Source organism: Eucalyptus grandis, chromosome 7 (genome assembly GCF_016545825.1).
Source record: "Eucalyptus grandis isolate ANBG69807.140 chromosome 7, ASM1654582v1, whole genome shotgun sequence".
In the NCBI taxonomy this organism is placed as follows: Eukaryota; Viridiplantae; Streptophyta; class Magnoliopsida; order Myrtales; family Myrtaceae; genus Eucalyptus; species Eucalyptus grandis.
Window position 1 is genome coordinate 38,664,950 of NC_052618.1, and position 72,089 is coordinate 38,737,038.

Below are 72,089 nucleotides of genomic sequence, written 5' to 3' on the forward strand. Positions count from 1 at the left end.
CCGGCTATCCCGGCCTAATTTCTGGAAATTATTTAATAATTAAATAATTTCTAAATTAATTAAATAAATACATTAAATATTTAAAAATGCTAACTTAGACTAAATAATTCTAATCTAACCACCTATTGAACTAATTAAATTATCCTAACCATTCTAACTATAAAACTACCTAACAAGGCTAACAAAATTTAAGCTCTAACCACCTAATTCAATAATCTAACTATCCTAAATTAATTAAATAAACTAAAACTAAACTAATCTAAACTTAAAGAAATCTAAGCACCACTTAAATGTCATTAGCCAACTAAGAGAGTTTATTGCATAAACTCACCAGTTTATTGCGAAAACCGGTCCACCACGACGGTGGCACGACGGCGGCCAAAAACCGAATTTTCGGCGGCGTCAACGGACTTGGACCAGGCCTAAAGCCAGCCCAACACAGCTCAGCAAAGCTGAACTTCGGCCTTGGGCTTCTGCAGGGGCTGCTGGTTGCGGGCTTGGGCTGACTTCAAGTGGGTTTAAAAAGACAATTGCGAGCTGAGCTGGGCTTGTTCCGTGTGGGCTGCTGGCCCCAGAATGAATGCTGGAAATGGAGCTGCTGCTGGGCTTCGTGATGGGCTGAATCTCACGTGGGCTGAGTTGGAAAGAAGTAGCTTCTGTGTGGCTTCAAATGGGCTGCTGCTTTTTTCTGGAGTTGAGCGGTTGGCTCGGTGAAGATGGGCCGTGAAGATGCGGCCGAATTGGAGCTGGCCGACTGGGATTGCTGAGGAACACTCGGTGGAGGATGCGCGGCAGGAACAAGCGGCTTCGACTCAGCAGCTGGGACATGCGGCAGCTGGCACACGGTCGTCGATGCTGGCGCACGAAAGGGAGAGTCAACTTCGGGGAGTGAAATTTTGCTGGTGTTGACTCAGTGAGTGGGACGATGAAAAAAAAAAAGAGAGAGAGAAGGCTGGTCGGTGATGGCGTGAGATGGGGGATGAAATGGGTGGCGAGATGATGATGGTGATGGGAGTAAGGTGCAGCAACGTGAGATGTAGAAGGTGGGGCGTTGGATGATGGGTTGGTGATGATGATGGGGGAAAGAAAGATGATGTGGTGGATGTTGGATGATGATGATGGTGGGAAGAGACGTGAGGAAGAAATGAAAATGGGGATTAAGGCAGAAAGACAAAAATGAAAGCAAGACCAGAAGCAGGAGGGGTCGACCGATTGAAAAGCACGAAGAAGGAGGGCGGCGGTCTTGACTTGCTAGAGAAGCTGCCGAAGGAGGGAGCTCACAATGTCTATCCCTTCCATTGATTGCTTGGTCCCCTTAAACCCCTCAGACATATCCTTGATCTCTTAATACTTTCTTGAACAATAATACCACAATTGAATCAATTTTTTAAGCCAAGGTTGCTGCCCATGCCTAATTTCGAATTTCATAACTTGAGCCTCAATTTCTATCCAAATTTCCTCAATTCAATGTCCAAATTTTGATGAAGATGAAGCCCACAAAATTTCTACAAGTTCTTATCACCAAATAGCTTGACTTAGAAGTCCAAATTCCCCTTCAATTCGGCCCGTTCGGAATTCCATTAATTTCCGAATCGTCCGAAACGATTTTTCAAAAAATTCTTGAGATCGCCAAAAATTCTTAAGATGATGAGTCGACGTTCTTAAAATGAATTGTGACACGATAGAATTTTCAATTTCACGGTTAATTTCAATCTAATGTGATTTTAGCGTGACCTAGTCTATCATGTAGTTTTTATGAATTTTCGGTGCAATTAACCTGTGATCAATTTATCTCGAGTCACAATATACATCTTCGATACATTGGTGACACTCAGTTGTCGTGAAAATCTCAAGATTTCAAATACAGATACTAGGTACAGAAATAACAGAAAAATTGGTCTAGTACCGTTCGACGAGAATTTTGCAATTAGGTGGAATCACCCACGCACTAATCACATATCTCCATCGAATCAACATATCTCTAATCTCTGATTGATTTTTGATGGTGTTGTAATGACTCTTGCAGATCAACACGGTTGCAGATCAACACGGTCAAGCAGTCGATTCATCGTTGAATTCTCAAGTCTATTGCTTTAAATCCCTTAATGGCTTCTCCAGATAGTTTAGTTATTTCGTGAGTGATCCATTGAGAGAATAACACTATCGGCGCGTTGATGAAATGCCCGATTTATTTAATCGAAAACAAATTCTGAAAATTCAGGCTGTCAAACTCTCTGTCTAGTGTGATCACCCTCTCTGTTTAGTTCCCCGCTGGCATCATCCTTAGCAGAGACATCGCCCGATTCACTTCCTTCTCGAATTTTGTCATCACAGCGGGTAGCAACTACTCTCGGCAATCCCATGATTTGTTGGATTCCAGGACTGGTACGAGATATGTGGACTAAAGAAGGACCAAGTAGTGGAAGCCGCAGGTGGTGCGGCAGAAGTCTTGCATCGTGACGTTCCTCGACAGTGAGGACGGGGTAGACGTCGTCCCCATCTGAATCTACTTCCTCCATCTATCACTCCTTCCTTCATTCCTTCCCGATTCTTCTTCCTCAGGATCTTATGCAGTTAAAAACGTTTTTCGGGGGATTGAAGGGCTGGGATATATACGTTGTCTAGACTTAATCTCATGATGTGGAACTTCTTAGGATTGATATTCAAGCAAAATGCAATCATAGCGACAGAAACTGTGATACTGTCAATTTGTTTGGTGTTCTTATATATGCATCTTATTTGTTTTTGCTTTTTCCAGGAAAAGAGCTAGGCCAACCACAACCGGGAGAGCGATATTGAGCAACTAGGCGTCCGGCAGAGGAGGCATTCTGAAGGCAACTGGAAGAATTTTCATGAACTCTTACCCTCTCCTTAATATCATGAGAGAATATGCATTTTTCTGCACTAATTGATTGATGTGCGCAAGGATTTCTTGTGCAGGTCAATAGCCCGAGCATGGATATCCTAGTGGAGAACTTCACAATGCAACAGATTAATAAATTGCTAGGCTCATACAAGGCCGAGCGGTACAGAATGAGGAAAATCCTATTTTTCCATCACAGTGGCGCAAATTACATCCTGAACAATTACATGAACCGGCAGGTAATCTCTCTACGTTAACACAGATGAACCTGCCATGCCATGCATAATTTCTCTCCTATGTCTGCTCCTGCTTATGGGGAGGAAGGACGTACATATTCCTCCACATAGATTAAAAATGAAAAATAGAGAAAAAGAGACGGCAAAAAGAAAACGAAAGAACAGCAGAGAATCAATCACTATACCCTTCCCGCCACTCGAAGCCATCAGCTTTAAGTGCGTCCCTTATCTCCATTTGGGATCAGGCCATGAACCCCACCCTTTGAATCTCGTAGGGCAATTAAGAGCGCATTTGGTAACATTTCTGTTATGGAGAACAACTTTTAAATAGAAATAGTTTTTTTTTTTTTTTTTTCTGTTTCAGGAACAATTTCTAAGTTTAAGAACGCGTTTGATAATTGCAAAAAAAATTTACTCTAGGAACATAAATGCTCTTTGGTAAAAGAGCATCAACAATTGAAACCGCATTCCGTATACTTCTTTGCAACTCTCATGGCAGCTAAATGCTCGCGGTAGCACTCGAAAAGGCGAAGCCTCCTCTGTTCGGAGACTTGAACAAGCCTTGCGAGATCGGTGGGATGGGGATCGGCCATCGGTTTGTCTTTTGGTTTTTGAGAAGAGGAAAACAGCAGGGGTGAATTTTCACTCTTGTGCGCTTTATATTATGGGCTCTGATGAGTTTCTGGCCATTAGATATGCCCGACCGATCAAGGAATTTATGTGGAACTTTGTATTTCTAAACAAAATCTTGAGACAAAGATTTCGATACTTCCACATGACCACATCCACATAAAAACACTTTTTTCCCTTCCTTCTTTGGAATATACAAGAATAAAATAAAACAGAAAAATAGGGAGAATAAAAATTACTAGTAAATGTGTATAATATATACCTATATATAACATTCCCTACCCTATCGCCAAAAAGAAAAAGGAAAGAAAGAAATCTTTTATTAACAAGTTTATTCAAATTTCCAAGATTGAGATTTGAAAGCCGTTGACCATCCTTTGACCGAATATTTTGCTTTGCAACAGGAGACAAAAGCAGACAGAAGAGGACTAGACGAAGAGCAGTGTTGTTCACAAAAGTGGAATGACCATGGTCGGCAACTGATTGTTTGAGAAGCTCAACGTTACTATAGACCAATTGAATCGGCCAAAGTATATCGCCAGAGAAAGTTATGCCATCATGGTGTCGAATTCCGGCAAAAATAATTGAAAGATGCCATGTGATGTTCTTGCAAGGAAGAGTGGGAGCATCACTATAGACCAATTTAATCGGCCAAAGGAGTATTAACCTTGTTTAATAGAAGAAAAAGGTCAAGAGGAACTTCGTCACTTGCTTTCTAATTTTTCCAACGTGCGCTTCTTTTTGTGAGTGTTTGAGAAATCTGATATTAATGATTTGGCCCGTCTCTAAAACATGCGACTTCCTTAACGCTAACAAATGAAGCTGAGTTCCAGAATTCTTTAATGTTAGATTAAAGGTGTGTTCGTTTAAGGTAAAAAAAAAAAAAAAAAAATGCTTAAAGTTAAAAAAAAAAAATGAATTTCTTAACTCTCTTTTGTTTTTTTTTTTTTTTGTTCTACTCTACTCATACTCTAACTCTCACTCTCACGCGTGGAAGTCAAAACCCACACTTAAAACTAAATCATCCCCACCCCAACTCTTTAAAAAGTGGGGATTCGAAACCCCCCCCACCTTTCTAACTTGAAAGAGGGAAAAGGATTCTTGGAAAATGATTTTAATAAAGCATTCTCCTTCATTATGAAGTTTTCCTTCATATAAACACTCTCTAATTAAATTTGACACTATGCTCTCATTATTTCTTCAACAAATGATCATGTAGTGGATGGCAAGAGAACAGGAAAAGTACAAAAAAAGTTATAAACATATTATATTAGTACCAATTCAATCATGAATATTTTAATTTGACCAATTTAATCATAAATATTTTCTCATTAGTACTACTTCAATCCATCCTACCAATTTAGGCAAGAAATTGCTAATGTAGAAGACGATGGTCCTACATGGTGTACTCAACATTGACGTGGACCAATTTTAAATGATATATTATTTTTCTAAATTTTTAATTATTTTTCTTTTATTTTCTCTTTTATTTTCTTTCTATTTTTACACTTTTGGCCACGCAAGATTGCTAGCCGACCATCCCCAGCCATAAGCTAGGGCCCACGTGCCCTTGCCAACAATAGTTGAGTGCCGCCGCACTTAATAAATTCAAGAGGTTATTTTGGTGACTAATTGCCTTTTGCTTCTAAGAAACTAATTGCCTAATTAGCTAAAGCTTTTGAAGCTAATGAATCATCGTAGGGTTTCTTTTAGCTATAGTTTTGCAAAGGAAAAATTATCCAATCAATGATACACCTATTATACGGATGCCAATTCATTTATAAATTTTCTAATTTTGTCACTTTAACCATAAACCTTTGACGAAATTGCAATACAATTATTTTGGCTATTTTTTGCCGGAAATCACTAATGTGGCAATTCAATTATCGTCGGCAATTCTACATAGCACATCACCATGGCAATGATTTAGTGAAAATTGACCTAAATGACTATAATGAAATTTCTTGCAAAGTTTTAGGATAAAGTTAGTAAAATTGAAAAGTTTGTAAGTGAATTTACATCCGTACAATATTTTTAGGATTGATTAGACCATTTTTTCATTCCAAAACCCTAAGATATACCATATAAATACACGTTGAATGAGGAACATTACATGGGTGTTGTTGCAAATGTATCACGGTGAATCCGAATCATCAAAAAGTAGTAGAGTCTCATGTGGGTCCCACCAGTCTAGTTCAAACTTGACTTAGTATGTATACTGAGTTAAAGGGAAAATTCCAAAAATGGACCTGAAGTGCCATTTTTTTCTCAAATATCAAAGTAGACTTTATTTCAAATAAAAACATGAAATGACTTTAGTTGTTTCAAATAAGGGCCTAAAGTGATTTTAATTGTTTCAAATAAGGACCAAACCTCATCAGTTGCCGGCCGACTAAATTTTCCAACCGATCAAAGGTATTTTCGTTATTTGGCATTTTCCTCCTCTTTTTCTTACTTTTTTTTTTCTTTTGGTTCTTCTTCTTTCTCTTCGCCAGTGGCCAGCCGACCACTAGCAATGCCCACAGAGGGCTAGGCGAGAGTCGCCCTTGTCCGAGGGCCACCCACGCCTGCCACAGGCGAGGGACAGCCTCGCTTGGGCGTGGCGACCCTCACCTAGGGGCCATCGATGAGATTGGTCCTTGTCGGCCTTAGCGAGGGTGGCCTCGCCGGCAATCAGCGAGGGCTAGGTGACCTCACCAGGCCACGAGTGAGGCTGACCCTCGAAGATTTGGTGAGGGTGGTCTCACTCACGATCAACGAGGGCTAGGGGACCTCACCGACCCCTGGTAAGGGTCTGCAAGGCCACCCTCACCGGCTGTGGGCAAGGGATCAGTCTCGCCTAGGGCCGGCGCGGGCCGACCTCGCAGATGGCCCCTAGGCGAGGGTTGCCTCACCTAGGTGAGGCTGTCCTTCGCCTGTGTCTTGCATGGGTGGCCCTTGCTAGCGAGGGCAACCCTTACCCAGCCCTCATGGGCATTGCCGGTGGTTGGCCGGCCACCAGCTAAAAGGAAGAAGAAGGACCAGAAAAAAAAAAAAAAAAAAGGAAAAAAAAAAAAAAGGAAGAAAAAATGGGATGAATGACAAATGACGAAAATACATTTGACCGTCAGAAAGTTAGGTTCTTATTTGTAACGGGCATAGCTACTTCAGGCTTTTATTTAAAACAAACATAACCATTTCAGGTCCTCATATAAAATAACATCTACTTCAAACCTTTATTTGAGAAAATAATAACACTCAAGGTCCTTATTTAAAATAAGATATAATTCAGTTCTTTATTTGAGAAAAAAATGAAACTTCAAGTCCCTTTTTGGAATTCTCCCTCGAGTTAATTGAATAACTCTCCATGATGAATAAAGTACGACGTCATGATCGGTTCCGCCGGCCTTTTTGTCGCATTCGAGACGTGTTCCGTGGAGAAACTTGGTTGATCGGGTTTGGTTCGGACGATTGAAGCTAATGAAGGACAGGAGATTGATTACAACGAATGTGGACACGAAAGTTACATCGGCTTCCAGGCATTTAAATAGATAACGCCACAATTCAAGGTCCAGAAAAGTCATCACAGAAGCGTCCGAGACATTGAAGAAAAAAGGGTGGACCCAAACTCGACCTCGAAAAGAAAGTCCACGGTCAAATTTGGCACATACGAGAGAGCCAATGAATCAATCCAACTGATAAATTTATTGCCACCAAAAATGAATCAAAACCCTAATTAAGGTCACATGCATCAATTTAATAACAATTACAATAGTAATCATGATGACGACAAAGATTTTATGAATAAATACTTTGGAGGCATTTAATAAGCACCTATTTAAAAATTAACATTTTCTAAAGGAAAAAATTACTAAATAAGTCATAAATCTATTACAATTATATAAATTCGGTCATAGACCTTTCTTTTTATCAATTGAGTTCTACACATTTTGAATTTCTTTTTCTTTTTTACTGTTAATTTAGTAATAGTTAGGAGTTAGCCGGATGGACTCAATTAGCAGATTTATAACTTAATTGGGGGAAAAAAAGGTTTAGAACTTAATTAACACAATTGTAATAAGTTTAAAACTCTTTTAGTAATTTCCTATTTCTAAAGCTTTCTCCTCGTGCAAACAAGTAATTTTTTGGTATTCAAATTATTCTAATTTAAGTATACTCAATCAATTTTACAGGACACTCATCGAAGTGGCCAATAATAATAATAATAATAATAATAATAATAATAATAATAATAATAGTGTTGATGATTGAAGATAGACGAGCTAGGGATTTGAGAACGCTTGAGTCGGTCAAAGAAGACATTGTCAGTCAATTAGGAGTCTGAAACAAGTTTGTGACCCTTCAATTTCGGATGTTGCTCCCACAAACTGATGAGCTCATCCAAGCCTGAAGTGAAAACCTCTACTTCTAGTATCGAAATGCCCAAAAATGGCCAAGAAAAGAGTCTTGAAAAATATTATAAAAAGAGCAAGATTACGATAAATATATATGTGATTGTTAACCAAAAGGAAAGAGAAAGATTACGATAAATATGTATGTGATTGTTAACCAAAAGGAAAGAGAAAACATTCAACATTTTCCCTTAAGATATTCTGCCTTATGCGGTTTTTTTTTTTTTTCTTTTGATGCAGTGAGTAATCGATTTTGAAACTAATCTCTGGAGATGTTCGAGATACCGAAATGGGTCGCAAATTGAGAGAGAGAGAGAGAGAGAGCTAAACTTTAAGTACGATCCAGAAAATAATTTACATGGGTTATTTATCTCTCGAGCTTCAATTCTTGAATTGGAAATCAAACATTGGATTCACTGTGAAATCATGATACATATCTCTCGTGCTAACTTGTTGTAACTGTTCAATGCCTGCAAATCGTTTTGAAAGGTTGAAGTGTATTGGACGTATTCAAAAGCTATTGCTTTAAGTGACTTTTATTATAAGGATTAATATTATGAAAATCCAAATTTATACATTTGTGACACTTTTTCCTTAAACTAATTTTTTAAATACAAAAAACCCCAAACTAGTATATTTATAATAATTTTACTACAAACTAATTTTTAACTACCAAAAAAATCTAAACTTGTAGATTTGTAACAAATTTACCCTTCATTAATTTTTGTTAAATTAGATCAATATCTCAAAAAATCACAAATTGGTACATGTGTGATAAATTGAGGATAAAACCAAAACTAGTACATCATAAATTGTCACATATTATCTAATTCTTAAATTTTATTATAAAATTTAATAGAAACTAACAGAAGATAAATTATTTATATGTATACCATATTAGGGTTTTTTGTAGTCAAAGAATTAATTTCGAATAAATTTGTCATAGATGTAATAATTTGAGATTTTTCGTAGTATTAATTCTAATAATAATTTATGCCAATTCAAGTTCCTTCCCTTCAAGTATTTCTCCTCCTCCAAACACACCAAGATCATTAATCCACACCTTTTTCATCTTTACCTTGTCCGCGCGTTGCTGCAGTTCATGAAAGCATATATCAGCATTATGCATCATTAATTGTCAATTTGTTTCATCAAATTTGAATCGTCGATTGAGAATCTTTCACTAGACATATTTATGTTCATTTTTTGTTCTGGGGAACAAATGTAATGATTACCAGCAGGAATTATATCAATAGAACATAAGTAACAAATATACTTCAACGGAATTTAAGCAATCATGAAACCTAATGACATGAAAAGTTTTGCCAGAATTTAATCAATAACAAAATGCAATGATAAAAATACAATGTCGAAATTTAACCAATGACGAAGATATCTATAATTATGACTAAAGTACGGAAATTAAATAAGTAAAGATTAAAGATAAAATCGCGAGAACTTTTACTTCTTAGATTGATTGATAGAGGGGTATAAAGAGTAGATGATTGTTAAAGGTATACAAAGAATAGGTGTGGTTATTTATAGCCCACACTAGACAGTATATATAGCGGTTACAATTTTGGAGTTCAGATAATAAATAACTTCTTAACGGTGGTTACAAAAATTTGTATTATCCATTAACTCTTTTTATATAGAATAAATATCCATAAGAAATTTAAAATCCCTAAATTAGCAGCAACAAAATATATCTACTCAGGAGTTATGTCTTCCTATCGATTGCTAGCTGTTGATGATTTTGTCATCAATTTCTTTGGTCTTGATAAAGTTCTTGTCAATAATTGATGTTGTTTATGACTTCAATAACAAGTGGTTGATTACCTCAAATTGTTGATTGTTCTGTTCATTGTTGACCAAACTCTGCTATTATTTTTTGATGGTGATGAACATGACCTATATTTCCCCCTTTTAGGCAAGATTAGCATCATGCAAGGAAATACTTCCTCCATTTCGCAGTAGGTTTAGATAACTCTCGAGAATTTAGATGACCTAATTCCCTTTAAAAAAAAATCCTCCAATTTATGTCTAATTTCAATTTTGCCATGAACTATAGTTTCATATAGAAAGATTCCCTCATTTTTCACTCTGGTCTCAAATCTGTTCACTCGTTAAAAAAAGTTGATAATTTTTGCAAAATTATCAACATTAAGGCCTAAAGAATCATCATTAAAATCCATGTCTTCATCAATACCATCACCTTCATATAGAACAACGATAGCCTCCTAATATTGATAATCTTGAAAAAACTCATGGCAATTTTTCAACATGCGGATAGATTTAAGATAAGCATGAAAGTTAGCGATTGATATTCAATCGAAAAAAAAAATGCCTTGGGTGGAGTGGAGATTAGACTTAAAGTTGGGGGTTTATGAGGGAATTAGCTCGAATTTAGATCGATTTGCCCAATGTCACGTCATACGGTGGATTTAAAAAGGGACATAATCTACTTGAATTGAACCGGGCCAAGTGTCTTACTAAAACGACGTTGATCAGCGAGGTGGCTGTGCATGCTCATGGAGGCCCATACACAAAACAAGCTCGATCCAAAGGTTACAATGCATCAAATTTGATATGATTAACGAATTTGGGTTGGATTGAAAACGAAATTGGTCCGATTCCACTCTAAAACCAAAACTATTTAAATGGTTTCATTTATTTCACGGAAAGTTAATGATTTGAAAAATATTTTCTTACAATGATCATTTGTATTGCCTGGAATAATTAGTCAATGGAAGATATCTTCATTATCAATGATTAATTTATATTCAAATATTTTTGTGGATGATGGTGATATTGTTCATTCATTTTTTTAAATCATTCATTTTCATCAAACGATATGAAAGTAATCGGATTAACTACTTGTTAACCACTTATGAAGAAGGGTAGTTTCTGATGCTTCTTCAAATTCACCTACTCTTTCTTCCTAGTTCATACTCTCCTCTTTAAATTTTTTTTTTTCATTTTAATTTTGTGTTTATATTCACTAAAATATTTTTAGGCACTGTTTAGAAATACGGTATTTTATGTGCTTGACGCATAACAAAATACACATATGTTGGAGAGCACCTTGCGAGAATAGAGGTCGATGATATAACGCGTTTTTTGGATCCACATTACAGTGCACTCAATGTAACTTTTATTTTACATGCACGAGTTGCCGATTCTGAAAATAAAATTAAGAAGGCCTCTTTTATAGTTATTGTACAAAAATTCCTATCGATTTTATGTTAACTTGACGTCTCTCGAATCAGCTATATCTGTACTTCTTCCCTTATTGGGGAAAAAGGTGGTGGTTTCTTTTCATAAAAGAATATGTTTTTAATTAGCTAGATCGAATACGCAAATTATAAATATAAAAAAAGTGATCCCCAATTTTTTTTATTTTTTTGTGCGATGTCTAACTTATTAGAAAAGCCCTATTTCAAAATATTAAAAAAGACAAGGAGTATACTAGATGCATATTCACTCCTCTTGCTAATAGCGAGACAAAAATTGCATTTCCATAAAATATTCTAGAACCAAATCAAACATTTTTGCGCAAAAATGATAAATATGTATATTTATCGTTACTCCTTTATAGAATTTATAGAATGTTCATTGCAAGATTGCTCATGATACATCTTTTAATTTATATATAAAAAGAGAAATTGGATCGAACCGACTCAGATTGAATGCGACAATATAGTATCAAACACAATGATAATTTCTTTTGTCAAAAGAAATTTCTACTCATTACCAAAATAATACATGAAATGATTCATAGGAGATCTCAAAATTTATTATGACAAGGCAATCCTGTCGATGATATTCGAAACAAATTGCACCCCTTAATAGCAACTAACTCCAACAGTTCGTGAGATTGGATCCATTCAGCAGATATAGAGGGCGGCCTCGTTTTATTTTTGTGGAAAATACCTACTCTTAGATCAGCCAACACATACCCCAAATCGGAAAAGGTAGCTAAAAAATAAAAGAAAAAAATCAACCAAACTCAAGCGGCGCATGTGGCACACGTGCAGCCATTGCCACAACGGCAGGTGCCGGTGCCGGTGGCGACCTCCGTCTTGGCGCACGGGCAAGGGTTGCAGCTGCAATGCGCGCCGCACGAGCACCGCTTGTGAGCTTCGTCTCCGTCCGAGGCCCTGTTGACCGACGCGCACCTATTCAAATTAAACGTTCGATCATTTCTTCATGTGGATGCACAGTTCAATTCAACTCGAGATTAAAAGGATATTGACATAAATGCGGACAGTGCATAATTAAGGCATCACAATTAATCATAACATACATCTAGAAAGCATCCCAATTGATTTACACATGATCCCACCGGCCCATCATATATAGGTGTAACTAAGGCATGGCATTGAGTATTATGAAAAAGATAGAGCAAAGTCTCCAATGATGCACACCTACAAGCGCCGCGGCCGGGACAGGGGTTGGGACAGCCGCACCGGTCGTTGCAGCCGGCCGTGGTTCCGCTCCGATCCGCCATCTTCTTCAGCTCTTTCTCCGTTTCCTTTTTGGGCTGTGAGGGACCGTGCAACACCAAACGCCGCCATGGAAGTGAAGCTCTTCTGGGAATTTATAGGAGGGAGGGTTTCTCAGTTGTGCATGCTTCCTCGTCCCACGTGGCATGCCAAGTGTCTCAAGATCCTCCGGCGAGCTTGACGGCAGGTTCCGCCGTTAAAGGCGGCTGAGAGTTGAGATTATAAAGGGTCTTCCTTTGATCGATTGAATGAACCAACGGAGTTAAATAAGCTTTGCCGTTGTTTCAAGCTGATCAAATCATTTGTAAATATATTCAGTTTGACCAGATTATTGGCCAGGTGCATTGTTTAAAAAGTTCAAAATAAATTTATTAAAATCAACACATGTCGATTGTAACTTCAGGATTTTTTTTTCCCAAAAATTCAAGCCCAATGAATATTAGGTTTCGATGGACGAAGTCAACGAGCAACATAAGCACAGGAAATTATAAAGTTTTAGGAAAAGAAAATTTTCAAAATAGAGTTTTCGCCAAATAGTTTGCATCATCTCTGATCAAATTAATGTCTAATTAGGTTTTTCCATGGATTAATGCCCTAAAAAACCCTAAATCGGCACACTTACGACAAATTTATCCCAAATTAAATTTTTGACCATCAAAAATTCCAAATTGGTACACATTTGACAAATTTACCACAAACTAGTATAATTATGACAAATTTACCATCTATTAGTTTCCATTAAATTTTACTATCAAATTACAAAGTTGAATGACACATAACAATAAACTAGTATATCAGTTTGAGATTTTATTCTCCGTTTGTTACAGTTTTACACTTTTTGTAATTTTTCATAGTATTAATCTAATTTAACGAAATGTATATTTATTGCAAATGTATCAGTTTGTGGTTTTTGGTGGTTGAATAAATTAGTTTGGGGTAAATTTATTACAAGTGTACTAGTTTAAGGTTTTTTATTATTAGTTGGTGTAAATTTGTCACGGGTGTACTAGTTTGAGATTTTTCATGATAAAAAAAAATGAGTTTTAGGTAAATTTGTCATAAATGTACTTGTTTAGAGTTTTTCAGGGTATTGACCTTTTTTCCATAGAATATTAGGTGTAGTTTGATCAATTTCTAAATATCCTCTAGACATGTAATGCATGTATTATATGATTACTGCCCATCATCGCAAGGGCGGTGCTATTTCACCCCCCTCTACGACTAAATTTACCCAGTTTTCAACAAAAAAGATAAAATTACCCTCAATCATTCAATTGTAATATAGAGCGATAGTCCTAAATTTGTTTACTCTTCCTTTTTAGTTTTTCTATTTCTCTATAAGATCTAATTGTCATTATTAAGAATTCCACATATTTTGGTTTTGTTCATTGTGGGCACTATTTTTTCCTTTTAATGTTAGAGTTTATTTTTGTAGAATTTAGTTTTGGTGAAAAGAAGAATTTCAGTAAATTTAATTTTTTTCTATATTGTCGAGTAAAACGCCCATTTTTCACTAAAGCTCGATCATTTAATTAAAAATTGTAGCAGTGGCCACAATCCTTTATTAATTTATTTATATTCTATATAGAATTTAGTTGCCATAACGAAGCATTTGACATGTATTACTTTTGTAAATTGTGGGTACTCCATGCATATTAAGGGCACTATGTTACTCATACAAAAAAGAAAGGCACTATTTTCCTTTTTATTTTTAGATTTTACTTTCATAGAAATGAGTTTTGTCAAAAAGATAAATTTCCAAAAAGTATATATATGAACTCTCTTAATTTACTACATCAAAGAATTGCTTTCCTTGAAAAGGAGGTGACCCGGCAACATTTTCCAGTATGACTACCTTATTTAAGACTTCACTTCAATCCCTAACCCTGCCGTCCCCCATAGACTGAGGAGCAAAAGGAGGAATCTGCCAAAGGTGGGGCTTGCGCTTGATTAGCTAGTTGGTGAGCTTTAGCATCAGTGACAATTTGTTCAAGGTTCCAAACTCAGTAATGACAACTAAACACGAGGGTTGCACTCATTATAACCCAACACGAGCTGACGACAACCATACACCAGATGAATCGAGACAATATTTTGTAAAAATGCAATCATCTTGAATAGAGTGGGCCTATAGCTCAAAGGATTAGAGCATGTGGCTGCAAACCTTGGTGTCAAGGGTCATTTTTGGATCTAGACCAAATAGGTTCAAGAGATGAGAGAATTAAGGACACCCATTACAAAGACTAATCCAACTTTAACAAAAGGGTACCTTGTACCTGAAATCGACACAAGTGGATAAGCTGTTTCGTTTCCATTGCAGAAATAATTTTACATAGAGCATATAGGATGATATTAAGTTTTATCCATCCAAAATTATGAGATTTCATTGACATTTTTACAAGAATTTCTTATTATAAGAAATGCTTTGATTTAATTAAAATTTCATCTTTTAGAGTTTTACATTAGAGAACATAACAAAGAGGTTTTTTTATGTCTCTGTATAAAGACAACCGATAAGAAAAGGTCTAATGATAATATGCACTACAAAAGTGAAAGTTAATAAACACATATTGTATTACAAAAATTATATTGCAAAATTTTTCTAAATTCTTTATGACAATCCATTAATTTAGGATTACCACTTTAATTACGACTAAATGATTGAGGGTGATCTGTCTTTTTAGTGAAAATTGCACGGATGCAATCATATAAAGGGTGGAAATAGTGCCGTCCAATCGAAATATCTACAAATAATTCTTTCAGCCCTTAAACATTTTCTTGCCGAGGCTTTTCCCTATTGTCACATGCCTTCCTGTAATTAGTAAGAAAATTCTCGAATTTCCAACTATTAATAAAGCATAAAGAACCAATACATTAAAATTGTAATATCTTGTCAATTAATTATTAATTGGTGTCATGAGGTCAAAGTTTAGCAAAATCTTATTTTCGTAATTCGTAAAGTCCAGTGAGTGTTTTTATGCGTGACTAGCAATTCCATCTAATTATCTTCCTTGATGGACTGCCACACACTATACTCATAGATTGACCTTCGAATGTGCCAAATGGACACAAACCCATTCTAAAGTGGATTAATCGCTAAGAGTCTAATCCTCAAACTCGCGAAATTTGGACTCCCGATCACTTGAAAGTAAACTCTTACCCGCTTGAGCCGCTACCTTTGCGGTTGTAAGATTATGCGTTATTCGATCATGTCCACAGTAGTTGATAGTTGATGGATCAGGCAAATGTAAGTGCTCAAATGCACAAATTTTTATTTTTTTTTAACGTGATTTCAAGCAAGACGAAGGGAATTTTAAACTTTCTTGACACTGCCCATGCCCATGAGCCGAAGTACCTTTTCCTCCTGATGAGCATTTCCTCCAAGTGGTTGGATGCACATGTCATTCTTTCTTTTCTTAGCAAAGGCCAAACCAGCATTGATTGGGATGTTGGATGAGGAAAATGGGAGTGAAAGCTACCTTTCCAAAAAATTTCCCTTTGTCTTTGTTTTTTGGTCGAATTTCCGTTTGCCTTTAAAATCTCCAAAACGGTGCTCCATAATAAATTTAACACGTACTAATTTTCATCTGCCAAAATATCGCAAGCTAATATTTGTAACATGTTTGCTTCTAATTTTTGTTCCACAAAAAAAATCCAAACTGATATCACTGACCCAAATTTACTCTCCATGTCCCCAACCTACCAACATAGGTCAAATTTTTATAAGAGTACGACTCAAGATTTTTTGTAAGATAAAAATTAAATTGGAATAAACGTGTCATGAGACACTGATTTGGGATTTTTCATGAGATTAAAATTAATTCAAGAAAAATGTGTCATGGAGTACTGGTTTGAGATTTTTAATTTTATTATTCTTTGTATAAAAAATAATTATTTTCATTTTAACCACAAAACCTTCATTTTTCACCATTTTGCTCCCCTCCAAGCACGCAACAAGCTGTCCAACTCAAGCTGGGGAAAGGGGAAAGTGAAAGACAGGAGGACAGCCCTTCTTCTTTTTTTCCTCTCTAATTCAAGGACCAATAAGTGGGGCCCACCTCTCATGGACCCGAGAATCAAAGTACCAAAGGTGTCTTGCTTGGTTTTAGAGATGTTGGGGATATTTTTCCCCATCGTCCTTGACTGTTTTGCACAGTGCAATCGAATTTGGACATTCATGTGGAGTGTACATCGAAAGTGGGAATCGCCATTCCTACAAATAATGATGATATGAAACATTACAATAGACATATCATATAGAATTGTGATATCACTTTCTTTTGTCTATTTGCAACGAAACGGAATACACACGCTAAACTCAAGATGCATTTTCTTTGATTTAAGCGTGCACGTATCATTTAAATTCACGTGATTCCGAAAAATATCAACAAATGGGATTAATATCATTGCATGACATAGCAATATTCCTCTTGCATTTCGATTTTTTCTCGCGATTTCCTTTTTTTTATAACGTTCTTGAAACAATGGTTGTTCTATCCATCTTGCTTATGAGGAATCTGCTAATACCCCTCCTTTGAGTAGTGAGTACCAACGCTAATGGAAAAATACTTTCCAAAACACGAGGAGTATGAAAAAGACTAAAAATTAAACAATTGCGTTAAGATGTTTCCTCCCTCCTAGCAAAACTGAAGTATGTTTCTAAATGTGAACTCTCGTGGATTGAATCAACGATAGTTATCAAAACAATGGATCCTACATGAACATTCGATCCACAAATGCTCTCCCCATGCAATCGATTATATGTTCTCTTTGATGGAAGTCCCAAAGGCACCGGAAGGTTGCCCTATTTTGTTGTTGTCGTTCATTGCCCTATGTTGTTGTTGCTGCTCAATTGCTCAGAATCCTCAATTGATTGACCCCTTTAATCGATCCAAGTGACGGTGAATGGCGAACACTAACGCGAAAAGGGTCCTTAATTTTGATGGGCATAGATCGTGACAAGTTGAAACTTGTCCATGATTATTAAGGTGGTTGAATGTCCAACCTCTCAAAAAAGAAATTTGTCCCCTCCTCTCCCTCTCTCTCCCCTCCATCCCTCTCTTCACGGAGGCAACAGCTGCCCTCCCAACTAAAGGGGACCCCTCCCTCCCTCCCTCGCTCCCATACAACAAAACCCTAAAATCTCCTTTTCAAACTACTCCCTTGTCAAAGGGGAAAAAACAGAGCAAACAAAAGCGTGTGGGGGGAGCTTGCTGTGGTCTTTGCTCGTTTGGCAATGGGCTGTAAAAGTGACCAAAGAACAAATCAAATCATCCCTCCACTCGCCGGGGGGCCCGCTCCCCACTGCATTAGCTGGTGATCACTGGCCGATGCCTCCCTCTCACTGTTAAAAACTGACTTTTATACAGCATCAAAAAAGTCTCTCTGTCCATCCACCGGCATCGACCGTCCTGTTGAAATTGAATGTTGCCCTCGATGCTCCTCAGCTTTCAATCATGGTGAGCACAGTTTCATCTGAGGTCCTTAGGCCTTTTTTATTAGAACAGTAAGATGGGTGAGTATGGACGTTCAAGGCCGTGATTGGCTTTGTGGGTTTTGTCGGGTTGTGCATAGCTCAGATCAAATGTCACCTCACTTTACTCGACTCAATGATTGAAAAGCCGATCTCGGTTTCTACTTTTACTACTCTAATTTCTTCTTTGGACTCAAAGAAGATGATTTGGTTTTTTTTTTTTTTTTGGTAGATTTGGGTTCAGATAGTCTAATTCGAACTCAAGCCGTTTGTGGGTATGTTCGGCTTGTTTAAGCTAATAATGGATGAGAACATTAGCATGATTATCATGTGTATAATGATCATTAGGGATTTCTTGGAGTCGAATGGCCTCGTGGGTTTTGTTGATTTGTGTATGGCTCAAATCAAATGTCACTTCACTCTGCTCTAGTCAATAATCAAAAACCCGAAGAGAATGAATTGGGTTCGGATAGGCTAATATGACCTCAGGTCATTTGTGGGTATGTTTGGCTTGTAAGTGCTAACAACATTCGCATGATTATCACGTGCATTAGTGATCATTAGGGATTTTTTTTTCCCTCCTTTTTCTATGTAGGGCACACCTTTTGCTCTTTTTTGACTTTGGTGTTAGAGTTAAGAGTAGCAACGTACAAGGATTAGAAGTGGTTGTCAATAATTCATCATGCTTTATAGAATTGATGCCCATATTAGGGTTTTGGACTCATGTGTAATATGGTAACACCATTTACAACTAGCTTTCATTTTCGCGTGTGCAAATATTATTATATGAAGTTAGTAGTTAAGCATGTGCCTAGTTTTTTTAATCCAATAAAAAATTACAAAAAAAATTGAAAGATAAATAACAATTTGAAAATTAATGATATGGGAAGATGGAAAGGAACAAAGAGTACCATTTTCATGCAATCAATCCATGGCTATCTTGTACAGTTATTTGTTAGCAAAATTTCTTATGAGAATATTACGCGTTCACGCTTTTAAAGCCACTTTTGTCAATCAAATTTCATTATAGGGACAAATTTGGAGATTAAAAGTGGGACATCGAATTCAAAAGTTCCCTTAATAGTAGTACTCATTTCTTATAGCGCATGCCTGATTTGAGATGGATCCAGCAGGAAAGGAAATTATGGGTAAAAATTTTCCAATATGAGAATCTACCATCACAAAAGCAGGATGTTTGTTAGATAATCATTCGAAGACAACATCGAATTTTGATAGTCAATTTTATTAAATGCTCTCTTCTTTTCTTATGTTGGAATGAGAAGAGTGTTTTAATTCTATATAAAAGAAATGGATACCAAATTCGACAATTGACTTTACACGTGCTATGGAAAATACTCATTAAACACGCTTTTCCTAAAAATGCTTACCATAAAAAAATCTAAAAGACTTCAGAGAAAAAATAAATATCCTGACGACCAGATGATTCAGATCTGGGGGTATAAGATTTAGACTTAAATTGACTTAAAATAGCAAAAGAATCAATTTATTGTCTCAATAAGTCCACATTGTCCGTGAAGGCATAGTAGTATTGACTAGATTAGTAAGTTGACGGAGTGCTCACCACTACTTAATTGCTGATAAAAAAAGGTTAAGATCCCAAGATTTCAAAGCTAACAAGATCCACTTACAAGTTTCACTCAGCCATGTACAATATAAAAAGAAATAAAATAATATTTATATAATATATATAAAGCGTCTATCATGAAATTTTTACATCTAAGTAAAAATTCTAAATGCTAAAGGAAATAAAAAATCAGGGGATAAAGAAAAATAGAAATTTATCTCATCTCCTATCTTCTTCAAGCTTCTACTCCAACCTCCTCCATGATGCTCCTCCTCCAATCTCCTCAAACCCATTTTTTTTTTTATCTCAAAAAAAAAAAGCCCAGAAAATTTTAAAAAAGGGGAAAAATCACTTTTAAGAAAAAGGGAATTTGGAAAAGAGAGAGAGAGAGAGAGAGAGAGAGAGAGTGAGAGAGTTTTGAAATTTAAATTTAGAGAGAGAGAGTTTTGAAATTAAAAATTTAGTCCAAAGCATTTGGACCAGCACAAGCCTTCAGCACGGGGCTCCAAACCCACTGCACCAAGAACCTCCGCCCTCGCTGGCCGTTCATGTTGAAGCTCCGCCCTCCTCCGTCCCTCATCACCTGCCCGATGTACCCGCCGCCGCCGCCCGTCCCGTAGAGCCCCTCGCAGAGGTCCCCGATCTCCGTCGGCGCGGTCGGGTCCTCCCCGGCGTACCACGCGTTCACCAGCGGGTTCGACGACAGCTCCGCCAGCTCGTGCCCGATCACGCTGATCATGCCGTCCACCCCGACGTCCGCGTTCGGCGGCGAAAGCGGCTTCGGCCCCCCGGCGGCGGCGCCGCCCATGTAGCCGGGGATGGCGAAGGGGTAGGCGCAGACCTCGGGGCACTGTCGGCCGGAGTTGCCGACCCAGGCGTAGGGGAGGGTGTAGCCCACCATGGAGGGGAAGGTGAAGTAGTGGAAGCCGCAGACGGCGCGGCAGAAGTCCTGCATCGTGACGTCCTCGGCGGTGAGGACGAGGTAGACGCCGTTGCGGTGGTCGACGGGGAACCGGGCGGCCCGCGCGGCAGTGGCGATGACCTGCTGGATGGAGAGCCGCGTGAGGGAGCGGCCGTGGGAGTAGGCGGCGTCCTCGTGCTCGCCGGCGACGAAGACCTTGCGGGACACGTTGGCGCCCGTCTGGTCGGTGTAGAGGGACACGGTGCGCCACCACTCGGCCACGGAGGGGGACGGCGGCCGCGCCTTCGCCGCCGCGGGGGAGCGGTGGCCGCCGGTGGAGGCGTGGGAGATGGAGAGGAGGAAGTCCTGATGAGGAGCTTCTGCGGGGCGGCCCAGCGGCCGTACCAGATGACGTAGAGGTTGATGGGGGAGTTGGAGAGGACGGGGCCCATGTGGTAGCGGAGCTGGACGAGGTCCGACGAGCCCTCGAACTTCTTGGAGGAGGAGAGGGAGAGGGGCCGGGGCGGGAGCTTCGGGTTGTGGTACTGGATCTGCGGGTCGGGTGTGGTTTTCAAGGTCACAGTCTGGGGTTTCTGCTGCTGCTGGTGGGGAGCGAGGGACGCATCGGAGGGGCAGAGGAAGAGGAGGAGGAGAGAGAGAGCGAAGTGGGCCGGCGACATCTTTCTGTTTCTAGGCGGCGGTCGGCGGCGGTGGAGGAGACGGTGGCGGTGGTGGGGAGGAGGAGGAGTGGGAGTAGGTGTTTATAAAGAGGAGAGTGAAGGGCAAGAGGTTTGGGAGGGAAATGGGCTGGAGACAGCTGCAATGGGTGGTGGGCACCCCCTGCTTTTTTCTTCTTTCATCGAGAGGTGTGTGTCATGCAGGTGTATGCTGGGTTTCCCTTCATTTACACCTCCTCCGTGATTTTAAGCTAAAATCATTACCATCTACCTTACTTTCTTTTTTATTTTATTTTTTTCAAAATTTTCTTTAGCACATATGATATTTGTTCATTGGGTTGACCACTTATATTTATAGGTGTTCTATTCCCGATCCAGTCCAGGTTCAAGGTAGAACAGGAATTGGACCAAGAGGATCGATTCTGATTTTTGGGAACTAAGGACCGGGCTGGTTGGTCCTAAGACCTAAAATTGATAAAAAAAAAATAAAAAATTCCTACTACTTGATGTCATATGTTATAAAGAAATAAAAATAAAGAATTTTTTTTCAAAAAGGTATATGTACTCAGTCTGCTCTCATCCGGTTCAATTCCCTCTTGGAATTCAAAAACCAAATCACCTGGATACCGATCCCATTTTTAACAATCGTGAACTAGGCCAATATTCCAAACTAGCCAATCCAGTCCAGTCTGAATAGTTTTTGGTTTGGATGGTCCGTTTTACACACTCTTATTTATATTTTATTTCCCTGCATATAAACAAACCTTTTCCTCTCCATATGTTTTGCAAGCCTCGTTATGATTTAGAAATGTTGTATAATTGTTCTCGTCTTATCCTTAAAATCTAACTCAATAAATTTAGCAAATAGAATTTATATCATCATCTCAAAAGTAGCTGCACTCGTGTAAGATTTGACCCAAAAAAAAATAGGAATATCTTTTAATCCCCTTGTCAAATTTCGATTCAAGTTTTACAAAATTAGGAAGAATCATATATAAACCTACTATCAACGTAAGGGTGTTATTAACCATCATGAAGTTTCAAATTTAAGAAATGCCACATGCAATTTCCGTTCGCTTAAAAGTTAAAACTGATCGGCATAACAAAAGTATTAGAGTAGAGTGCATCATAATTGCAAGTTTCATAATTTTATGTACAAAAACAACATCACGACAAGTTTTTAAAAGTTATCTTGTAATTCTCCCTCCATATCGTCGTCATCTACATAGTGTTTGGTCCGGGCGGATCGGGCTGGATCGTCGCGCGCTCGCGTGCTATTTTCGTGACCCGAAAATTGGGGAATCCAAATTGTCTTTTAGCTTCGGGGATCTGTCGGATTTGAATGTGGGAGCGACCCGATTGGCCTCCTTCTCTCTGCTGCTCTATCGAGAAACCGACCGTTCTGGGGGTCTGTGGGGGGTTGGACGGTTGGTTCTTTTCCTTGCCAATTCGTTTTTCCATGGCTACCCCCCCAGGCTTTCACCGTTCTTTAAGGCTTTTTCTCGATTAGCGTGCCGCGGAGATATTTTGTCCTAGATTAGCGGTTGTTAATCGTCAGAACATCAGCTACAGATCGGTAGTTGTACATCACCTCTTGAAGCGGGTCTCGAGATGACAAAACTCGAAAATGTTTCGGCACGTATGACTAGTCGTGTACCCGAATAGAATTCATTGCCTAAATAATTTTTTTCAATAATTGGTTTGTCCAAGAAAGTCCTTAGGGCAAAAATTATGTGAGGGTCCACATTGATAATTTGTTACGGTGAGAAAACCCTAGTGTTTATGATTGTACTAACGATGAGGCAAAATGGTCCTTGCCTTCTTGGGATGTTTTGGATGTTTATGTGGCCGGTTGCAATGGTTGCCGAACAAGTAGAACTATCGCAAGTATAGTCTGCCAAATTCTAATGACCTAAATTTCTGTAAATTAATCTTTTTTTAAAAGAACTTATTGCTGAATATTAAAAGGCATTGACCCAGAAAAGAAAGCTGAAAAGGAAGAAAAAGTGCTTCCAAACAAACACTAATCGGAGGTGATTTTCTCGGTCTCCTCACATGCGGATTCTGGACAAGACAAAACAAAGAAGAAAAAAAAACCCAAGAACCAAGATTTATCTAAATCATGTCACATGGACCTCCTCAGATTAAAGATTAAATAAAAGCCCCTCTTCCTTAAACTAAGAGAGCAAAAGATATACTATTATAATTAAGCTAAGCCTTCTCTCAAAATACTCTCGTAACACTAGAAAACTATATTATATATATAACGATTTGAATTCAAAATTATTCTCGATAATCGAGCAAGACCCAACTTTAGATTGGATCTGGCGATCAACGAGAGAGATCAACGAGTGAGTTCGAGAAGGCGAAAGGAAAAGCCATTTAATGGGGATTCATGAGAGTCATTGCTCTTGATTCATCGGCCAGATATCTTTGGTTTTCATTCAATTTGAACATGAATATATAAATGCCCATTTATTTGGTTTTTGGGTAGGTAGGGGGCTTTATCTTGGTGGCAGAGAATTTATGGTGGAGCTAATATATATATATATATATATATATTATCTTGGCAACAGATATATAATTTAATAATTTAGAGTATATTTATTTTGTGAATAATATTTTCCTAAAAATGATAATTTATATTGCCACTTTTATTGTCTATGAAAATAGTTAGACATATATTATTATCGATAGCGAAAACATTCTTCATTAAATAATACTTTAGGCGATATATGCGATTATTTCTTAAATTTATTTGTTAAATCATGATATTTTGCGAAAGTTCATCCTTAAGATGTTACGTTGAGTCAATGAAATCATTGAATTCTAGGGGAGTCAGCCGAAGTAAGTGCTGCATTTGTTGACTTTTTCTTGAATCGATTGGGGAGGCCCTTCCAGCGCATCGTGGGGTGGATCCATGTTTTCTTGGTCTTGGTCAACGGTTCATCCACGAATTGACTCGTCGATAAATATCTTCTTATTCTTAATATTTTTTTTGAAAGCTTATTATTATTTTCATTTGACCTAATCCAAAAGTTTAAGACGAATTAGTTCCAACGTAAAATTTCATGCTTTCCAAGAGTGAAGATTTTCTTTGCTTCACTTGTCCTATGCGGCTTTCCTTTTGTATAACTGTATGGAATTGGTTTGATGGGTGAAGAGTGAATTTGCATTCACATTGACAAGGTTTCGAGCACAACTTTCTAACCTTTCTATTTTATCTTAATCCCCCTTGGCTCCAAATCTAAAAGATTCCATCTATAGGATGATCATTTGGATTTTATCTAATCTTTGAAGTTAACGAGATATTTCGCAATTTTGAGTTTATCTAGTTTGGTGGGCCTGAATGAGAATTGGGGCCCTGTGCACAGCCCCTTGTTGTGAGTGTTAGGTTGTTACTAGTATGCTCCTTGTCCATATTCCAATTATCTTCATCCCATATGGTTGTCCAAAAAATAAAAAAATAAAAATTGTAGACATCCTTAGAAAAGTTTCAAATAACAAACCACCTCTTAAGGATTATCTTCATTGGTGACATGCGGGACTCTATATAAAAAGTAAAATAATTTTTTTTATTGCAAAGAGGGATTTTCCTTTTACTAGATAATCCAAATATCACGACTCACTAATTAATTCCTAAGTCAAATATTAATTTTATTTTTAATTTTCCTATTAAAACCTGAAATTTAATCAAGTAAAAGTCGCCATATGTGCCTTCTTTCGTTTGATCGATGGGGTTTGAGAATATTTTGGCCGTTGATAAGATGAGAGAGAGAGAGAGAGTAATTCAAAATGATGTCGCTTGATTCTTTCTTCTTTTTTTTTTTTTGGTTGAAAACTTCAAGAAATCATGCCAATTTCATGGGGATATATAGTATTTTTTCCAAATGAAAATAACCCTTTTCAAAATTAAGATACAACTCCTTCTTTTCAATTGTATTTTGGCCATCAAACGAAGCCACGAGGGCAAAGAGAGTATAAATAGTCATGATAGCCGTTTGGTCGCATGAATACCATGATGGACCCATCACTTTCCACATCGCCATCATCATCGATTTATCATGGTGTCTCTCACAGGCCACTTTCGTCATGAAAAGGGACAAAAGAGTCCCAGCCATGATTTGGGTGATGGTCCAAAAATATATATAAATCCACGTCCGACAGTTAATGCATCCACTTGGCGCTGACGTGTCTGAATTCGATTGCATGCCCAAAGACAAGGGTTGAAAGTGATCGAGCCAGCTGGTTTGGGGGTGGTGAGCTGTCTGTCCCCCCTGCTCTTCATTTGTCACCAAGCGGTAGTTTCATGGATTCAAATGAGGATGATTTTTCTTTTTTCTGTATTTTTGGGTGGCCATAATTACTAGTGAAATATTGTTTCGTGGATCGAGTCCATTAGAGCTGTTGATTATGTAATCTTCATGTATACATCTCGTTGATCAATGACTTTGATAACTTTGGATCCATGGATGAGAGGATCCACAGAGAAGCTTCTTCAAAGTTATCAAGGAAATAATAATATGCAACATTATAATCATATGGAATGATGCCTTTATTATGTTGTCCTATGTATGTTAGGGCTAATTGGTTTTAGAGTGGATATGTTCAAGATTTGGAACTGGAAACCTAGTCTATCGGGGTTAGTTCCAATTTTTTGGAACTAGAATCAACTCTGTTAACTCTAGAATTGGCTTGGAATTGAACTGTTCAATTCCATAGTGAACTTTGAGAACCGATTAAAGATTTTTTTTTTTTTTTTTTGGTTTCATTTTATCGTATATATACATTATACATGTGTCAACTATGAATACAATTTATTAATTGATTATATTTGACATATTATTGTCAAGCAAAAAGAATTATATTCATAGTTGACACATGTATAATGTAGATATGATAAAATGAAACAAAAAATAAGAAAAAAAGAGTAAAATGAATTATTTAGAGTTGGAGACAAACCTGTTTAAAACTAGTTTGATTCCAAATACCTTGGAAGAACTAGCTAGTTAGGAGTATATAATCAGGAACTAAATCAGTTAAGGTCGGTTCTAGTTTTTGGAATTGGGAATTGGACCGGTCTCTTTGTGGACCACGTGATTCTACTTGGTTTGAACCATTTCCAAATTATACCAATTCGATTGCTCACCCCCAATGTATTTATAGGAGAAACTTTTTAGTACAGATTAATTTGGCATGATTAGATTGATACGAAGAGTTGAAAATTGTAAAATATTAACAAAGCTTTGCCATTTGTTTCTCATGTGGGTACTATTCACGCGGGTGCTCTCTACAGGGCGATTTTGGCACTGTTCACCATATGGTGTTTTGTTCGTTCCCAAAGTTCCAACCATCCGTTTGGGGTGGAATTTGGAGGATAGGTTCCTCTGACCTTCCTCTTTATCTTCACCGAACGGTTTCCCTTGGTTTGGTCTACAAGTTGAGATCTCCCTTGCCCTTGGCATGCTCGCGATCCGATATGCTAGATTGGTGTTTGCTTGGTGAGGTGGTTCCAGCCGGTCGTTTTGGGCAATGCTCTGGAGGACAAGGTCGCCTGGCCTACCTCCTCTGCCCCCACCAAGCCTCTTCTTCTAATTCCACTTCCAAGCTTAGATCTCGCCTACTCTTGTAGTCCGCGAACTGTTCCTACGAATCTACTACTGCTCGGCCCGTGTGTTTTGGTTGTTTGCTAGGGCCAAGACTGAGAGGATAGGCGAGCTTGGACTCCCTCTTAGCCCTCTCGAAGTTGTTTCCTTTGTTTTGGTCTTCCCCTTCGCTAGCCTTCCTCGACGCATTTGACCTGGTGCCTTCCGGCCCGATCCAATTGCTACTACATCTATTGTTGTTTGCTAGGTAGTCTCTGAGCATTCGTGACCTGCCTACTCACCTGCATTGTCTCGCTGAAGCTTACCCAGGTAAGTCTCATTCCCTCCAATGGTTCCCCTTTGGTAGATTGTGGGCTGCAGATAAAGTGTTTGTGTTATGGCCTCTTCCACTCTTGGCGTGGGTAGCCTTTCTTGCAAGGCCCAACAAGCTAATAGCACCTCAATGGGGCAAACCCCATCCTCCCGTGTCCACGTTAGCAAGTCCTCTATGCCTCCAGGTTAGACCGATTCCTTCAAGTTGGGCCTTGGAGGTCCAAGTAACATTCAGCAAATGCCACGCAAGGCCTCCGTCTGAGTCATTCTCATGGTTGGAGCCGTGCTTGGTTTCCTCCAAGCGACCGCAAGTCCTTACATAGCAACTAAGAGGCCCGAAGCCTACCCTTGATTGCTCTTGGGCAAACGTTGCGCGGCTTGCTGCAAAAGGATATGACTTATCCTATGCCTCTCTTCCTTTTTGGATAACAAGCCGGTTGTCCACCTCTCGGAGGAAGTGTTGGAGGAAATCAATCTCAAGTGGCATGAGTGCCTCATTGGGTATTATGTTGGGAAGAAGTTGCCTTTCAAACTCATGGAACAAGCATTGATGCAAACGTAGGGCTCAAAGCATGTGGAGGTGATGGCGGATAATCAAGGTTTCTTTTTCTTCCATATCCTAGACCCGGCTTTCCGGCAAAAGATCCTCGAAGATGGGCCCCTCACGGTGGCTAGGGTGCCCCTCATCTTACAGCAATGGCAGCCACTCTTGGAATTAAAGAGGGATAAGCAAATCTCCGTTCTAGTTTGGATTAGGTTGTTGAACATTCCTTTTGATCTGTGGTTAGGCCTAGCGATTAGTGGCATTGCGGGTGCAGTTGTAAAACCCCTCTATGTCGATCAACGCATGGAGCAAATGAAGATGCTTTCTTTTTGTTAGGGTGTGTGGTAGAGATTTATGCTAAGCAACCAAGATGCACCTTGGTTGACGTGGTCTTGAACGGGGTTTTGTGCTCGATTGCTATTGAGTACGAATGGAAGTCCGTTGAATGCCCCATTTGTGGCACTTTCGGTCATAGGTGCGAGGATGTCCTGGCCAATGTCAACCCGGGCAATGTCTTGCAGCAAGATCAGCCTAATGCCGACTCTTCCATCCCTACCTAGGTCCCCGATCCGGCTCCGGTCGTGGGTGAAAATCCAAAGGTGTCTCAGTAAGGTTGGAGTCTAGTCTACGGGAAAAAGAAGAAGCATTTGTAGTTGATGGAGGGTCCTTCTTCTCACCTACCTTCCTCCAGCGAAGGTGGTAGTATCCTCAAGCTAAAAGACTCCACCTCTGAAAAAGGTTTGCCTACTCCCTCATCTCGCAAATCTTTGAGGGGTCTTAGGGTGTCGAAGCCGATGCCCCCTCTTTCTAGCCCTATGGAGGAGAGATCTAGCTCTCTGTTGGGGGTCTCTTCCCCTTCTCACACAGAAGACAAAGACCTACCCGATGCCTTGACATTCGGTCAGCTTGGTCCTGGTGAAGGCTCGGAGTTTTTCAGCAGTTTTTCTAGCTTTGATTATGATTTGCTCTCTCTTGGCCCTTCCTGAAGGCTACTCCTTCTACTAGAAGAGTCAAGCCATTCAAAAGAAGTTGCTGGCACTTGATCTAGCCCCGCCTCCTTCTACAACCCCTATTGCCTCGGCAGCTAGTAGACACAGCCTAGTAGGCGGAGGTAGGCCTTCCTCCCCCTTCGGTTCTGCTTTTGTTTTATTATATATCTATGTATATAGGTTTTTGGAACGTGAGAGATCTTGTTGACCTCTTGAGGCAAGTCAAAATTAGGAAACTCGTGTCTTTTCATGGGCTTTGTCTAATTGATTTATTTGAGACCAAAGTGTCGGAGTTTTTGTTTGGTTCCATTTATACTAGGCTTCTGTTGGGATGTAGTTGGGTTGTCAATTATGACTCCTCTCATAGGGGTAGGATTTGGGTTGGCTAGAACCATTCTTTAGTGAGTTTTTGAAGTGATTTCGTCCAATAGTCAAGCAATCCATGGTAGCTTGAAGTTCTTTATGTTTGGTATGTGCTGCTGTATCTCGGTGGTATATGGTGAACATACTTTTATAGCTCGAAGGCCTTTGTGAGCAGACCTTGTACATGAATGCTGTTTTATAGGATTTGGCTTGCTGGTGGTTAGTGATTTCAATGCCATCAGGGAACCTTCTAATCGGTTTGGGGGCTCTGATACCTGGATTCTTTACTTTGATGAATTCAATAAGTGTTTAATTCAGTCAGAGTTAGAGGACTTAAGGTATGTTGGCTTTTGCTATACTTGGTCTACTTCTTCAGGGGTCAACCGGAAGACTAGGAAAATAGATCGTGTGTTTGTGAATGCTAAATGGAGTCATGATTTCTCTTACTTGGAAGCGTCTTTTCTGGCGTTTGGCATTTATGACCATACACCTATGGTGGTTAAAGTGTTGCAACTAATATTTTGAAGAAAAACCTTCAAGTTCTTTAATTTATGGACTGATCACCCGTTTTTCCATGACATTGTTTTACAAGTATGGGAGAGCCCGGAAGGGATTCCTATGTATAGGTTGGTGAGTAAGCTAAAGGCCCTTAAAGGCCATTTGAAGCATCTTAACAAAGAGTATTTTTAATATCTCCGAGAGGGTTGCTGTGGTGAGGAATGCTTTAAGGCTCGCCTAGCTTGGCCTTCAGTAGGACTCAACCAACGAGCTTCTTGTAGAGTTGGAGAAGACTCATCGTAGGACTTTTGTGGAGTTGGGGAATCAGGAAGAGTCCTTCTTCAAATAAAAGTCAGGATCAGGTGGCTCAAGGAAGGTGATCGGAATACCAAATTTTTTTACCATTCTGTCAATAGGAGACAACTGAGGAACATGATTCTTTCTATTATGGATACCTCTGGTAATATTGTTTTAGACCCAAACTTAGTGCAATAGACTTTCTTCTCTCATTTTCAGGAGCTCTTGGCATCGTCTTTGCTGTACTCCAAACCCTCTTTGCGGAATCTCCAAGAGGTCATTTGGTGCCCTTTCAAGGAAAATCAGGTTAGCTTTCTCTCTCGTCCCTTCACTGATGAGGAAATTCACGATACCGTATTCTCCCTTGCTCAGGGGAAGGCTCTTGGGCTGAATGGGTTTGGTGTCAAGTTTTTTAAGCATAACTGGGAGATGGTAGGGCCTCTGGTCACTGAAGCGGTGAAGGATTTCCTTACCACGGGGAGGCTTCTTAGGGAGATCAATAACATCATTCTTGTGTTGATCCCAAAAGTTCCAAATGCGACGTTGGTCAATGATTATAGGGCTATTGCCTGTTGTAATACTATTTATAAATGTATTACCAAGGTTTTAGCTAATCGTGTGGTTGTAGTTCTTTGCGATATCATCAACCCTTCTCAGAATGTTTTTGTCAAATGCCGACGAATCAGAGACTATATTCTTCTTGCACATGAGCTATTTGCGGGATTCCATCTTGATCCATACTTTCCTAAGTGTGCTGTCAAGGTGGATTTTCATAAAGCTTATGATACGGTGGACTGGGACTTTCTTGAGCTGGTTCTTCTTGCATTTGGTTTCCCGAACCACCTAGTTCGACTTATCATAGTATGTGTTCGCACTTTGAAGTTTTCTATTTCCTTAAATGGGGAACTTCATGGGTTTTTCCCTAGTGACCGAGGCCTTCGTTAGGGGGATCCTATGTCTCCTTATCTTTTTCACTTTGGTGATGGAGGTCTTCTCCGAGATCTTTAGTGCTCGTACTAGGCAACCGGGATTTAAGTTTTTCTGGAGATGCAAAAATTTGACTTTATCTCACCTGTTCTTTGCGAACAATGTTTTCCTGTTCTGCGGAACTAATATGGTCTCGGTCTCTCTCTTGAATGAAGGTTTGGATACATTCTCCGCTTGGAGTGGTTTGAAGCCAAACTCCAATAAAAGTGAGATCTTTCTTGCTGGAGGGTTAGCTCAGTTGTGGGCTAAGATTCTCCTTGTCCTTGGCTTCCTTGAAGAGAAACTGCCGGTCTGTTATTTGGGAGTTCGTATTATTTCCTCATGGCTCGGCAAGGCTGACTGTGTTTCCTTAATTGATCGTATTACAACCAGGGTCTAATCATGGACCAAACACTTTCTCTCCTTTGCTGGCTGTTTTCAGCTAATAAGGTCAGTTCTTCATGCAATCCAAGCTTATTGGATGAGTGTATTTACTATCCATGTTGTAGTGTTGGACCATATTGAGCATATTTTGAGACAGTTTCTCTGGAAGGGCTCGGGCCTAGGTAGGGGTGGGGCCAAAGTTTTCTGGCAAGATGTTTGCCTTCCGAAGGAGGAAGGAGGTCACGACATTCATAGGTTGAGGGATTATAACAAGGCAACAATGTTAAAGCACATCTAGATTCTATTTATGGATAAGGAGTCCTTGTGGTGCAAGTGGATCCATTCCACTATCCTGAAAAGGAAGAGTTTCTGGGGTGGTTAGGAAGCCTACCTTCCGCTCTTAGGCTTGGAAGAGAATCCTCCATCTCATGACCGAGTTTCGACTATCCTTCCTTTGGAGATTAAGGGATAGCCTTTCCGTTTCCTTTTGGTTTGACCACTGGCATTCGAGAGGCCCTCTTAATCTGTTATTCTCGGACTCTTTATTTTATAGCTCTGGCTTACCTAAGCACGCTATGGTGGCTGATCTTTTTTCACCGTCTGGATAGTCCATGAGGATAGTGTTAAAGTCTTGGAAGCAGCCTATTCCTATTCTCTCTTAGGTTCCAGATCGTTTTACTTGACTAGAAAGCTCTTCAGGTTTATTCTCGGTTGCCTCAGCGTGGCATTCCATCAAAAGGAAGAAGGCTCGGGTTGATTGGGCCTCCTTCATCTGGAGCAATGTCATGACTCCGAGATATTAGTTTAATCTCTGGCTTATTACCAAAAACCGTCTTCCCACCTAGGCCTTGCTCTTATCATACGGTAGGATTGGGGAGGCGCTCAGTGCTTTGCAAACTAACATCGGATTCTGTCAATCATCTATTTTTGATTGTTGCATCACAGCCATACTTGCCTTCTTTTGGGCTGCTAGATGCAACCTCCCTTGATGCAACAGGGCTTGGTCAGAGAATTTTCACTGGGCTAAGAAGTTTCTTTCTATAAGGATTTCTATCGTTCCATTGCTTGCTTCTCTTTTGGTGCTCTTTGCCACCTTATTTGGAAGTACAGGAACAAGATTCTCTTTAGAGACCATACTGTGGCGATTCCGGCCGTGAAAAACCATTTCATTAAAGTTGTTAAGGACAAGGCCTTAACGTTCAGAAATGTGGAGGATAACTTGAGGAACATAAGACTTCAACGTAGAATGGGGATTGATCCTTGCATTTTCTCTTCTATTCTCGTTGTTCCTTAGTGTTCCTGCTTGTGGGCACGATTTGCTGCTGAATGGCTCGACGCTATTGAGTTTATGCTGCTGGGGTTGTGGCATGAGTGGTCGACTTGCTTCTAAGTAGTTTGCTACCTCGGTTCGCTTTGCTTCAGCCGCGGAAAACTTCGCTGGTTGCTGTTCGTAGAGGGTAGTTGCACTTTCTTGGGGGTCTTTGGGTGTGGGTTGCTATTGTTTGGCTGGATGGTGGCCTTCTTTTATTAGTTGGTCCTTGTTATGGTTGTGGCCTTAGTTGTTTTGGCTTAGCCGTGTTGTTGTGCCTTTGTTGGCTTTTCTATTTTTCTTTCTTTTGGCACCCTTCCACTTATTATGCCTCTGTTTCATTTTAAGTGTAAGTTTTGGTGGCGTTTGCTTGTATATTTTGGTTAAAGCTCAATACAATTACTTTTCACCAAAAAAAAAAATTGTAAAATGTTAGTTACGCAATAGAAATAAAGAATGACTTGAACGAAAAGGGTTATGCTTGACTTGATTTTTTGAATGATGCACTTGTAAACGATGATTAGTACCTTAATACTATTTGGGAAACAACATTACCCAAAAGAGCAAGCAATAGAATATTAATCCAAAAGCAAGTTAACACTTTTTCCCTTTTTTTTTTCTTGGGCATTCATTAAGAAGAAGGAGATGATGATGATGACGGGAAAGAGACGAGGACTGATGGGAACAAGAAGAATTTTTTTCCCTTTATTTTTTTCTGTTTTCCCTGAAAATTTTAAGTAAGGAAGATGACGACAGGAAAGAGATCTGGATTAATGGGAAGAAGAAGAAGATTAAGAGGTTTTATCATTTATCATTTTTCATTCTTAAGCATTATTTTGATGTGGCGTCACGTGTCTTAATAAACTAATTAAAAAAAGTCATGTCAATATTTTTCATTTGTCAAATTGATAAAGTCAATGAACGAACTTGGTTGCATTAATTTGATAAATTTTAGAATTTGATTATGTATATATTTTTAAAGTTTTATGATTCAATTAAACTTTTGTGTAAACCTTTCTTTTTGTAAATTAGGACCACCAAAGTTTATAATGTCTAACAATTATCACATATAGAAAATCACTTTCTAAAAAATCATACATTCCTTTGTAAATTGATTAGCATCTTTTACAATCTACTTGCTACTTCAAATTTTTCTAATAATAAATTTTATTTAATGTGACCAGTGAATTTGCATTCTGCAACTTATCATCAAAAGGACAAAAATAGCAATTTTTCTGTCGTTGTAAATTTCAGAATTGTTTTGCTGTAATTCTCGGAGAAAGCTTTACATTTCTTTGGAGAGCTAATTTTGGATCAATTTGGATTTTCTTATTCAATGCAATTTAGTAACATATTCATGATAAATCAACGCGAGAAATGGAAATGGAGATAAATTTAAACGATGTAAGAATTTTCAAAATATGGCATAACTCGATTATTATGTAATTTCAAGCAATGCCTTTCAACGCTAGAGTTCATTAAAATATTGCAAAAGAAGAAAATTTATGGCGACAAAATTTGCTTGATTTATCTGTTGGACGAAGAAGAAAAGCCGGGTGATGGGCTATGATTAGGCTATGGGCTATGATTAGGCTATGGATCTCATCCAAATAAGCTCTTTTACCTCTCTGTCAACATTATTACTAATTATAACGTGATTAATTAAATTTAATTAAATCAATAATTGATATAATTTCGTTCGGTCTAAAGTACAATTGCAGACCATAATTTTCCTTTAGAAAATTTGACAGCAGATAGTACGAAAAAGACTCAGACAAATCCGTCGTCTTTGTTATCATTTACCCCTCATTGTTGACATTATTTTCAGTAGTGCATGAGGTGCATCTATCAATTTAATGGCCATTCAAGAACTTGATTTCCTTTACTTGTTGCACTTGGCGCTTCGAGCATGGTCATGCGTACCTCAATGATAGGGTGAGATAATACTCAAGGGGACTTCTATTGCAATATTACAAAGAAGGGATAAGGATATATTAAACTACTTTTTCTTTGATTGATCTGATTCTGCCCATGTTTTTATTTTTTAAATTTTATTTTTTACGATCTTTAGTTTGATTGCTAAATCCAGACATAGTTGATGACATGGCGCATGTCACGTAGATTGCTATGTCATTTATTAAGTTTTTAGTAAAATCTTAATTAACATTAGTCATAGATTTTTGTTAATTGGTCACAGTTACATCACAATCCACGCAAATGGGGACAACAGATAATCACGCTTGCCAATATCCAACACAAACTTCATTACGACCATGGGAAATACATTGTTCTTTGGGGGAAACTGTGACCGCAGAATTTGTTGGATGTAAAAGAAGAAATCAAAGATGGAAATGAGAACGATCTTTTTATTACTTCAGGCATTCATGATCAGTTACATAAAGAGCAATTCGTTTATTGGGAAGCAATTGTCAATCTAAGCAATCATTTATGGAGAATATAGAGGCAATCCGATGTCTTGGAGGTCGATGTATCTGTTTAATTGTTGTCATACCAAAACTGTGCTTGGAGGTAGTCAACAACCTTCTTGTCCACTTGGAAGGCCTTGGTCAGAACATCAGCTGAAATGGGTGGTTTCGATCCAAACACCGCATTGGCGATGGTAATGACTCCTGGGTTCTGGCTGCTCAGAGCAGCAAAGGCTAGTGCGGGGGTCTTTCCGATGTTCAGCTGGAAGTGGATGAGACCGATTGGGAACACAAACACATCTCCTTTGTACAAGACTTTGGTGAAGAAGGTGTTGTTCATTTGGTTGGATGTGACGAAGCCAACAAGCAGTGTGCCCTCAGCCACGACCAGAATCTCAGACCCTCGAGGGTGAGTGTGGGGAGGATTTAGGCCACCCGGAGCGAAGTCGATACGAGCCATGGAAATGCCGAGAGTGTTGAGTCCTGGAAATTGGTCCACAAAAGCGGGCGTGACTTTGGAACCGAGTGGGTTTTTAGTATTCCCTGGATATCTGAACCCCTTAAAAAGGAAATCATCTGCTGTGACTTGTTTTGCATCCTTAAAAACTTTCCATTCACAAATACTGCATAAGAAACAGAATTCATGTCAGTAGGCATATCCAAGCAGAAACTCTATTTGCAGCTATTCCTTTAGGATCAATAGAACAGAAAAATACGAGTGACGCTATGGCAGAGCTCCAACCTTTGGGGTCATTGATGGCCACACAGAAGTCCTGAAGAGGACTCGGATCGTACGCAAGAGCAGTGGCGGTTGCCAGGGCCAAGATGAGAAGGCTAATTGGAAGAGACTTCATTGTGGTTGTGCACTGGAGAGTTGGGGATTCGATATATTCTCTTCTTTTGTTTTGCTTGAGATAGGAGTGAGATGTCTTCCGAGGAGACAGTGTCCCTTTTTATAGATGATGGTGGTGTTTACCCAGTACCAATTTTTCTCTGATGAGCAACACTTCCCAGATCAATACCAAGTCTCTTATTTTAAGAGATGAATCATTCCACAACTGTCCCATAGAATGCCCCTCACTTTGACCTATCCTCTTTGCCAAGATAGGGAAAAGCAAGTTATCTATGATATGGAAGTGGACTTCTTCAATCATATTTAAATCTTCGATTTCCTTCTTTGCCGTTTCAGTGTCCTTGGCGGATCCAAATTTTAGTTAAACTGAGCGTGGGCCAATTCTGCTCCAAGTGCAACGAATGATCATTCGATCTGTCAACTAAAAATGGTGCAGGAACCAGCGTTTTTATAGGCATCTCCATCCTCCACCATGAAAATACTTGCCAAGCTGCCGATTTACTTCCTATAGATATTATGTTTACTTGCTTATACAAACAGGCAGGGTGTTCAAAAATAAATAATATATCTGCAAATCATTGGTTCCCTCGGTTTTCTTTATCTGATTACCCATGCTCTAAAATTCCTACGCATCCATCATGAACTAGAAAATCTTAGAATTTAAAAAGATGAAAAGTAAAGTGGGAATTCTTCTTGTCAAAGATCGAATGACTGATTTTCAATGAGAACGTCTTTAGCTTGACACGCGAGGTAGAAACATGAGGCGTTTAAGGTTGTAGAATGATTCATCAGCAACACGGAAGAATAAACAATAGTTGTAGACTTGGCAGCGTTGCTGGCTTCAGCTGCTTCCTGCAGGCCAACTGACCGAGACCCAGTCAAATGTCTAACTACTATGAATGGAGTTGCTGCACATGCAGCATTTCACAACAATCCTCAACGAAACAGAATTTCCGTGACAGACTAAACCGAGCTTAGAAATTTTTTCTTGATGAAGTTCTTTCAAACATTTGTCCTCTTGGCTTTGGCATCATCCTGTGCCTTTGCCTCTGACCCGAGTCCTCTCCAGGACTTCTGTGTTGCCGTCAACGACCCCAAATCTGCAGTGTTTGTGAATGGGAAGTTCTGCAAGGACCCGAAGCTTGCCATAGCAGATGATTTCTGATATTGCTAGTATAAACACCTAGAGGGGGGGTGAATAGGCGCACAAACACTTTTTCGATATACGGAAGCAACAGATTGAAATACGATCAATGTAGAGAGAGTAAGGAAGAGAAAATCAAACACGGGATTTATAGTGGTTCGGCTTATTCCAAGCCTACGTCCACTCTTCCGACCGACAGCCTACCGGCTGGATTTTACTATGATCAAAAGAGAAGTTACAGCACAGCTTTGCCTTGATTCCACGGTGTAGATGTTCTATCACACATTCTCAAGGTCTCTCACAAATATAGACTCTCTTTTGTATACAAGTATTCGCTCAAGAGATTTATCTAAACAAATAGGAGCTTCAGACTTTGGAATTCTTCTATCGCGCACTCTCTTTAAACAACTAAGAACGTCTTCCTTATATACTCCTTTATGCCATCATACCCGTTGGCACTTTCCAAAGGAATTCCTCCAATCTACCCGTTGGACGGAATCAATTAGGAAGATCGTTCGAGCTATTAAAGGAACGTGTTGATAGCCCATCAATCTGTTCGCCCATACAATCGGGATCTCGGTTTCCATAAGTAGAACCTTCCAATAATATTTAGACAATCATCGAATCTTCGGTCATTGAATCAATCTTGATCAATCAAAGGATTACGATACGTCTTCTCCAGCCACGAGATCTTCTCCGGATGACAAGGTTAAATCTGAACAAAACATCTAGTTCGGGATAACCTTTCTTCAACGGATCGTGTGTCAATGAGGATAGACTTTGAGTCTTGAGTCGGCTGTCAGGAAGTCTTGGACTTTAACCAACGAGTCTGCGACCTTCGGACTAGGCGCGGAAACATTTTGTCAACTTCAAAACTCTTCACGAGGATTTCTCCAACAATCTCCCCCTTTTTGATGGTGACAAAACCTTCCTGCAGATTTGGATAACTTTGACCTGCAAAACATTTCTCAAACACATATGCATATCTTATTGGCTAATAATAACACTAGAATGCGCAACCACAGAAAATAGGTTAGTCAATATATGATTTAAGCCATTCATAAGATATCAATATTGATAAATAGAAGCAGTCAAATCCAGTCAAATCCAAGTCTAGGCAGTTCTTATCCAGACACAAAACAAAGTCAAAGTCTGTCAAAAACAGACAGACAGTTAAACACAATCCAACAAACAGTTAAAAAGATTGAAAGTTTGAAAGTTTTCAAATCATGCATCTCTCCCCCTTTTTGTCATCATTTAAAAAGGATGAGATGAAGTCTTGGGAATGCGGACAAGCTGGAAATCTTCCATAGGCGAACGATGCCTTCCGGCCTTTTAAAGTCTTCCTTGTTTGTACAACCTCTTCACTCTTGGCATTGGCCTGATTCGAATAGAGAGGGCTTGCATCTTATCATTCAATGAACGGGGAAGAAGCTTGACTTTCGGTCTTCAGACTTTGAACTTCGCATCCCAAGGCATAAATCGACCTTTCATCTCCAAGAGAATATCCATGATTCGCGAAAATCTGCTCCATTATCGGTCGAGTACTTGCTTCGCTCGTTCGATGGAGTAAAAGCGACGATGGTGGATCGGCATAATCTCGCGGGTTGGGCGATGAAGCTTCATGACCTTCCTCTGGAAATTGAGATGCATAAACATCTTACGGAGTGCACGGGCGGCGACTAACTCCTTCACTTTCATATGGAAATGAAGATGTCACTCCTTTCTCCTGAACTCCCCCTGTTTTCATGCCTACAGGTGGAGAAGAGATTTCCTCAGGTTCTCCTTCTCTTCTTTCTTCTTCAGGTCTTTCTTGCTCTGCTTCTTGCTCTGTTTCCCTTTCTTCTTCTTCCTTCTCTTTTGCTTCTCTTTCTTCTTCTTCCTTCTCTTTTGCTTCTCTTTCTTCTTCTTCCTTCTCCTCTGCTTCTTTCGACCTTTGTTCCGATTCTTTCTGTGGAACAGGATGACTTAAGTTCCTCAAAGCCATTGCAGAGATGGTGATGTCATCGTCATCATCTTCTTCATCCTCGACGAGGAGAGCTCTTCTTTTCTTTGATGGAGCAGCCATGGGCTCCTTCCCTTTTCTCTTAGCAGAAGAAGAGAATTGATGAGATTTGGTAGGAGTCTTCTCCTTGAATTTCTCCAATTCCTTGCTCGGTTCCTTGGACGCATTTTGGTTACCATTTTCGGTCCTACTACCATATGATCGCATGATCGAACACAAAAGATTTGCGGAGGCTGAATATTCGGATGTACGAATAACTTTGTAACAAGGCTTGGGTAAGGGAGTTGACCTCTGTCCTTCATCCTTTGCTCTATACATATGAAACATAACGGTATGAGGGGAGAAAACTTCTTACCACAGAGGATGGCATACATCAACTTTGCCTCAGAACTTGACACATCAGTTTTGGAAGTTGATTTCGGCCGAAGGCAATTGATCACGATTTTGTGAAGCAAGATGTTGAATGCATTCATTCGTGAGTAAGTGATCTTCTCATCTGTTCTCCTGTCCTTCACCAGTTCAAGTGTTGCCCCAGCAATTGAAACTTTAATCGGATGATATCTGCCTCTCTCAACTTCTAGCACATCTGCCAGCATATTCATATCCACAACATAGTCTTGTTCTTTAACACTGAAGGAGAATCTATTCGCATCCAAAAAGCTAAGATTTGAATAGAAATATGCGGTCAATTCAAGTATAAGCCTCGGTAGAGTCTGAACAAAACTTTTCAAGTTGAAGATAAGCGAACTTTTCCCTCAAGTTCACTTTCAAACATCCAGAAAATCAAAGTCCACACTCCTAGGGTTTATTACCCCACGCTTGACAATTTCGAGTACGAGATCCTTTTGTTCCTTTGATCGAACAAATCTCCCCTTTTTCCTTGAATTTCAGCCGCAATACCCATTTTCGGTTGAAATAGACTGAAACAGATTGTCATCATCATTCCCATCTACAGGATTTGGCCCCCAGTCACGAGGATCACTTGGGATATTCGCAAGGGTTTCCTCAGCCACCCCTTTACGAGCGATTCCCAAACTTTCCATTCTTTTCAGAAAGATATATTCGTTCCTATATCCTTTTTCTCTAACAAAATCATCAACATAGTTCAAAGGAGTATGAATTCCTTTTAAAGCACGATATAGCTTGTAAATAAAAGCGGGCTTTTGAACTCTTACGGGGTCTGCCTCCTCGATGATTTCTTCCTGATGCTGATCAACAACTCCTTGAGGACTAGAAGGTGGAGAGTGACGCTGCTGAGAATGTTGTGGGCTCGGTTGCTGATCTGGAGAAACTTCATCTTCAGTAAGATCGAAGTGCGTAGGCCCCTTACTCATTCTCTGTGGTCCCCCACCTTGCGATTCTTGACGACTTTCGTGAAGAAGACATCTTTAACGGTGATTGGAAGTTTCCTAGCTTGACTTTCCCGGAAAAGATGATAACTTTTTGAAGATTTAGCAAAGAAGACAAACGGGAATGGAGGATCGATGCTTTCTAGGGTTTTTGAGAGAGAGTAGAAAAGTGAAGAGAAATCGCCGGTGCTTGTTCGGTTAAAAGAAGAGTAAACAAACCGTCACAAAGGAAATAAAAATATGCCTTTTCAAAATAAGCTGTCTTTATCATAAAAATAGTTATTTCAAAAATAACTTCCCTTTTGAAAATGAATCGATGCAATATTAAATATAGCAACAATTTAAACACAGTCTGATGATCGTACCTTTTCAAGATAAGATTGGAGAGAGAAAGACTTATAGTCTGAAGGTCTAGCCAAGACTGTTGATAAAGTCTTGTAAGCTCCGAGTACGAAAGTCTTTAGATTTTGATAACCTCATACCTCAAAATATTGAGTGCAGTCGTATATACTCAAATTGATTTTCTCCAAAGGCTTTGTGAATATATCCGAGTTGATTCTTTGAGTCAACAAATTGAATTGAAACATCTCCATTTTGAACATGGTCTCTTATAAAATGATGTCGAATCTCTATATGCTTTGCTCTTGAGTGGAGAATTGGATTTTTGGTGAGGTTGATAGCGCTGGTGTTGTCGCAATTAATCTCCGTGCATGAGTCTTCAATTTCAAAGTCTCTTAGCTGTTGTTTTATCCATAGAATTTGCGAAGCGGCCTTCCAAGAGCTACATACTCTGCTACGTTGTTGAAAGAGACATAGTGCTTTGTTTCCTTGAAAACCAAGACATCGTCCCTTCCAAGCAGCGGCAAGTTCCTGAAGTGCTCTTTCTATCAACTCTGCAACCGGCCAGATCTGCGTCTGAATATCCTAGAAGATTAAAGTCTCCCTTCTTAGGATACCAAAGACCGATGCTTGATGATGAAGCGACGTATTTAATGATGCGTTTTGCAGCACTGAGATGAGATTCTCTAGGATCTGATTGAAACCTAGCACGAGATGCAAACACTCAACAAAATATCAGGTCTAGAGGCGGTAAGATAAAGAAGTGATCCAATAATGCTCTGTACAGCTTTTGATCAACTTTCTTCCCTTCTTCATCTTTGTCTATCTTTAAAGAACTTGACATTGGAATGTCTACCTTTTGCAATTCTCCGGTCAAACCTTTTGACAAGATCATTCACATATTTTTCTTGATAAATAAAAGTTCCTTCCTTCAATTGTTTTATTTGAAGACCAAGAAAGAATGTTAATTCTCCCATCATACTCATTTCAAACTCATCTGCATAGACTTAGAAAATTTCTTGCCTGATTCTAATTAGAGGATCCGAAAATAATGTCATCCACATATATTTGAACAAGTAAGAAACTTTTGTTTTCCTTCTTGATAAATAAGGTCGTATCTACTTTACCTTTGACAAAACCATTTTGTAATAGGAAATTACTTAACTTTTGTCGTACCAAGCCCGAGGTGCTTGCTTTAAACCATACAAAGCCTTTTCGGTCTAAAGAGGCGAGTCTGGCTTCTTTGGGTCTTCAAACCCTGGCGGTTGTTCCACATAAACTTCCTCATGGATAAATCCATTTAGGAAGGCGCTTTTGACGTCCATTTGGAATAACCTGAAATTCTTAAAACAAGCAAACGCAAGTAATAGACGAATAGCTTCTAACCTTGCCCTTTGGAGCGTAAGTCTCATCATAGTCTATTCCTTCTTCTTGCGTATATCCCTTGGCCACAAGTCTTGCTTTATTTCGTACGACTTTCCCTTTCTCGTTCATCTTGTTTCTGAACACCCATTTGGCTCCAATAACAGTTTTTCCTTTTGGTTTGGATGTCAATTCCCAAACATCATTTATCTGAACTATCGAGCTCTTCTTGCATAGCTTCAATCCAGCTTTCATCGGATAAAGCTTCTTCTATGCTCTTTGGTTCAATTTCGAAACAAGTGCCACGGCACTAGACTCTTCTCGCCTTTTGGATCAGTGCGAATTCCTTCATTAATTTCGCCGATTATAAGATCTTTGGGATGACTAGACTTATGCTTCCAGTTACTTGTTGATTTTATGCGGATGATGATCTCTTTCTTTATTTGGATCTTCACGAACATCTTGAAGCTGGTTTTCAGTGCGAGATGCTTCTTGAGTTGTAGACTTTGGAGGGTGCTGAGCGGGTTCGGACTCTTCTTGATGAGTCGACTTGATTCATCTTGCGTTGAGTCTTGAAATTTGACATTCATTGACTCCTCCACGATCAGCTCTTCTTGTTATAGACTACGTAGGCTTTGCTTGTTGTAGAATATCCAAGGAAGATACCTTCATCGATCTTTCTTCAAACTTACCAACTCGATCTTTTGCATTTTTCAATATGAAACATTTGCACCCAAATACATGAAAGTATGAAACAATAGGCTTCTTTTCTTTGAATAACTCATAAGGGGTTTTCGAAGAATAAATCTTAAGAAAACTCTATTGATGATATAGCAAAGCTGTTGAAACGACACGCCCAAAATCGAGAAGAAATTCTACTTTCAATTAAAAAGAGTTCTAGCCATTTCTTGAAGAGATCTGTTCTTTCTTTCCACAACTCCATTTTTTGAGGAGTATACGGAGAGGAAAACATATGCTTACGGCCCAGATTCATCACGAGAATTTTGTAAAATCTTGATTTTCAAATTCACCTCCATGATCTGTTCTTATACTAGAGATAACACAACCTTTTTCATTTTGAACCTTTTAGCAAAATTTTCAAAATACGAAAAGGTTTCGGACTTACTTGAAAGGAAATATACCCAAGTAAACGGGAGTAATCATCAACAATTACTAGACAATACTTCTTACCCCCAATACTCGAGTTCGGTTGGTCGAAGAGATCCATATGCAGCAAGCTTGTAGAACATGATTAGTAGAGACATGATTTATTGGCTTAAAAGAATTTTTTACCTGCTTTCCCGAATACATGGAGTGCATGACTCGGTCTTTTGGTATGGCAATGCAGGTAATCCTCGAACAAGCTGTTTTGAAGAAATTTTGGCTAATTGCTTCATGTTGACATGACCAAGCTTTTTGTGCCATAAGCTTGCTTCGTCTTGAATTGAGATAAGACATTGCGATTCATTTGGTTTCACATTTAGAAGATAGATGTTTCCATGTCTTCGACCCGAGAGAAAAGATTGAGTTGAGTCTTTACTTATTCCGGAACATGTTCCTTCTTGAAAGGAGATCTTGAAACCGGTATCACACAATTGACTAATGCTGAGAAGATTGTAATTGAGTCCTTCCACTAAGGAAACATTACTTATTGTGAGAGTTCCAATTTTCACGGTTCCAAATCCCACAATACTTCCTTTGTTGTTTCCTCCAAATGAAACTTTTCCACCATTTACTTGAGCAAGCTTTATAAAGCAATTTGAGTCTCCCGTCATGTGTCTTGAGCATCCGCTGTCAAGATACCACTTTACCTGCTTCTTGACGGAGACCTGCATTTAAAATAAAGTCTCAAGCTTTCTTTGGTACCCAAATTTTCTTGGGTCCTTTGGTGTTAGTAAGATAAACAGTATTAGCCCATACTTTCTTAACAGGTTTCCATACCATAGGACACTCTTTTTCAAAGTGATCCGGGCTGTTGCACTTAGAACATCTGAGAGCATTTCTACCTACAGGTTTTACAAAGAATTTCTTGAAGTGATTTTTGTAAACCTCACTTGAAAGCCTTTTCTTAATTCTTTCTTTTACTTTAGGAAAATCAATCAATGGAATTGTTTCTTCTGTCATACCCAGACCAGACTTATTGAAGTAAGGTCTTTGTGCTGAAAGAATTTTCTCAAGATTTTCAGATCCCATAGAAAATTTCTTTGATATATTAGATAAGTCTGTTTTTAAGAAAGCATTTTCTTTTAAAAGATTTCCTTCACTTTCTTTAAGATTGGAAACAGACAAGTCTAGACTTTTAACTTTTTCTGCTAAAACCTTTTCCTTTTGTTTTAGGGCTGAGTTTTCCCTTTTTAGTTTGGAAATACTTTTGAGAGAAGTCTTAAGACTAACGCATAGTTCCTCAATATATTTAGAAACTTTGACAGGAATTTTAAAATTACTTGCCTCAAATTCACTTTGCATGAGTCGATCCGAGTCGATCCAGTCGAGTCGGTGTGCCATCGGACATAGATTGGCATATTCATTATCACTTTCTTCACACTCGGTATCACTCAGGGTTTCGGCTTTGAGAGCTTTTCGAATTTTTCAGCTTTTCCTTTCTTTTTCTTCAAAAGAGGACGGTTAGGTCGATGTGTCCCTTTTTCTTGCATTCAAAGCGGACTACATCTTTGTTTGGTTCCTCATCATCAACGAGACTGGTCTGCTGTCTTTGAAAGCCTTGTTTCTTTGAGTTGAACCTTCTTCCTTTTTTGTTTAGTTTTTGAATCTTCTTATCATGAGAGCAAGCTCCTCATCGTCCATATCTTCTTGAATCTGTAACATCGGAATCATCATTTGATTTTAATGCAATGGATTTCTTACCTCTTGGATCTTCATCTTCATTGATCCTTTCCACTTCATAGGACTGAAGAGTTCCAATCGGCTCATCGACAAGATAGTGGCATAATTTCTGCGTCTCTCTTATCGAAGTCTTTATGTGATTCCAATCCTTGGAGAGTCACGCTTGTGTAGCTTGTTTACCTTCATGGGATCGGAAGTTGGTTGACCTTGATTTTCAAGACCATTTACAATATCGTAAAAACGACTAAACATGTCGGATATTGATTCTCTGGCTTCATTCGAAGGCTTCATATTGACCGAGAAGAATGTTGATTCTTGTTTCCTTCACTCGTCTGTTCCTTCATAGGTGATATGCAATCTGTCCCAAACTTCTTTTCTGTACCACAAGAAGATATTCTATTATATTCGGTTGGTGATAAAGCACAATATAAGGAATAAATTGCTTTTGCATCGAGTGTACGTCTCTTGGTTATTTCTTCTGAGACATTCCATTGGATTCTTGAGTTTCTTTTCCTCTTTCGAGAGACCGATGCGTGATAGGAGTAATTCCTTTTTCTACAACGTCCCATTCCAGAGGATCCTTTGATCGTAGGAAAGCTTTCATCTTGTTCTTCCGGATGTTGTAATCCTTTCCATCAAAGTAAGGTGGTGTGGTATTGCTTTGCCCTTCCATCGGCCCTGGTGCTAGCATACTAGCCATGGATCTTTTACTATGAAGTAATACACTTCAAATAAAGTAAGTACATGAGGCTCGATACCAATTGATATTGCTAGTATAAACACCTAGAGGGGGTGAATAGGCGCACAAACACTTTTCGATATACGGAAGCAACATGATTGAAATACGATCGATGTAGAGAGAGTAAGGAAGAGAAAATCAAACACGGGATTTATAGTGGTTCGGCTTATTCCAAGCCTACGTCCACTCTTCCGCACTGACAGACCTACCGGCTGGATTTTACTATGATCAAAGAGAAGTTACAGCACAGCTTTGCCTTGATTCCACAGTGTAGATGTTCTATCACACCTTCTCAAGGTCTCTCACAAATATAGACTCTCTTTTGTATACAAGTATTCGCTCAAGAGATTTATCTAAACAAATAGGAGCTTCAGACTTTGGAATTCTTCTATCGCGCACACTCTTTAAACAACTAAGAACGTCTTCCTTATATACTCCTTTATGCCATCATACCCGTTGGCACTTTCCAAAGGAATTCCTCCAATCTACCCGTTGGACGGAATCAATTAGGAAGATCGTTCGAGCTATTAAAGGAACGTGTTGATAGCCCATCAATCTGTTCGCCCATACAATCGGGATCTCGGTTTCCATAAGTAGAACCTTCCAATAATATTTAGACAATCATCGAATCTTGGTCATTGAATCAATCTTGATCAATCAAAGGATTACGATACGTCTTCTCCAGCCACGAGATCTTCTCCGGATGACAAGGTTAAATCTGAACAAAACATCTAGTTCGGGATAACCTTTCTTCAACGGATCGTGTGTCAATGAGGATAGACTTTGAGTCTTGAGTCGGCTGTCCAGGAAGTCTTCGGACTTTAACCAACGAGTCTGCGACCTTGAGACTAGGCGCGGAAACATTTTGTCAACTTCAAAACTCTTCACGAGGATTTCTCCAACAATTTCTTCTTCACAAAGCTCAGATATCCCGGGAACACATCGAATCAGCTTGGATCCAAAGTCACGACTGCTTTCGTTGATCAATTTCCAGGACTCAACACACTCGGCATCACCATGGCCCGTCTTGACTTTACTCCATACAGTCTGAACCCTCCCCACATTCATCCTCATGGCACCAAGATGCTAGTATTGAATATCATAGTCGCACATCTCTGATAACACTCTTACAAGAGAAGCTCTTAAGGAAGGAGATTAATACACTACTTTACTCGCAGAAAAGTCTTTTCACTCTCCATCTTGAAACGATTACAAGACTCGTTTATATATAGGCTTAAAGCACAACTCTTGACATTTCTTAGATATATGAAAAACATGTCTAAATAGATAGTAATAAAGACAACATGTCTAAATAAATAGTAATAAAGACACTTTAATATGTGTGCCGAAATGGCTTCCGCTAGAAACTGAACAGCCTTTCGACCAAAACACGAAGAGTCATGAGAGATAGGCGGTGATATATTCAATACTCTCCCTCACCGACTACTCTCTCTAAGGATAGTCCTCGCGACCATACCAAGCTGAGCTCGAAACTCTTCAAACTTTGCAGCTCCAAGACCTTTGGTGAAATATCAGCAACTTGATCACCTGTCTTGATGTACTTCATCTTGATCTCGCCCTCTAACACTTTCTCTTGCAGAAAGTGATAATGGACTTCCACATGCTTAGTCCTAGTATGGAAAATTGGATTCTCTGCCAAGCTTATAGTGGATAGATTATCGCAATACAATATTGTCGAATAACCTATTGACTGATGAAGATCATCCAATAATTGCACTAGCCATGTGCTCTCCTGAGCTGCCATTGTTGCTGCTCTATTTTCAACTTCTGTTGTAGACAAAGATACAGTCGGTTGTCTTTTACTGCACCGGGATACTACTGTTGATCCAAGATTAGACGAGTATCCAGTAGTTGATCGTCGTGTGTGTTGATCTCCAGCATAGTCGGCATCACAATGACCGACTAACTCACTCAATGATCCCTTTTTATACAAAAGCTCAAAATCAAAAGTCTTCTTTACATACCTTAGGATACACTTGGCTGCATCCCAGTGAGGCTTCCCTGGCTTCTTCATGAATTGACTCACTACTCCCACTGCAAAAGTGATGTCAGACCAAGTTATGGTAAGGTAAATTAGACTGCCTACCAGTTGCTTATACATAGTCGAATCTTCTAGCTCTCGACTTTCTTCAGCACATAGTTTTGTATTCCTATCCAACGGAATAGATATAGGTTTGCAATCAAGCATTTTAAATTTTTTCAAGAGATCTCGTGCATACTTTTGTTGACATAGGGCTAGCGAAACAAGGGCTGGCGGCACAAAGGATAGTAGGCGGAGATGCGGCAGGGACTCCATTGCACTCAGCCAAGGAGACTCGGAGGGGCAATGGCCGATAGCAGCGATGGCGCAGGGGTGCGGTGGCATAGCGTCGTGGCTGGGTTGCGGGCAGAAAGCGAGCGAAGCAGCTGCATGAAGAAGAAGACACTGTTCCTTTTTTTTTTTTTCCTTTTTTTCATCTCTCTGCTTTGTACTTACTGCCCCCACCTTGACTAACCTTGACTTTTCCTTCCTAAAGAAAAAAACTCTCCCTTTTCTTTTGTGTTGCTCTCTTTGACCCAAAGAAACGAAGAAAGCCCCCTTAATGTAGTGTAGCAACCATTTTATAGGTGAGTGGACTAGGGCTTTATTTCCTTCTTCAAACCACGAAGTTCACCTCCCGAATGCAATGTCCTCCACTGATTTTATCACATATTGCTAAAGATTCAAGATTGCAATGAGATTTTTTTCAAATTTCAAATTTCTATTTCTCACAAGATAATTTTCGGTCAAAAAAAGGGCTCGGGATAATTTGCTCTCTTCATGGGCTTAGTCCAACTCGTCAAATTAAAGCTCTAAACCATCAAGTCGAACCCATCCGTCGCCGGTCCAATGCAAATAAAAAAAATGCTCCTAAAACTATATGCTATGCAACTTAATTCTAATATTTTTGCTTCGGGGTTAAAAATTAATCCCTATTTTTTAAGCAATAAATAAATGATTGGGTCGCTAAAATTTAGGTGTGAACACATTTGTTTTACGGAAAATGGATAATTTGAAAAATATATTTTCCTAAAAACGATTCGTTGTGTCGATTGAAATAATTAGTCAATAAAAAATGCTTTAATTATCAACAATAATTTAGGTCTCAATTTTTCTTGAATAATGAAAATATTTTTATTTGTTCGTTTTTATATGCAATACAAGCGATCACTATTAGTAAAATATTTTCTTTATGCGAAATATACGGAATCTTTGATCTAATTAAATCAATAATCAAAATCATTTCATTTGAAATTCTGAACATACACCTCATAGACCATCATTTTCCTTTATACAATTTACCGGCAAATCCTAGGAAAAAGGCTTATGAGAAATTCGTCATCGTTGGTGACATTATGTTCAATAGGGCATGGTGTTCATCGATCACCTTTATGACCATTCAAGGAATTAATTTCCTTCCCTTGGTGTGCTTGCATTCAACAGACATGAAGAGTCTCGGGAATTGTCGTGCATATTTCACTGACAATATGAGATAATAGTCGACCAAAAATTTGTTGCAACTTTGAGAAAAAAGGAAAACGATACATGAAATTAAATTTACTTTGAATGATCTCCTAATTCCTATGTTTTTGTTTTCCTTTTTTACAATCGTTAATTTTAGTGATGATTCCGGATGTATTTGATGACATGGTGCATGCCACATAGGCTGTCATGTCAATCGGTAAGTTTTTAGTAAAGTTTTAGTACTTATAACATTACTCCTTCTTTTCTGTTCATTTTTTATTTGTTAATTGCCCACAATTACATCGCAACCCATGCAAATGGAGACATCAGGCGACACCAACTCCCGTATACAAACTTCCTTGGGAGAAAGTGCCACCTCACAATCTATTGGAAGTGAAAGAAGAAATAAAATAAGCAAGAACCTATGCATGTCTGACTCATATTTATCACAAAGAATGATATTTTAATACTTCAAACATTCATCATCAGTTACATCGAGAGCAATTATTTTACTGGGAGGCAATTGTCAGTCTAAGCAATCAAGTATGGAGAATATGGAGGTAATCCGATGTCTTGGAGGTCCATGTATCCGCTTAATTGTCATACCAAAACTGTGCCTGAAGGTAGTCAACCACCTTCTTATCCACTTGGAAGGCCTTGGTGAGAACATCAGCCGAAATGGGCGGCTTCGATCCGAACACTGCATTAGCAATGGTAATGACTCCCGGGTTTTGGCTACTCGGAGCGGCGAAGGCCGGTGCGGGCGTCTTTCCGATGTTCAGCTGGAAGTGGATGAGACCGATTGGGAACACAAACACATCCCCTTTGTACAAGACTTTGGTGAAGAAGGTGTTGTTCAATTGGTTGGATGTGACAAAGCCGACAAGCAATGTGCCCTCAGCCACGACCAGAATTTCGGTCCCACGAGGGTGAGTGTGGGGAGGATTCAGGCCACCTGGAGCGAAGTCAATACGAGCCATGGAAATACCAAGAGTGTTGATTCCTGGAAATTGGTCCACAAAAGCGGGGTGACTTTCGATCCGAGTGGGTTTGCAGTATTCCCTGGATATCTGAGCCCTTTAAAGAGGAAATCTTCTGCTGTAACTTGTTTTGGGTCCTTGCAAAACTTTCCATTCACAAATACTGCATAAGAAACAAAATTCATGTTATTTGGCTTATTTAAGCAGAAACTCTTTTTGGAGCATAAGAACAGAAATACGCAAGCGACGCTGTAGCAGATCTCCAACCTTTGGGATCGTTGATGGCCACGCAGAAGTCCTGAAGAGGACTCGGGTCATAGGCAAAAGCGGTGGCGGTTGCCAGAGCCAAGATGAGAAGGCTAATTGGAAGAAACTTCATTGTGGTTGCGCACCGGAGAGCTGGGGCTTCAATGTCTTCTCTTCTTGGGTTTGCTTGAGATAGGAGCGAGATGTCTTGCATGGAGACATTATCCCTTCTTATAAATGATGGTGGTGTTGACCCAGTCCAAAACTTTCTCGGGTAAGCGACCCTTGCCGGATCTATACCAAGTCTCCTACGCGCTGGTTAATATTTTACTCCCGGAGATGAATTGATCCGAACTGCTCCAACAAAAAGCCCCTTACTCTGACCCATCCTCTTTCCCAGATAAGAAAAGGCGTGGTATCTGACATGGACGTGGACTTCTTCAATCCTATTTAAATATTCGGTTTTCTTCTTTACTGTTTTGATGTGCTGCGCAGATTCAAGTTCATCTGGATTGAGCGAGGGCCCATTCTTCTCTAAGTGCATCATATGATGACATCAATCTGTCAATTAAAAAAGATGCAGGAAGCGGGGATTTCACATGCATCTCCGTCCTCCACCAGGAGAAGACTTTCCAAGATATCATGTTTACTTTCTTATACAAAACATGCAGGGTGTTCACACATAAAGAGAACATCCATAAATCATCAGTTCCCTCAGTTTTCTATGTCTGATTATCCACGCTCTAAAAATTCGAACGTAGCATCTAAAGTTGAACTAGCCCGATGCATCCATTATAGACTATAAAATCCGAGAATATTAAAAAGATGAAAAATAAAGGGGAATCCTTCACGTCAAAAGATCGAAGGACTAATTCTCGACGAGAAGGCGTTTATTTCTACAAGCAAGGTAGAAACATGAGGTCATCGAGGTGGCAGAACGATTCACCAGCAACAAGGAAGAATAAACGATTGTTGTGGACTTGGCAACGTTCCTGGCTTCAGCTGCTTCCTGCAGGCCAATATTGTTTTTTTTTTTTTTCAACAATTCCTGCAGGCCAATTGACTGGGACCGAGTCCAATGACTAACTACTATAAATGGAGTTGCTGCACATTCAGCAATTCCCATCTATCCTCAACGAAACAGAATTTCCTAGACAGGCTAAACCAAGCTCAGAAATTTTTCCATGATGAAGTTCCTTCTGACATTTGTCCTCTTGGCTTTGGCATCATGCCATGCCTTTGCCTCCGACCCGAGTCCTCTTCAGTGTGAAGACGCAGATATCAAAGATGAACTGCATATGAGGTAAAGAACTCTATATACTGATAGAACTGAATCGATCAATTACATCAAGTAAGATCTCTTTTCTACTTCTCTCAATCTATACAATCAACTGTAGTTCTACTTCAAAGAAAATGAAAGCAATTGAGAGAATTGAGAGAATCATCTGTTCTTCCATCTTCCTTACGCTACAATAGCGTAGCTTTATATCTTCATTCCGAACCTCTTTTCACAAGACTTAACAGTATATTGTTACAAGATTGAATCATCAAACTAACTATACTTGTTATATTGACACTTGTACGGCTCTTGGCGTAGCTGCTTGAGTCAATCTTCTGTTTACGGATTGCCAACTCGGCTTCTTCACGGATCACCAGCTCGGCCTTTGCTTTTCCTTATTTCGAGCTCGCTGTTTGTTTGCTTGCTTACTTTGCTCTGTTCTTGCTTCAGCTTGTTTTGCTCTGTTTCTTTACTTCCATCGGTATTTGTAAAGCTGTGGTTTTGACTTGTTCTTTAACATTCCCCCTCAAATTGGGAATGAGAAGATGACTAATTCCCAATTTGACTCGCATATGATGATGTACTTGTCGTGACAACGGTTTAGTAAAGATATCAGCAAGTTGGCAATGACTTGGAACATATCGTACCTGTAATGATCCTGAGGAAACTTTTTCCCGAACAAAGTGGAAGTCAACTTCAACATGTTTAGTTCTAGCATGTAAGATGGGATTAACAGTGAGCGAGATGGCTGACTTATTATCACAGTATAGATGAATAGGAGGTTTAAGAGAGCAACCAATGTCTCGTAGAACAAAACCGATCCAAGTGAGGTGTTGTAGTGGAAGCAAGAGCACGATACTCGGCTTACGTAGAGGATCGACTTTTGTTGGTTGCTTCTTTGCTGCCCAAGAGATTAAATTGGATCCGAGATATGTGCAGAAACCAGTGGTTGATCTTCTAGTGTCAGCACAGCCAGCCCAGTCTGCATCTGAGTAACCATAGAGATGCGTAGTGCTTCTGGAATGGATGAATATTCCAAGATTAACAGTACCTTTTATATATCTTAATACTCTCTTTAATTTCTGAAGGTCTGCAAGAGTAGGCTGTTGCATCTTCTGACATAGTATATTTGTGGCATAGGTAATATGCGGACGAGTTAGTGTGAGGTATTGGAGACCACCGACCAAACTCCGATACTCGGTTGGATTAGGACGAAGAATAGGATCGGTAAGCAAAGCATTTGGTCTCAATGAAAGTGGAGTAGAGATTGGTTTACAATCCAGCATATGAGCTCGATTCAGAAGATCAATTGCATACTTCGTTTGGCAAAGAAACAGATTGTCAGGAGCACGCTTAACTTCAATGCCAAGGAAATAATGAAGTGCACCTAGATCTTTCATGTGAAACTGAAGACCAAGAGAGTTGATGAGGTTAGAGAGCATGTAAGATGAACTTCCAGTTAAAATGATGTCATCAACATACAGCAGTAGGAGAATTGTTTCTGTTCCAGTATGTAGGATAAACAATGATGGATCAGTGGAGCTACAGAAGAAGCCATACTCTAGTAAGAAATTGCTGAACTTGTCAAACCAAGCTCGAGGGGCTTGTCGAAGTCCATAGAGGATTTCTTGAGAAGACATACATGATGAGGTCTCGTGAGTCTTTAAACCCGGAGGCTGTTCCATATAGATTTGTTTCACTTAGGGTACCATGTAAGAAAGCATTTTTAACATCAAGTTGATGAATTTCCCATTGTTTCATCATTGCTACAGACAAGACTAGTCGAATTGTAGCATGCTTAATTACAGGACTGAAGGTTTCTGTAAAATCGATACGCTTCTTGGTGAAAACCCTTGGCTACAAGTCGAGCTTTCGGTCTATCAAGGCGCCATCGGGAGCAAGTTTTGTCTTAAACACCCATTTGCAGCCGATGATATTTATTTGATTAGTTCTAGGAACTAACTCCCAAGTGTTATTCGATATAGAGCATTCATTTCATCTTGCATTGCTTGATACCATCCCTTGTACGCAAAGCTGATTTTACTGATTTTGGTTCACTAGGAACTTTGTATTCAGCTAGACACGCATATTTTGGATTTGATTTAACAATTCCAGATCTCGTCTAGTTTGCATAGGATGGATAGAACAAGTACCTTGTGTGTCCCGATGTAGAAGTGGTTTGAGTTTGCTTTCTGTATCACTTTGTGGTATTAGAACAGATTCTTGATTCGAATATTCTTGTTCCTCGGTATTTGCGGCTACGGGAGGCGGTTCAAGATTAGCGATGCATTATTAGAAACAGATCGCATCACATTACCAGTCTTGTATTCCCTTGTGGTATATCTATCGAATCAATTGTACCGAGTCCTTGTCTTGTACATCGGGAACTATATGAGTTGATCTAGTATTTTGCAAGTGCTCAATAGGCTTATTGGCTTTTGAGTCTACATTCTGTATTATTGAATCCAGAGACTCCTCTTGTCCATTGGTTGTATAGAGCGGATCCTTGTTGATGCTGTTGTGACTAAGCGAGTAAAAGGAAAGACTGTCTCATCGAATACTACATGTCTCGATATAGACATGTCCATTAGTAGGTAAGAGACATACGTAGCCTTTGTGTCTCTCCTTGTATCCCGAGAAAAATGCATATGAGAGATCTTGGATCGAATTTATGTTGTCTATAGGGCTGAGGCAAGGATAAGGCAGATCCAAAGACTCGTAGATGAGCATAATCTGGTTTTTGTTTATACGGTTTATAATGAGGTGAAGTCATGTGTAGCTTTGTTGTAGGAAGGATATTGATGATATAGACTTGCTGTCATAAAGGCATCTACCCAATATTTCAAAGGTACTCTACCATGATATAACATTGCCATGCCTAATTCAATCACATGTCGATGCTTCCTTTCGAGAGATTCCATTTTGTTACGGTGTGTAAGGACGGGAAATACTCATTTTATGCCACTTGCTGTAAATGATTACGAAGCTTGATATTAGTAAACTCGCCTCCTCCATCACTCTGAAATATTTTGATCTTGTGATCAAGTTGATTTTCCACCAGCTTTTGAAATATGACAAAAACATCATAAACTTCTGATTTCTGCCTCATTGGATATATCCAGCTATATCGAGAAAAGTCATCCACAAAAATGACATAGTAACGAAATTGTTGAACAGATCGCACTGGTGCAGGTCCCCAAACATCACAATGTATCTTTTCTAGGGGAGCACTAGATGTATAGTCGAAGATGAAAAAGGTAAAGCTGAACTTTTAGCAATTTGACAAGCGCTACACATGTTTTGAGCTTTTGAATTGTCTTGAATGAGTTGTTGACTTCGTAGAAGCTTCACGTTTTTTAAGCGGGTGTGGGCAAGCCTTTGATGCGGACATCTTCTCCCACTTCTGTTGAACCCGAGTGAAGTGAACCACGTGATTTTAGGGTCCACTTGATACAGCCCCTTGATTTTCCTTCCTAGCTTCATTGTTGTATGATTGTAATTGTCCTTCATATAAACCCCATATTTATCAAAAATAAGAGAACAGGGATAGTCATCTGTTAACTTTGATACAGAAATCAGATTCTTTTTGATTTCAGGAACTACTAGAACATCTTTTAATGGTAATATGCTTGTTTTTGTATGCAAGTAATCCATTACCAATATTTGAAATTGACAAACGGGATCCATCTCCAATCATAACGGTGTCGGTACCACTATATGCGAGTAGTTGTGAAGCATACCAGGTTGCAAAGCAATGTGAGATGTAGCTCTGTAATGCAGGTACCATTACAGTACCGTAAGGTTCTTCAATATGCATGGCTGCTAATGCAGTTGGTATTCCCTCTACTTGATATGAGTTGTCAAAACGATACCAACATCGAAGAGGTTTGTGTGCCCGGCCTTTTGCAAATTTGACATTCCAGAGGACCATTACTTACTGGTTTCGAGCTCTGCACATACTTGTTGCTAATTGAGCTTTGTGGTGGATAGGATCTAACACCTTGATACCTTTGAGAAGAATTTGTATATGGTCTAAAACCCTGTCCGTAGTTAGACCAGTTGTCCTTAATAACCTGATCTTGCTGTGTTGTATTCAGGTTATTCTCTTGATATTGATGATTCCTTCCTGATCCAGAAAAGTTACTCCCATTATTCCTTCTGTTAGTAATTTGTCCTCTGCCATAGTTATACCCACCTCGAATATTTTCTCTTTGGTTTCTGAAATTTGGCCTTTGCGGACTTATTCCAGTCTTTCTTTGTCCATAGTATGCAGATTAGTATTGAGCTGATTTACGAGAATATGTTTGTAGCCTAGTCTCAAACCTTTCAAGTTGAGAAATAACCTCATCATATTAGTTTGAGGTTTGAGACAGTACATGGTTGTTCTAAAGCTTTCATATTCGATCCTAAACCTTCAAGAACTCCAAACATCCTGGTTTATGTCATCAACCGGTTTTTCAATAGCATTTAACTGATCACAAATGGACTTGAACTCTCGAAGATATTCACTCAATGATCTATCTCTTTCCTGCAAGCTTGTAATTTCCCTCTTAATTCGAACTCCTTTGCTACAGATCTCTGTGTGAAACGATTTATAAGAGTTTGCCATATCTCGAATGAAGTCTCTAAGCCAATTATCAGACTTAGAATATTTTCAGATACCGCTCCACTTATCCAGGATGAGATTAACTGATCAGTCTTTATCCAATCTAGATAATCAGGGTTTATTTCTTGTGTTTGCCTTCCCTCAATCTCAGCTTGTATCGTTTGTGCTGGAGAAGATGTTTCACCATTAATAAACCCGATTAAATCTTGACTCTTTAGAAACCTATGAAATTGAGCTTGCCATAGTAGAAAATTCTCCTCTGTCAGCTTGATTGTAACAAAATTTGCTATATTCACATGAATCGGAAATGAATACTTCTGCACTCTGGTTGTCATTACGTATACCGAGATACTTTGAAGATATGTGAACAAGTAGGTGAGCTTTGAGTATCTAAAATCAAACCTTTGAATATCGATTCTTCTGAGGTATTGTTGAACTTGATCATGCAGCCTCTGTACAAGCTTCCTGTACAAGCTTTCAGCAATGGAGAAAGAAGATCACGAACTACCAGGAAGATAGCTCTGATACCATGTGAAGACGCAGATATCAAAGATGAACTGCATATGAGGTAAAGAACTCTATATGCGATAGAATGAATCGATCAATTACATCAAGTAAGATCTCTTTTCTACTTCTCTCAATCTATACAATCAACTGTAGTTCTACTTCAAAGAAAATGAAAGCAATTGAGAGAATTGAGAGAATCATCTGTTCTTCCATCTTCCTTCTGCTACAATAGCGTAGCTTTTATATCTTCGTTCCAGAACCTCTTTTCACAACAGACTTAACAGTATATTGTTACAAGATTGAATCATCAAACTAACTATACTGTTATATTGACACTTGTACGGCTCTTGGCGTAGCTGCGGTCAATCTTTGTTTCGGATTGCCAACTCAGCTTCTTCACGGATCACCGGCTCGGCCTTTGCTTTTCCTTATTTCGAGCTCGCCCTTTCAGCTTGACTTACTTTGCTCTGTTCTTGCTTCAGCTTGTTTTGCTCTGTTTCTTTACTTCCATCAGTATTTGTAAACTGTGGTTTTGACTTCTGTTCTTTAACATTCAGGACTTCTGTGTGGCTGTCAACGACCCCAACTCTGCGGTGTTTGTGAATGGGAAGTTACGTAAGGACCCAAAGCTCGTCATAGCAGATGATTTCTCCTTCACAAAGTTCGAGATACCCGGGAGCACATCGAATCCGCTTGGATCCAAAGTCACGACTGCTTTCGTCGACCAATTCCTAGGACTCAACACCCGGGCATCGCCACGGCTCGCCTTGATTTTGCTCCCTACGGTGCAGAACCTCCCCACATTCATCCTCGTGGCACGGAGATGCTATTGGTCGTGGAGGGTACACTCCACGTCGGTTTCGTTACATCCAACCAATTAAACAACACCCTCTTTACCAAAGTCCTGACCAAAGGAGATGTTTTCGTGTTTCCGCAAGGCCTCATTCACTTCCAGCTGAATATTGGACAAACAAATGCACCTTTGGCTTTTTGCTTTCTTGAGCAGCCAGAACCCGGGACTCATAACAATCGCGAATACGGTCTTTGGATCCAAGCCGCCAATCAATGTCGATGTCCTCACAAAGGCTTTCCAAGTGGACAACAAAGCGATCAACTATCTCCAGCACGAAGCTGGTTTGAAAACCATTAGGAAGATGTTGTCGGGAACTATTGTTTTTGTTCATTACATTACGAAGAATAATTCTTCAGAATATCATACTGAATTCTGGATACTAATACAATTGCTTGTTATTTGATATTTGATAAGATTCCACTCTTTGTTATCTCTCTCTCTCTCTCTCCCTCTCTCCCTCTCTCCCTCTCTCTCTCTCTCTCTGGCTCTACATCATTTATTGAAATGAAATTACATATCAAATAACAATAGGTATCATATATCAATACTACAATAAAAAATGGATTTTTATTCATAGTCTCATCCTAAGCTCTACTTGATATGCTTAGCCTTTTGCTGGGTCATTCACATGATTAGGATTCGTCTCCAATAACTCAACACAAGTCGGTGAACGAAAAGGGCAAACTATTGACAAATGCTCAACTCAATTCTGTTTTTCCTCACTTTTCCAAATGGTAATCAGTCAACCTAATCATCTCGTCTTTCAGAATGTGTCGAGCTCCCTTCACTCTATCTCTTAAAGCATGTCCAATAATTATATATATTTTTTTAATTAATATCACTAAAAAGCACAAACTAGTATATTCATGCAACATTTATCCCAAATTAATTTTCGTAATCACAAAAATCTAGAAAGCGATACACTCGTGTCACATTTATCTCAAACTATTTTTGTGTCACCAAAAATCACAAACTAATATTCATGTTAGAAAAAAATTTCAATATTTGGGTAAATATAATACATATCTACTAATTTGTGGTAAAGTTGATTTCAGTTGTATCGGTTTGAAATTTTTTTGATACAAAAATTAATTTGGGTTAAACGTGATATGGATATACCTATTTAAATCAGTTAGGGGTAAATGTAACACGAGCATATCGATTTCTTCTTTTTGGTAAGGGGTGGGCATTGATCCCCATCCAACTCAAGAACCGGACCAAACCAAACTGAGCCATCTGGTTGTGGGTAGTTCCAACGAAATTGGTCCGGTTCTAGTTCCCAAAATTTAGACTCCCAAGAACCGATCTCGATTTCTTAAGTAGAACCAGAATGAAAGCGCAAAACTTGCTGCCCTAAAATAAAATTTAGGGCTTGAGTGACTTTTCATCATTTCATCTCCCTCAAGGTGATTAATAGTTAAGATGAGTCTTAGGTCTTCATGCTTCTTAAGATTACTCTTCATTTCTCTCTATTTAGTCACCTGCTCAACCTTGCGACTCGCGATGACCTTAGAGTTCGAAAAGGTCAAATCTTGGGTGATTCCATCATACATGATGGAGTTGCGAAAATTTCTTGATAGTTTCATCTCTCTCGCACTTGGCACTCGGTCCCTACGATCATCTCCCTCACTCGTCGCTATAAAGAGCCCCTGCTCTTTCCACATGAAAACGAGGTAAATTTCTTGATTTATTTGGTTAATCTTTCTTTTCATCTTTTCCTGCATTCACAATTCTCTTCTTCCGAGGCTTGAATTGAACCAGGGAGTGAGTATTTGGGCAAGCTGGTGCCATCGTGTGGATCAAAGGGCTTGCGAGGGTTCCAATTGTCAAGTTTGGAGGAGAAGAGAAAGTGAAAGCTTGGAAATGTAGCTGATGCTTTCATTCTTAGGTATTGAGGAAAGATTTGCTTCTTAAATCGATCAGTTGCGAGTGTCGCCATAGTCTAAGAATCTTCTTCCAGCATGTCTCTTGTTGTTCCAATAGAGTCAATAATTAATACAATTTTCAATTACGATCTTCAATAATGTTAGATTAATTCGGGCATAGGAATCAATGTTGAGGATTTACCAGGGTGGTTGTACGGAAAATGATATTCTTGACAATGGCAAATCTAGGCTTAAGATGAAGTTAGAGGATTTTTTGAACAAACGTTAAGGTTCTTTTGTTCCTCAAAATAGGAAAAAAAATAGAAATTCATTTGGTAATGTCAATTAATTTTTCTATTCCTCGTTATAGAAAAGTGGTCAAAGAATAAATTTCGAACATAAACAAAAAGTAAAAAAAAAAAAAGATAACTTTTTGTTCTCGAGATGAATTCCTAGAATAAGTCATTTTCTTCTTCTTCCTCTTCTAATGGATTGCTGGAGCCTCGCCGCCCACCGTTGCCATTCACTGCTACCCATTGCCATCCACTGCCACCCCTGCCTCCCGCCGCCTCTAGTCGCCAGCCACCACCCCAGGCCATCCGCCCCCACCTGATGACTGGCTAGAGGAGGAAGTAGAAGAGAATAGAAAAAAAAAAAAAAGAGAAAAAGAAAAATCTAAAAAAATTATCAAAAATTTTTGAAAAATTTACATCACTAAAAACTTGTAGGTTGTACCAAATATATTCTTGTTTTACATCACTAAAAACTGTTTTGGGAATATAAATAAATAGAACTATTCTGAAAAAAAAAATTGTTCAAAAGAATAGAAATATTACCAAACACATCTTAAACATATGCTGACATCCTTGTGCCACATAATCTTTACCATTTGAGATGCATTAGATGTACCAAGTCCTACCTGAGGACCAGAGCGAGAGAAACCCGTCACGCCCTGAATCTCGAGCGCGCGCACATCTCTCGATGGTCGATCAAATTGCGATGTTTCCAAGATGCGTCGCCGACCCAAACGATTTATGCACATGCGGAAGCGAAATAAACAATCTCTAGACAATAATCAGCATCGGATAGAAAAACAGGACAACCACACAAAAACAACCACACTTTTATAAACAAACAGGTTAGCCCTACAAAGTTATATACAAAAGTCAAGGCCCCAAAAGGATTACCTAGCTAACCCTACCTCGGACCCTCCTACTTGGGATCCGGGTCCACTACGACACTTTCAGGGATGTCGATGTCTAGCGTGTCAGCTACTTCCTCAACTTCGAACTCCTACTCATCCTCAGGCAACTAGTTCGCCTCGATATTTGCGATAATATTGGCGAGATGACAGGGTCGAGTACCTCCTCACCCTCACCCTCAACGGCAGGTTTGTCAAAACCATCCACGAGGCCTTCTCGTTCCCCATTAGGCTCATGATGAAACCACACCTTAAATAAATGAGGTACCAATTGAGGTAGAACCTCATCGCCTAAGATTATGGTCACGACGAGCTCATGGATCCAGGGATTCTCGAGGACAGGGAAGACGGTACTCTGCTTGCTATACCCTCGTGGCTGCCCAAAACGAACTGGACAGACTTCCATCTAGGGACCTGTAAAAATTGAAACTCATGACGGGGTGAGACAATGTCTCAGCGAATCTACACCCTAAACCCCGATTAGGAAGGTAATACGCCTAGAGGCAGTCTAATCACACATCACTGAAGACTTACCTCACCTCAGCACCTCATTGCACGTCAGTACAGCTTATATAACACATATATGCAGTAAATGCACTCAACAATTGGAACATCTAACTTTCAAATCAGTCAAACATAGGGGTCCGGATTATAAGGCCAAATTGTTATGACACGTCCCATTCCGTGCCACACAATTCAGTCTCATAATCCAGCGTGCCTATTTCAAGTACTCATGTGTTCTAATTGATTACGACCCAACGGCCACGGCCGACTCAATAGTCAGTGGTCATTTGGCATAACCGGGCGTCGTCTCGCCCCATCAAGCACGGCAATGTTTACCTCTAGACGGCATTCCCAAATGAGCATCAGCCCAGCCTCCACTGCGACTAGCATTCTTTGACAAGGAGCATTTCTGAAGGAGCATCGTCCGGCATAAGGCTTGTGACGGGTTCTCATAACGATCATGCACACATCTAATCCTGGCTAGGGACATCATGCTTTGCACTCAAATGTCACAATTTAAATAATGTGCTTGGCCTATTTTCTTCATAGTAAAAACATCTTGTAAAATAATTGTGTGTAGGTACACGGTCAGATTAAGCCATAAAATGTAATATTCTCACTTTTAAAAAAATCTCACTATTTGATATAATACTTAAAAACATTTTTGGCATTAAAAACTGACACCAGATATTTTTCTAATTAAATTCCAAAAATCCATAATTTTGGAATAATAAATCAAAATCAACAATCAATATCCAATTGCACAATTTAACACTCAATTGCAAAAACTAATTACACCACGACAATCAACACGAAATTCTGAGGACCGACTATCTCGATATAATTTTTGGAAAATGCAAAATAATTCAATAAAATCACTAATTAAGCTATATACACTAATCTAACCAGATAATTGGACTTAAATAAATAACTTACTAAGCTAAGTAAATCACATACTCTAATTAATCCCTAACTAAACTAATCTAACCACCTAATTAACCTAATTAACTAACTAAATTAGTCTAAACTAATCCTCCTCAAAGCATAATTAACTCCCTACAATGAGTTTAGCAAGTAAACTCATTGGATTAGCGAGCCGATGAGTTCATAGCAATGGCGACGCGGAGGCGAGCGAGACTTGAGCCTACGACAATGCCAAGAGAGGCTCGAAAGGGCTCAGAAACAGTCCATAAAGCTCACACCCCAAGCTATGAGTTTCGGTTCTGTTTTGGGCTAGCCCAAAGAGAACTAAAGGCTGGAACGGGCGGCGGGATGGGCTGGAGTAGAGTAGCGAGCAGACGGAGGTAGGCTGGGGACTTGGGGACCAATGACGATGGCTCGAGTGGCTTGGTCGACGGCTGACTTCGGTGGACGAGGGGCTCGGGACAGCAAACACACAGCTGGCGCGGTGGACGGCTTGTGAGCGATTGACGGGCGCGAGGGAGCTCGAACACTACTTGGACAGGCTTGAGGCGACGGGCGGTGCAGGCTAGCTTGGTCAAGGGTGGCTGGCCTTGGCTGGTTTCTCTACTCTTGATTTAGCAACAATGGAGGCTAGAGAAGCAAGGAAGAAGAAGATGGGCTGCTGCAACTGGAAAGGGGAGACAAAGGGCCACAAAGTCAAGGGAAATATCCTAAGAACTCAAGTGCAAGACCCCACCAGCCTTCAGTCTCATCTACAGCCAATTTTCCCTCTTCAAATCTTCCTAAGCAAGCCAAGATGATGCTGAAATGTTGCACTCCCCATGGCATACGAATTTCATGCATTTCACCTTCAATTCAATACAATTCACTCAAAATGACTTCAATTAAATGGCCATAATGCCAAGGTAGGAGCCCACACCAAATTTCACAATTTCCCTCGCTAATTGATCCATCTTGAACGTCAAAAATCACACAAAAACAGCCATCCGAATTTCTCGGTAAAAAATCGCCCAGTTTTTAATTTTCACCAAAAATACGGGCTTGCCGAAATTTCTTCGAAAGATAAGTCGACATTCCTAAAATAAATCGTGACATGCTAGAACTTTCGATTCCTGAAACCATGTTCAATTTCATGGTTAATTTCAATCGGACGCGATTGTAACATGACCTAACCTACGGGGTAGCTTTTAGGAATCTTTAGCACAATTGACAAATGGTCAATTATTTTTTATCCACATTGAGCATCTGCGACTCAAAGGCGATTCTTGGTTATTGTAAAAATCTCGATATTTCAAATATTGGCACATGGTATAGACAAGACAGAAAAATCGGTTTAATGTCATTCAACATGAATTTTGCAATTAGGTGGAATCACCCACACTCTAATTACATGACTCTGTCGAATCGACCAATCTCCGGTCTCCAATCAATTTTAATGGTGCTGTATTGACCCTTGCAGATTAACAAGGTCGAGCAATCAAATTCTGATTGAATTCTCAAGTCGGTCGCGTTTAGATTCCTTAACAGCTTTACATGATAGACTAGTTATCTTGTGAGTGGCAAACTCAGAGAAAAAAGACATAGGTGCGTCGATGAAAAGCCCATTTCATTTAGTCGAAAGCATGGTTGAAAATCAGGATGTCACAACTTTTCCCCTCTTATAAAAATTTTGTCCTCGAAATTTAAACTATTACGAATCTTAATAAAAAATGTGGAGGGTATTGTCGTCTCATCAATTCTTCACTTTCCCATGTAGCTCATTCTGTCCCGTGGTATTGTTAGACCACTTTGACCAAGGGGACTGTCTTGGTAAGTAGTACTTGCTCCTTGTGATCCACAATCTGAATTGGTCTCTCCATGTACAACACTTTGCCGTCCACGTCTAATTCTTCAAAATTCGGCATGTGAGTTGGGTCAGGTTCATACTTTCTCAACATCAACACGTGGAAGACGTCATGCACTTACGCCAATCTCAGCGGCAACGCAAGACGATACACCAAAGTCCCTATTCTCTCCAGAATCTCAAAGGGACCGACGTACCTTGGACTCAGCTTCCCTTTCTTGCCGAAGTGCAAAGTACCCCTCATCAGTGACACCTTCAAAAAGACGTGCTCACCAACTTGGAATGCCAATGATCTTCGACGCTTATTTGCATAGCTTTTCAGGCGACTCTAAGCTGTCTTCACTTTTTCCCAAATAACTTTGCAACTGCATCTACTGACTTGAACTAACTCTAGGCCGGTAATCTTCTGCTCTCTGATTTCAATCCAACAAATTGGAGTTTTGCACCCTCTATTATACAACGCTTCAAATGATGCCATCTGAATACTCTGCTGATAGCTGTTGTTGTAGGCGAACTCAATTAGATGAAGCTGTTCCTCCCAACTTCCCTTGAAGTCTAGCACACAAGCTCGTAGCATGTCTTCAAGAGTTTGAATCGTCCTCTCAGATTGGCCATCCATCTGCGGATGATAGGCCATATTGTACTGCAGCTTTGTTCCCAAGGCAGTCTGTAAACTTTTCCAGAAGGCGGCTGTAATCGTCATCAGCACTCCATGCAACCAAACTATCTGGCGCACGTACAACTCTGCATATCTGTCCAATGCAAAGTCCTTTCGTATGGCAATAAAGTGAGCAGACTTCGTCAATCTATCAACCACAACCCATATAGAATCATTATCTCGCTGACTACTTGATAAGCCCATCACAAAATCCATGGTGATGTGTTCCCACTTCCACTTGAGAATCTTGAGAGGTTGTAGAAGTCCTCCTGGCTTACAGTGCTGTGCCTTTACTTGCTGACACGTTAGACACTTGGCGACACGCTCGATAATTGGAACGGTTTCTCTCACTCCGGTCCACGGGTAGGACTGGGTACATCTAATGCATCTCAAATAGTTAAAATTATGTGGCACAAGAATGTCGGCGTATGTTTAAGATGCGTTTGGTAATATTTCTATTATTAGGAATAATTTTTTTTTTCAGAAACAGTTCTATTTATTTATATTCCGTTAAACATTTTCTAAGTAAAATAACACATTTAGTAACTGCACAAAATTTTTATTCATAGAATAGAAAAAGTACAAGAATGTATTTGGCACGATCTACACATTTTTTTATGTAAAATTTTTTTCAAAATTTTTTAATACTTTTTTAGATTTTTCCTTTTTTTTTCTTTTTTTGTTCTCTTCTACTTCCTCCTCTAGTCGGTCATCGGGTGGCGATGGACGGCGAGTGGTGGTGGTTAGAGGCAGTAGGAGGCAGGGGTGGCGATGGACGGTAGTGGACAGCAACAAACAGCAACGATGGGTGGCACTCAACGATGTCTGCAATGGCATGTGGGGGGTGATATATGGTGGTGGGCAGCGAGACTCCAGCAATCCGTTAGAAGAGGAAGAAGAAGAAAGTGACTTATTCTAGGAATTCATCTCGAGAACAAAAAGTTATCTTCTTTTCTTTTTTTTTTTGCTTCTTGTTTATATTCTAAATTTATTCTCTAGCCACTTTTCTATTATAGGGAATAGAAAAATTAACTGACATTACCAAATGAATTTTTATTCTTTTTCCTATTTTGAGGAACAAAAGAACAGAACAACAGAAAAATTGGAACATTACCAAACGAAGTTTTAACGATTGTTCAAAAAATCCTCTAACCTCATCTTAAGCATAGATTTGCCATTGTCAAGAATATCATTTTTGTACAACCACCATGGTAAATCCTCAACATTGATTCCTATGCCCAAATTAATCTAACATTGTTAAAGATCATAACTGAAAATTGTATTAATTATTGACTATATTTGAACAACAAGAGACATGCTGGAAGGAGATTCTTGGACTATGGCAACACTCGCAACTGATCGATTTAAGAAGCAAATCTTTCCTTGGTACCGAAGAACTAAAGCATCAGCTACATTTCCAAGCTTTCACTTTCTCTTCTCCTCCAAACTTGACAATTGGAACCCTCGCAAGCCCTTCGATCCACACGATGGCACCAGCCTGCCCAAATACTCACTCCCCGGTTCAATTCAAGCCTCGGAAGAAGAGAATTGTGAATGCAGGAAAAGATGAAAAGAAAGATTAACCAAATAAATCAAGAAATTTACCTCGTTTTCATGTGGAAAGAGCAGGGGCTCTTTATAGCGACGAGTGAGGGAGATGATCGTAGGGACCGAGCACCAAGTGCGAGAGAGATGAAACTATCAAGAAATTTTCGCAACACCATCATGTATGATGGAATCACCCAAGATTTGACATTTTCGAACTCTAAGGTCATCGCGAGTCGCAAGGTTGAGCAGGTGACTAAATAGAGAGAAATGAAGAGTAATCTTAAGAAGCATGAAGACCTAAGACTCATCTTAACTATTAATCACCCTGAGGGAGATGAAATGATGAAAAGTCACTCAAGCCCTAAATTTTATTTTAGGGCAGCAAGTTTTGCAGTCTGATTCATTCTGGTTCTACTTAAGAAATCGAGATCGGTTCTTGGGAGTCCAAATTTTGGGAACTAGAACCGGACCAATTTCGTTGGAACTACCCACAACCAGATGGCTCAGTTTGGTTTGGTCCGGTTCTTGAGTTGGATGGGGATCAATGCCCACCCCTTACCAAAAAGAAGAAATCGATATGCTCGTGTTACATTTACCCCTAACTGATTTAAATAGGTATATCCATATCACGTTTAACCCAAATTAATTTTTGTATAAAAAAAAATTTCAAACCGATACAACCGTGTCAACTTTACCACAAATTAGTAGATATGTATTATATTTACCCAAATATTGAAATTTTTTTCTAACATGAATATTAGTTTGTGATTTTTGGTGACACAAAAAATAGTTTGAGGTAAATGTGACACGAGTGTATCAGTTTCTAGATTTTTGTGATTACGAAAATTAGTTTGGGATAAATGTTGCATGAATATACTAGTTTGTGCTTTTTAGTGATATTAATTAAAAATATATATAATTATTGGACATGCTTTAAGAAATAGAGTGAAGGGAGCTCGACACATTCTGAAAGACGAGATGATTAGGTTGACTGGTCACCATTTGGAAAAGTGAGGAAAAAACAGAATTGAGTTGAGCATTTGTCAATAGTTTGCCCTTTTTCGTTCACCGACTTGTGTTGAGTTATTGGAGACGAATCCTAATCATGTGAATGACCCAGCAAAAGGCTAAGCATATCAAGTAGAGCTTAGGATGAGACTATGAATAAAAATCCATTTTTTATTGCAGTATTGATATATGATACCTATTGTTATTTGATATGTAATTTCATTTCAATAAATGATGTAGAGCCAGAGAGAGAGAGAGAGAGAGAGAGAGAGAGAGAGAGAGAGAGAGAGAGAGAGAGAGAGAGAGATAACAAACAGTGGAATCTTACCAAATATCAGATAACAAGTAATTGTATTAGTATCCAGAATTCAGTATGATATTCTGAAGAATTATTCTTCGTAATGTAATGAACAAAAACAATAGTTCCTGACAACATCTTCCTAATGGTTTTCAAACCAGTTCTGTGCCTGGAGATAGTTGATCAGTTTGTTGTCCACTTGGAAAGCCTTTGTGAGGACATCGACATTGATTGGCGGCTTGGATCCAAAGACTGTATTCGCGATCGTTATGAGTCCCGGGTTCTGGCTGCTCAAGAAAGCAAAAGCCAGTGCATTTGTTTGTCCAATATTCAGCTGGAAGTGAATGAGGCCTTGCGGAAACACGAAAACATCTCCTTTGGTCAGGACTTTGGTAAAGAGGGTGTTGTTTAATTGGTTGGATGTAACGAAACCGACGTGGAGTGTACCCTCCACGACCAATAGCATCTCCGTGCCACGAGGATGAATGTGGGGAGGTTCAGACCGTAGGGAGCAAAATCAAGGCGAGCCGTGGCGATGCCCAGTGTGTTGAGTCCTGGGAATTGGTCGACGAAAGCAGTCGTGACTTTGGATCCAAGCGGATTCGATGTGCTCCCGGGGTATCTGAACTTTGTGAAGGAGAAATCATCTGCTATGACGAGCTTTGGGTCCTTGCAGAACTTCCCATTCACAAACACCGCAGAGTTGGGGTCGTTGACAGCCACACAGAAGTCCTGAAGAGGACTCGGGTCGGAGGCAAAGCCATGGCATGATGCCAAAGCCAAGAGGACAAATGTCAGAAGGAACTTCATCATGGAAAAATTTCTGAGCTTGGTTTAGCCTGTCTAGGAAATTCTGTTTCGTTGAGGATAGATGGGAATTGCTGAATGTGCAGCAACTCCATTTATAGTAGTTAGTCATTGGACTCGGTCCCAGTCAATTGGCCTGCAGGAATTGTTGAAAAAAAAAAAAAAAACAATATTGGCCTGCAGGAAGCAGCTGAAGCCAGGAACGTTGCCAAGTCCACAACAATCGTTTATTCTTCCTTGTTGCTGGTGAATCGTTCTGCCACCTCGATGACCTCATGTTTCTACCTTGCTTGTAGAAATAAACGCCTTCTCGTCGAGAATTAGTCCTTCGATCTTTTGACGTGAAGGATTCCCCTTTATTTTTCATCTTTTTAATATTCTCGGATTTTATAGTCTATAATGGATGCATCGGGCTAGTTCAACTTTAGATGCTACGTTCGAATTTTTAGAGCGTGGATAATCAGACATAGAAAACTGAGGGAACTGATGATTTATGGATGTTCTCTTTATGTGTGAACACCCTGCATGTTTTGTATAAGAAAGTAAACATGATATCTTGGAAAGTCTTCTCCTGGTGGAGGACGGAGATGCATGTGAAATCCCCGCTTCCTGCATCTTTTTTAATTGACAGATTGATGTCATCATATGATGCACTTAGAGAAGAATGGGCCCTCGCTCAATCCAGATGAACTTGAATCTGCGCAGCACATCAAAACAGTAAAGAAGAAAACCGAATATTTAAATAGGATTGAAGAAGTCCACGTCCATGTCAGATACCACGCCTTTTCTTATCTGGGAAAGAGGATGGGTCAGAGTAAGGGGCTTTTGTTGGAGCAGTTCGGATCAATTCATCTCCGGGAGTAAAATATTAACCAGCGCGTAGGAGACTTGGTATAGATCCGGCAAGGGTCGCTTACCGAGAAAGTTTTGGACTGGGTCAACACCACCATCATTTATAAGAAGGGATAATGTCTCCATGCAAGACATCTCGCTCCTATCTCAAGCAAACCCAAGAAGAGAAGACATTGAAGCCCCAGCTCTCCGGTGCGCAACCACAATGAAGTTTCTTCCAATTAGCCTTCTCATCTTGGCTCTGGCAACCGCCACCGCTTTTGCCTATGACCCGAGTCCTCTTCAGGACTTCTGCGTGGCCATCAACGATCCCAAAGGTTGGAGATCTGCTACAGCGTCGCTTGCGTATTTCTGTTCTTATGCTCCAAAAAGAGTTTCTGCTTAAATAAGCCAAATAACATGAATTTTGTTTCTTATGCAGTATTTGTGAATGGAAAGTTTTGCAAGGACCCAAAACAAGTTACAGCAGAAGATTTCCTCTTTAAAGGGTTCAGATATCCAGGGAATACTGCAAACCCACTCGGATCGAAAGTCACCCCGCTTTTGTGGACCAATTTCCAGGAATCAACACTCTTGGTATTTCCATGGCTCGTATTGACTTCGCTCCAGGTGGCCTGAATCCTCCCCACACTCACCCTCGTGGGACCGAAATTCTGGTCGTGGCTGAGGGCACATTGCTTGTCGGCTTTGTCACATCCAACCAATTGAACAACACCTTCTTCACCAAAGTCTTGTACAAAGGGGATGTGTTTGTGTTCCCAATCGGTCTCATCCACTTCCAGCTGAACATCGGAAAGACGCCCGCACTGGCCTTCGCCGCTCTGAGTAGCCAAAACCCGGGAGTCATTACCATTGCTAATGCAGTGTTCGGATCGAAGCCGCCCATTTCGGCTGATGTTCTCACCAAGGCCTTCCAAGTGGATAAGAAGGTGGTTGACTACCTTCAGGCACAGTTTTGGTATGACAATTAAGCGGATACATGGACCTCCAAGACATCGGATTACCTCCATATTCTCCATACTTGATTGCTTAGACTGACAATTGCCTCCCAGTAAAATAATTGCTCTCGATGTAACTGATGATGAATGTTTGAAGTATTAAAATATCATTCTTTGTGATAAATATGAGTCAGACATGCATAGGTTCTTGCTTATTTTATTTCTTCTTTCACTTCCAATAGATTGTGAGGTGGCACTTTCTCCCAAGGAAGTTTGTATACGGGAGTTGGTGTCGCCTGATGTCTCCATTTGCATGGGTTGCGATGTAATTGTGGGCAATTAACAAATAAAAAATGAACAGAAAAGAAGGAGTAATGTTATAAGTACTAAAACTTTACTAAAAACTTACCGATCGACATGAAAGCCTATGTGGCACGCACCATGTCATCAAATACAAATGGAATCACCAGTAAAATTAAGGGTTGTAAAAAGGAAAACAAACACATAGAAATTAAGAGATCATTCAAAGTAAATTTAGTTTCACATATCGTTTTCCTTTCTTCTCAAAGTTGCAGCAAATTTTTGGTCGACTATTATCTAATATTGTCAGTGAAATATGCACGACAATTCCCGAGGCTCTTCATGTCTGTTGAATGCAAGCACACCAAGGAAGGAAATCAATTCCTTGAATGATCATAAAGGTGATCGATGCACACCATGCCCTATTGAACATAATGTCACCAACGATGACGAATTTCTCATAAGCCTTTTCCTAGGATTTGCCGGTAAATTGTATAAAGGAAAATGATGGTCTATGAGGTGTATGTTCAGAATTTCAAATGAAATGATTTTGATTATTGATTTAATTAGATCAAAGATTTCGTATATTTCGCATAAAGAAAATATTTTACTAATAGTGATCGCTTGTATTGCATATAAAAACGAACAAATAAAAAAAATATTTTCATTATTCAAGAAAAAATTGAGACATAAATAATTGTTGATAATTAAAGCATTTTTTATTGACTAATTATTTCAATCGACACAACGAATCGTTTTTAGGAAAATATATTTTTCAAATTATCCATTTTCCGTAAAACAAATGTGTTCACACCTAAATTTTGGCGACCCAATTATTTATTTATTGCATTAAAAATTATGGATTAATTTTTAAAGAATTAAGTTGCATAGCATATAGTTTTAGGAGCATTTTTTTTATTTGCATTGGACTGGCGACGGATGGGTTCGACTTGATGGTTTAGAGCTTTAATTTGTGAGTTGGACTAAGCCCATGAAGAGCAAATTATCCCGAGCCCTTTTTTATGACCGAAAATTATCTTGTGAGAAATAGAAATTTGAAATTTGAAAAAAATCTCATTGCAATCTTGAATCTTTAGCAATATGTGATAAAATCAGTGGAGGACATTGCATTTGGTAGGTGAACTTCGTGGATGTTGATTTGAAGAAGGAAATAAAGCCCTAGTCCACTCACCCATAAAATGGTCGCTAGAGGGGGTAAAAAGGGCGGTCCGGTGCGGGCTGGGCTTTCTTCGTTTCTTTTGGGTCAAAGGAGCAACACAAAAGAAAAGGGAGAGTTTTTTTCTTTAGGAAGGAAAAGTCAAGGTTAGCTGAAGGTGGGGGCAGTAAGTATAGCAGAGAGAGATGAAACAAAAGAAAAAAAAAAAAAAAGAGGAACAACGTCTTCTTCCTCATGCAGCTGCTTCGCCCGCTTTCTGCCCACAACCCAGCCACAACGCCGTGCCACCGCACCCCTGCGCCATCGCTGCTGTCGGCCATTGCCCCTCCAAGTCTCCTTGGTTGAGTGCAACTGAGTCCCTGCCGCATCTCCGCCTGTTGTCCTTTGTGCCGCCAGCCCTTGTTTCTGCTTGCCACTGCCATTCCGCCAGCAAAGCCGTGAGCATCCCCGCCACTCCAGCAAACCGACCTTGTCGTGCTTCCGCCCCTAGCCGCGACACCGCTATTGTTCCTTTGCCCGACGCCAGTAGCTTGAGTCGATCGCCACGTCTCCCGCCTCTGCGCCCCTATAGCGACCGGCGACGCTACTGGTCGCCGCCGC

General features: G+C 39.5%; 4 protein-coding genes and 1 pseudogene across 4 annotated transcripts; 1 reads left to right on the forward strand and 4 right to left on the reverse strand.

Moving 5' to 3' along the window:
• Positions 1 to 19,690: 19,690 nt before the first annotated feature.
• Positions 19,691 to 21,376, reverse strand: LOC104453476 (protein EXORDIUM-like 5). Its single transcript, XM_039316426.1, is given in 2 exon segments — positions 19,691 to 20,952; positions 20,955 to 21,376. Coding segments are annotated over 2 exon segments (1,119 nt in total). The 5' UTR covers positions 21,265 to 21,376; the 3' UTR covers positions 19,691 to 20,143.
• Positions 21,377 to 34,907: 13,531 nt separating this feature from the next.
• LOC104453477 lies at positions 34,908 to 35,809 on the reverse strand (annotated as a pseudogene).
• A 13,697-nt stretch (positions 35,810 to 49,506) lies between these two features.
• On the reverse strand, positions 49,507 to 50,508 carry LOC104453485 (germin-like protein subfamily 1 member 7). Its single transcript, XM_010068043.3, is given in 3 exon segments — positions 49,507 to 50,116; positions 50,119 to 50,238; positions 50,343 to 50,508. Coding segments are annotated over 3 exon segments (660 nt in total). The 5' UTR covers positions 50,455 to 50,508; the 3' UTR covers positions 49,507 to 49,688.
• Positions 50,509 to 67,472: 16,964 nt separating this feature from the next.
• On the reverse strand, positions 67,473 to 68,272 carry LOC104453484 (germin-like protein subfamily 1 member 17). The gene is given in 2 exon segments (XM_010068042.3): positions 67,473 to 67,916; positions 67,919 to 68,272. Coding segments are annotated over 2 exon segments (669 nt in total). The 5' UTR covers positions 68,229 to 68,272; the 3' UTR covers positions 67,473 to 67,557.
• Positions 68,273 to 69,225: 953 nt separating this feature from the next.
• On the forward strand, positions 69,226 to 70,227 carry LOC120296339 (germin-like protein subfamily 1 member 7). Its single transcript, XM_039318194.1, is given in 3 exon segments — positions 69,226 to 69,391; positions 69,496 to 69,615; positions 69,618 to 70,227. Coding segments are annotated over 3 exon segments (660 nt in total). The 5' UTR covers positions 69,226 to 69,279; the 3' UTR covers positions 70,046 to 70,227.
• Positions 70,228 to 72,089: the final 1,862 nt, after the last annotated feature.